Here is a 72089-nt window from a genome sequence, read left to right as displayed (position 1 = left end):
ACTCCCTGCCCAGCAAGCAGGAAAGCAGAGGAACTTGTTGTTTGTTCTCGTTCCCCCTTGCTGCAACAAGAGCCCCAATAAAACCTTGCCTGAAAAAAAAAAAAAAAACCAAAAGCATCAATTCTTTGGCACTCAGCTTTCTTGATAGTCCAGCTCACATCTATCTATCTATCTATCTATTGGAATAACCATAGCTTTGACTAGATGGATCTTTGTTGGCAAAGTAATGTCTCTGCTTTTTAATGTGCTGTCATAGCTTTTCTTCCAAGGAGCAAGCGTCTATTAATTTCACAGCTGCAGTCATCATCTGCAGTGATTTTGGAGGCCCAAAATATAATCTATTATTGTTTCCATTGTTTCCCCATCTATTTGCCACGAAGTGATGGAACCAGATGACATGATCTTAATCCTCTGAATATTGAGTTTTAAGCCAACTTTTTAACTCTCCTCTTTCACTTTCATCAAGAGGCTCTTTAGTTCTTCTTCACTTTCTGCCAGAAGGGTTGTATTATCTGTGTACATGAGGTTATTGATATTTCTCCCCAAAATCATGATTCCAGCTTGTGCTTCATCCAGCCCAGCATTTCTCATGATGTACTCTGCATATAAGTTAAATAAACAGGGTGACAATATAAAGCCTTGATGTACTCCTTTCCTGATTTGGAACCAGCCTGTTGTTCCATATCAGGTTCTAACTGTTGCTTCTTGACTTTCATTCAGATTTTTCAGAAGGCAAGAAAGATACCCTGTTATTCCCATCTCTTTAAGAATTGTCCACAGTTTGTTGTGATCCACACAGTCAAATGCTTTGGTGTAGACAATAAGGCAGAAGTAGATGTTTTTCTGGAACTCTCTTGTTTTTTCAATGATCCAACAGATGTTGGCAATTTGATCTCTGGTTTCTCTGCCTTTTCTAAATCCAGCTTGAACATCTGGAAGTTCACAGTTCAAGTATTGTTGAAGCCTAGCTTGGAGAATTTTGAGCATTACTTTGCTAGCCTGTGAGATTAGTGCAATTGTGTGGTAGTTTGAACATTTCTTAGGCATTGCCTTTCTTTGGGATTGGAAAGAAAACTAACCTTTTCCAGTCCTGTGGCCACTACTGAATTTTCCAAATTTGCATATTGAGTACAGCACTTTCACAGAATCATCTTTTAGGATTTGAAAAACTCAACTAGAATTCCATCACCTCCACTAGCTTTGTTTGTAGTGATGCTTCCTAAGGCCGACTTGACTTCACATTCCAGGATGTCTGGCTCTAGATGAGTGACTGTGGTTATCTGGGTCATGAAGATCTTTTTTGTACAGTTCTTCTGTGTATTCTTGCCACCTCTTCTTAATATCTTCTGCTTCTGTTAGGTCCATACCATTTCTGTCCTTTATCGAGCCCATATTTGCATGAAATTTTTTTTTTTAAAGAGATCTCTAGTCTTTATGATTCTATTGTTATACTCTATTTCTTTGCACTGATCACTGAGGAAGACTTCCTTATCTCTCCTTGCTATTCTTTGAAACTCTGCATCAAATGGGTATATCTTTCCTTTTCTCCTTTGCCTTTAACTTCTCTTCTTTTCTTAGCTATTTGTAAGGCCTCCTCAGACAACCAATTTGCTTTTTTGTGTTTCTTTTCTTGGGGATGATCTTGACCACTGTCTCCTGTACAATGTCATGAACCTCTGTCCATAGTTCTTCAGATCAGATTGATTATCTTATTTGCAGTCAAAGATGGAAAAGCTCTATAACACCAAAAAAAAAAAAAAAAAACCCACCAGGAACTGACTGTGGCTCAGATCATGAACTCCTTATTGCAAAATTCAGACTTAAATTGAAGAAATTAATGAAAAACATTAGACTGTCCAGCTATGAAATAAATAAAATCCCTTACAATTATACAATGGAAGTAACAAATAGATTCAAGGGGTTAGATCTGATGTGATAGTGAATCTCAAAAGCATTTTATTCAGAGAAAGAAGACAGACATAAAAGGTGATGTACTATTTGACTCCATTTATATGACATTCTGAAAACTGCAAGACTATAGAAAAAAATCAGCCCTGAATATTCTTTGGAGGACTAATGTTGAAGCTGAGGCTCCAATACTTTGGCCACCTGTTGCAAAAAGCTGACCCATTGGAAAAGACCCTGATGCTGGGAAAGATTGAGAGCAGTAGGAGAAGGAGGTGACAGAGGATGAGATGGCTGGATGACATCACTGACTCAATGCACATGAGTTTGGGCAAATTCCGGGAAATAGTGATGGACAGAGAAGCCTTACGTGTTGCAGTCCATGGGGTCACAAGAGTCAGACATGACTGTGATGCTGAACAACACCAACACAAATAGGAAGAAATCAGGTCAGTGGTTGTCATGGGCTGTGATTAGGGGGTACTGTAGAACTTTTTAAAATGATGTGAATGTTCTATATTTTGTCTGTGGGGGTGGTTACATAACTTTTGGAGAAGGAGATGGCAACCTATTTCAATATTTTTGCCTGGAGAATCCCACGGACAGTGGAGCCTGATGGGCTACAGTCCTTGGGGTCACAAAGAGTTGGACATGACTGAGTGACTAACGCTTACTTAACTGTATAAATTTGTCAAACTGAATCATGCACTTTAATTTTTATTTCAAATTATTTAAAATTGCACAATTTAATTTTTATTTCATGTAAATTTTACCTCAGTAAAGATGAGCTTGAAAACAAAAAGAAATTGAACTTTAAATAGTCTCTAAATTTCACACAGAAAAGAACAAAGACTCCAGTGTTAATCAGCCCATTAAATATATTTTAAATAAAATTGTTAGGAATTTTTAGCAATAAAACCTATAAATTTTGGTAATATTAATTCACCAAAAATATTTTCCATTTATCTGTAGCTGATTTTCATCATTTATTTCTAAAAAGTGAAAACCGATCTCTTTTTGAGAAAATTTCCAAAGATGACTATAATAATCTAAGAAAGAGATGTTCACTGTATAAAGTGAAAATGATTCAGTCTGGGCTCATGCAGAACAGGTAATGACAAATCTTATGAATTCTAGCTTCCTAACAAAAACCAAAATTTGCAATGTGGGTGGATTCAGTCTACAGAGTGGGAGGGGAAATATTGTTTGGCATATATTTTGGCAAGATGTATGTAACATTCTAGAATAACACAACCTATAAAACTAGTTGGCAGTATTTATAGGAAAAAAGTCTGCCATTTAAAATTATGTTATACATTTCTTTTAAAAATGCCTATAACAGATTGTAATACAGCTCGTCTTTCAGAAATTGCCCAGCAGATGCTTTGTGTTTACATTTTGTTCAAAGACAATATTTCATTCATTGTTGATTAAATGTTTATATGACTCAAATTTAGGTTAACTTAAAATTATGTGTTTTATTTGAATTCTGAGAGCAGGAAATGCCCTGCCCCACCATGGCATAATGTAGAAGGCAAATTATTTCAAAATATTTCCTGGTGAAATAAACCTTTGTGTTTTGCACAGAGCATTTTATTAGCACTCATTAACACTATGCTCAGCAATTAAATTCTATATTGTGGTGGGCATTATAAAAGCTATAATAATTATTTTAAACCTGTCTTCAACAGAAGGTTACTTTTATATGTAATTTTAGACACATAAACAATGCAAGTTCTAGAACATTAGAAAAAGTTTCCATACAATGAGGCAGACTCATTCAGAATTTTCAAAACTTTTAACTCAGAGAGAATAATCTGGGAAAATTTATGAAAACTAATTTTTTAAAAGTTTAACGGCAATGTAATTATATGGAGTTCTTATAAATAGCTTTTCTTGAAAATTTCAGATGAGTTTGAGGAGAGAGGGAAATAAAAATAGTAGAAGTAGTCATGAGAGTCTCCATAGTAAATTTGATTAGGAAATTTGGTTTTCTAAATGAACTCCCAGTTTGTCCAGATACACATATTGCACCTCTATTCTAGTAACTTTTCATGGAAAGTATTTTTATAGACTCTGATGAAACACTGATGAAAAATGCTACGGTGTTTCAAGGGATGAGAGTAAGGAAATACATGGCAAATATTTAAAAAATTTTCCTATCAGAACTGGAAATGGGTTTTCTTTCCTGAGATAAGAATAAGCAAAACATGGAGAAATATAATACAAGAATGGTAAAGATCAGTGCCATACAGGACATGATTGTGTGTGCATGCTCAATCCCACAGCTCAGAAAAGCAATGGGTTTAACATATATCATGCTATTAGGAAAAGATAAATTTTTTCATTAACATTCACTGACATTGTTATCTATTTACTTTGCTGTGATAAGATCGCATTCTTTACTGAATATTGCTATGATTATCTCAAACAAATAATATTTAGAAAATATATATTAATATATGTCAATATTTATTTCCTGGTGATTGGACATTCTTATGAAAGATTAGAAACGGAAACCAATCTACTCCCTTTCATTCTCCCTCTCTCTCTCATTCATGTGTGTGTGTGTTCTATAGAAACATACAAGCTAATAAGCTGCAGGCAAAGGAAGATTTTTAACAAAAGATGGAAAGTCCCCGCTCCAAAGGTGTTTCTTAAAGACAAAATTCTCAGAGCTCTGTGGGGCAAGAGTGAGCTGCACATGCTGCTTAAATTGTGAAACAAAATATAACTCATAAGATCTCTCTTTTATAACTCACTTACTCTATGCTAAAGTTAATCTGTGTGATGTTATTATAAATATCATTTAAAGAATTTACAACAAACAAAAACAATGAAAGTAGAATTGATAGAACATATCAAAATGAAATCACATTTGGCAATTACTCTCATACAATGAATCTTCATAATCTTTGTATATAATTTTGAGTCTATTTTTCAAAACAAACTGTCATAAACAAAATGCTATGCTTATAAACAACTAAAAACAGAGACATATAAAACTTACTTCCAAAAATTCCTTTTTGAATTTATGTTTTGGCTGAAAATTTTCAGAGCGAAAAGGACCAGGTGCTTATGCAATAATGTTTCTACTTCTTATGAGCAAAAAATAGAGAGAATTTGGGTTGTGGTTTAGAAGGAAAAGTTGACAGGAGAGAAACTAGACCTCAAGAAATGTTAAACTTTTGTGAGTAGCTTCAGATACTTTTCCAAATATAATTGAACTATTTTTTTCCTCACAATAATGGCAGGAAAAATATTCCCTGAGTCATTCTTCTTATTTCTTTTAATATTTATCCTTTGGTAGTATTATAGGAATAGTTTCATAGCTATTCAAAAATACTCCAAAATATTTTTTAATTAATTGCTTTTCCCTAAAATATTTTTCTTTTAAAAATATGTGATTTATTGTTGCTAATCTTTTCTTCTTCTCTGGGCAAATACAAAAGAAAAACGAAATTAGAATAATCCAAATATCCTCTAGAGATTAGAAGTCTTTCTTCAAGATTGTATGGATTTTCCTTATTGGCTTCTTTCAATGTTATTTTTCTGACTTATTTTTCTTAATATGAACTTTCAATCAAAAAAAAATTGAACTCAACTTTAAAAAACAGATAATATGCAATTTAGAATTATTTTAAATTGTCTACTTAAAATTACTTTGACTTCATGGATTTTATTAGTGGAAGAAAAATAAAACATTTATACCAAAAAACTGCCCAAAAAGCCCCCCTCAGGACAATACAACTGGTCCTAGGATTATTAGAAGGTAACATTTGAGGAAATAATGGTTTCTAGACAGAAGAGTAGCCTACTACCATTTTGGAAAGAAGTATTTGTAGTACATGGCTGTTTGCATAAAAATGTCAATAATTCTATCATGTTGGATTTTGTTACAATTAGTTATGAAAGTGAAGTCACTCAGTTGTGTCCAACTCTATGCGACCCCATGGACTGTAGCCCACCGGGCTCCTCCATCCATGGAATTTTCCAGGCAAGAGTACTAGAGTGGGTTGCCATTTCCTTCGCCAGAGGATCTTCCCCACCCAGGCATTGAACCCAGGTCTCCCGCATTGCAAGAAGATCCTTTTACCATCTGAGCCAAGAGGGAAGCTAATTAGTTATGGTCCTAGGACAAACATATGACTCCAAAATTTAGAGACTTAAAACAATGAAAACCATTTTGTTTTTGCTCATGGCTTGTGCAGGAATTTTGTTTTTGCTCATGGTTTTTGCAGGAAGTGCCTGACTGGGCTCTTTAGTTCGGGTCTCTCATACGGTAGCAGCCAGATGGGGGCCAGAGTTGAGACAGTGAAGGGGAATATGGAGAATCTGGAGTATGTGCAGGCCCCTTTCTCTTCACGTCTGCTCAGGGCTGCTCCATGCAGTGTCTCTTTGGGGGCTGGTTTGGCCTTTTTCTACATGGTAGCCCACTTGCCATCAGACTCCTCACGTGGCAGCTAAAGGCTCTGGCAAGCATGTCTGGTGAACAACATGGCACCTGCTTGGCCTTTTATGACCTGTCCTGAAAAGACACCTAGCATCTCTCCCACTGTACTCCAGTGATGCAAACAGTCACAAAAATCTGCCCAATTCTAAATGTCACCGTCATACTGTAAGAAGAGCAAGTGGGATGGCAGTTAACATTGAGGTTATCTTGGGAAAATACAACTTTATTAAAAATGCATTTTGTTTTATTAAAACTGATGTAAATTTATAAAATAATTTAGTTGGATCCAAAAGTAATCGAAGAATAAAAACTAATCTAAGTAGAAGAAAAAATATGTCAAAGAACCATAAACACGTCATAAACATCATAAACATTTAAACTTGTCATAAACACTTTAAAAGAAAACAAGAATACAAAGAGATTTCTTAGGCAGTACACGAAGTCTGCACACCTTGACTAGGAGTTTCATATTTTCATTTGATGCTATTCCTTCAACAATTATGATAACTATGGATTGTTGCAGAAACTGTACATTATAGCTACAAGATAACTTTTACACACATCTTTACTCAGCTCTCACTGCTTCTTTATAAAGTAATGCTGTTTTCAAAGTTAAAAGAACAAAAAGGAAGGTCAGACAATTCATTTTTCCTGTTAAGAAACAGAACACCTCAGGATACAGCTTTTGGTAGACAACAATATCTGTATAAATGTTTATATTTCCATTCTTTCCATATGCTTTTGCTATATTAGTTGGTGATGATATTGGTCTCCTGTGTTCTAATGAAGTGTACATTAGAATCTCCAGGCTTCAAACAAGTCAATTCAGAGGAAGACAGTAAATATATGATAGCTAATGTGGTAGGTGTGCATATGAAACATGAAGGTGAAAGTCACCTGACAAGTTCAGGACACCCTGCTGCTTTACACTCAGGGTGAGGGGGAAAATAACTATTAGAATAGTGTTAGAATATTTCCAAACATGCACAATTGTTATAAAGTAACATTTCATAGATTTACTTAACCTTCTAGATGTTGTATATTTATTGTTTCCCACTGTCTTCACTCTTTCAGTTCAGTTCAGTTCAGTTCAGTCGCTCAGTCGTGTCCGACTCTCCGCGACCCCATGAATCACAGCACGCCAGGCCTCCCTGTCCATCACCGACTCCCGGAGTTCACTCAAACTCATGTCCACAGAGTCCGTGATGCCATTCAGCCATCTCATTCTCCGTCGTCCTCTTCTCCTCCCACCCCCAACCTTTCCCAGCATCAGACTCTTTTCCAGTGAGTCAACTCGTCGCATGAGGTGGCCAAAGTATTGCAGTTTCAGCTTTAGCATCAGTCCTTCCAGTGAACACCCAGGATCGATCTCCTTTAGAATGGACTGGTTGGATCTCCTTGCGGTACAAGGGACTCTCAAGAGTCTTCTCCAACACCACAGTTCAAAAGCATCAATTCTTCAGCGATCAGCTTTCTTCACAGTCCAACTCTCACATCCATACATGACCATGGGAAAAACCATAGCCTTGACTAGATGAACCTTGGTTGGCAAAGTAATGTCTCTGCTTCTTAATATGCTATCTAGGTTGGTCATAACTTTCCTTCCAAGGAGTAAGAGTCTTTTAATTTCATGGCTGCAATCAGCATCTGAAGGGATTTTGGAGCCCAAAAAAATAAAGTCTGTCACAGTTTCCACTGTTTCCCCATCTATTTCCCATGAAGTGATGGGGCCAGATGCCATGATCTTAGTTTTCTGAATGTTGAGCTTCAAGCCAACCTTTTCACTCTCCTCTTTCACTTCCATCAAGAGGCTTTTTAGTTCCTCTTCACTTTCTTCACTCTTTAGCAGTGGCAAAGACAACATCTACCTTGCAGCCAGGAGACAGATGGATGGAATCTTCTTAGACTTCTATAATCACAGTGAAGAGTGGACTGCCAGGAATACAGAAGTCAACTACCATGCTTACACTTGTCTTATCTGGCAAGCTCCCGAAAGTCAAAGACCATTACCAATTTAGCAGTCACGGAATTGGGATAAAAAATGAAACAAAAAAGGAAAGGGGAGAAAAAGAAAAAAAATGTGGATTATTCCTAGAATGATCCCTATTTTATAAAACAATATTAGTAGTAATGATATATTTGAAAAATACAAATAAATAACTCATTAATTTCTTGCCAAGGAGGCAGTTGGCTTGGAAAAGAGTTAGCTATTTCTTTGTATAATAATTACATTCACTTTCAGATGACAATTGCTAATTACATTAATTTTAGGAATTATCAAGGATTATAGTATTACAAAAGCTTGAAATCATATATATATTAAGTATAATTGACATGCGCATTAGTTTTCATTGCAAAGAGGTTAATTGAAATAATCTCTAAAATCCACAAAAATGAACACCAATTTTGGGTGTTTACAGCCATAAAATTCCCCAGGCTTTCACAATTACTGCAACTCTACTGACGATCCCCTTTTCTGAGCCCCTCATATTTACATTATGGAGTGACAGAAATTCCCTGATTGAAATTAAAGTCAGATTGAGGTCTTATTGTAATATTTTGTCATGTAACAAAGTTAAAAGCTGGGTCTTAAATTTGATGAAATCATTCCAATTACTCTTTTAAAATACAAGAATAGTGACATAACACCTAAGTTTTAGAAAAATGTGAATTACCAACTTGTCATTGTGGCAAAAAATTGTTTTAGAGAAATTTATGGATAATTCTAAGTAAAAAGTTCTTTACTATTTGAGTTTGCATTGAGCATATTTCTACTTTACCACACCACACTTCTATAAGAGAAAACAGATGAGATGTCAAAACATCTAAAGTAAAAGAATTTTATAGACTCTAAAAACATGCAGGAACAAGATACACTGCACACATTTCATATGGAGCATTTATAGAGTATTCATTCTATTGTACAACCCAAAATGTTTACAGGTTATCATTGTTTGACAGCATTTAATATATAGTACATAGGTGGTCAATAAATTATTTTCCAAAGCCTTGTGAATTACTTAAAAAAATCCACCATGAAAGACCAGATGGCTCAACAGATTGGCAATTTATGAGCTAACTTTAATCTCTCACTGGACAAAATGACTAAAGGTCATTGTCATCTGCCATCTGCCATGTGAATAATGAAGTGGTGGGCTTAGTCTTGTTACCATAGTCAGGTGCCTACCACAGAAAAGATGAGCCTCATTCTAATTGGAAATAATTTATTTACATCTCCAAAGAAAGACCTTTGATAAATGATGAAAGTTGAGTTTTCCAACTAACGCTGAAAAATAGCTCCGGGTTAAATTTAATAGAAAGTGATTTCTAAACTTTCTATCTCAAAGAGTATAATTATTTCCCCATGTTTTCATAACATTGATTCAATACATCTTCAGAATTAGAAGTTACTCTTCGAACTTTCAACTTTGTAGAACAGTTTGCAAAATTATTGTGCATAGATGCTAGATTTATATTTAGAAAACATTAAGCATCAATAATATGTGTAGCATATATTATTTTAAATTTGACATTTTTATTTTAAATATGCATGTATATAATTGAGATTTTTAACTATATATGATTAAGGAGAGAGAAGGCAGAATTCATGCTTTAGTCAGAATGAATAAATATGAGAGAAGGGGAGAGAGATTTGCAGAAAAAAAAATCTATAAGCATAATCTTGTTACTCAAACTTGAAAAACCCAAATATTTAAATATATTTACTGATACATGAGTTTCTGTGCTATAGTTAAAGAAAATAAGCCTAAATATCAATTATTGGAAAGAATCTGACTAATGTTTTTTATTTTTTTAAAATTTTTATTGAAGGCTAATTATTTTACAATATTATATTGTTTGGTTTTGCCATACATTGACATAAATCCGCCCCGGGTGTACATGAATTCCCCCTTCCGAACCCCCCTCCCACCTCCCTCCTCCCCCCAACCTCCCTCTGGGTCATCCCCGCATACCAGCCCCGAGCATCCTATAATGTGCATCAACCCTGAACTGGCGAAGAATCTGGCTAATGTTTAAAACAAAAATGTTGAGTAGAAAATTTGTGGTTAGGATGTCTTTCTTTGTCTGTTATTCATTTTTCCTTGAACACAGAGTGATTAAAATTTGCATGCATTGAGGCATCTTGGTTCCATTAACATCTTGCCAAAAGTGGGTTCTGGTGATTCTGGAGAAGATCTGAGGGGAGGCAGAGTCACTGTACTTAAATAACTTGGAACCACAGAGCTTGGAAATAACTCACTTTTAATCTTTCTGATTAAATAATGGGGAAACTCATTAGTGTCCCTCTAAGCATATGCTAATCCCCTTAACAGAGCAACAGTAGGGCTCAGATGTTGACAAGCAAATGGATACAGCAAAAATGTCATGATATCATTGCATTTTTATTTTAATTGCATTTATTTCCACAGCTATTTTTAATCATACTTCTAACAGATTTTTCACTTGCTGTTATGGTACAATTTTTTTTTAGTTAAAACTATTTAAATTTTTAAATATACTCAGGTTAAAGTCAAGTGACACTGAAACATTCGAAAATCCATAAGGAGCCAAGACAATGTTTTAAAATTATGTAGAGTTTATACTAATTTGTTTCATTATATACTTAGGAAATATATTTATATTATCAACTATTTCATGATTCAATCAATGTGCAATCACAGATTTTAATAGATATATTTTAATTATTTCAGACTTTGCCAATTTTCAAAATGGATTGCCTTTTGTCCCCTTTAGCTCTCACCTCATTTTTTAGGACAATAGAATCTATTTTAATCTCAGGCACGTGATCTGTTAAGTGTTTTAGACTGTTTTTGAGATCTCTGTAACTAGTCCCTTGCTACTTTTGTACTATTAATCTGTTAATCTAGTCTGTAAAATTAAAATTTAACTTGTACCTGAAAGCTTAATTCTTAACTTTTGCCTTAGGAATGGTAAAAATTTCCTTATTTAATTTATCATAATTGAGTTAATATCTAGATTCCCTCAGGAATATCATAGTGCTAAGTAACTGTTAGCCCTAAGTGACAGCTCCTCTGCATGCTAAATTGCTTTCAGTTCAGTTCAGTTCAGTCACTCAGTCGTGTCCGACTCTTTACGACCCTGTGAATCACAGCACGCCAGGCCTCCCTGTCCATCACCAACTCCCGGAGTTCACTCAAACTCATGTCCATCGAGTCATGATGCCATCCAGCCATCTCATTCTCTGTCGTCCCCTTCTCCTCCTGCCCCCAATCCCTCCCAGCATCAGAGTCTTTTCCAGTGAGTCAACTCGTCGCATGAGGTGGCCAAAGTATTGCAGTTTCATCTTTAGCATCAGTCCTTCCAATGAACACCCAGGACTGATCTCCTTTAGAAGGGACTGGTTGGATCTCCTTGCAGTCCAAGGGACTCTCAAGAGTCTTCTCCAGCACCACAGTTCAAAAGCATCAATTCTTCGGTGATCAGCTTTCTTCACAGTCCAACTCTCACATCCATACATGACCACGAGAAAAACCATAGCCTTGACTAGATGAACCTTGGTTGGCAAAGTAATGTCTCTGCTTTCTAATATGCTATCTAGGTTGGTCATAACTTTCCTTCCAAGGAGTAAGTATCTTTTAATTTCATGGCTGCAATCAGCATCTGCAAGGATTTTGGAGCCCAAAAAAATAAAGTCTGTCACAGTTTCCACTGTTTTCCCATCTATTTCCCATGAAGTGATGGGGCCAGATGCCATGTTCTTAGTTTTCTGAATGTTGAGCTTCAAGCCAACTTTTTCACTCTCCTCTTTCACTTTCATCAAGAGGCTTTTTAGTTCTTCTTCACTTTCTACCATAAGGGTGGTGTCATCTGCATATCTGAGGTTATTGATATTTCTCCCAGCAATCTTGATTCCAGCTTGTGCTTCTTCCAGCTCAGCATTCCTCATGATGTACTCTGCATATAAGTTAAATAAGCAGGGTGACAATATACAGGCTTGACGTACTCTTTTTCCTATTTGGAACCAGTCTGTTTTTCCATGTGCAGTTCTAACTGTTGCTTCCTGACCGGGATATAGGTTTCTCAAGAGGCAGGTCAGGTGGTATGGTATTCCCATCTCTTTCAGAAGTTTCCACAATTTATTGTGATCCACCCAGTCAAAGGCTTTGGCATAGTCAATGAAGCAGAAATAGATGTTTTTCTGGCACTCTCTTGCTTTTTCCATGATCCAGTGGATGTTGGCAATTTGATCTCTGGTTCCTCTTCCTTTTCTAAAACCAGCTTGACCATCTGGAAGTTCATGGTTCACGTATTGCTAAAGCCTGGCTTGGAGAATTTTGAGCATGACTTTACTAGAGTGTGAGATGAGTGCAACTGTGCAGTAGTTTGAGCATTCTTTGGCATTGCCTTTCTTTGGGATTGGAATGAAAACTGACCTTTTCCAGTCCTGTGGCCACTTCCGAGTTTTCCAAATTTGCTGGCATATTGACTGCAGCACATTCACAGCATCATCTTTCAGGATTTGAAATAACTCCACTGGAATTCCATCACCTCCACTAGCTTTGTTCGTAGTGATGCTTTCTAAGGCCCACTTGATTTCACATTTCAGTATGTCTGGCTCTAGGTGAGTGATCACATCATTGTGACTATCTTGGTCATGAAGATCTTTTTTGTACAGTTCTTCTGTGTATTCTTGCCACCTCTTCTTAATATCTTCTGCTTCTGTAAGTTCCATACCATTTCTGTCCTTTATCGAGCCCATCATTTAATGAAAGATGATAAGATGCTTCAGTCATGTTCAATTCTTTGCCACCCTATGGACTGCAGCCCTCCAGACTCCTCTGTCCATGGAATTTTCCAGACAAGAATACTGGAGTGGGTAGCCATTCCCTTCTTCACGGTATCATCCTGACCCAGGAATTGAACCCAGGTCTCCTGCATTGCAGGCAGATCTTTACCATCTGAGTCACCAGCTGACAAACTTCTCTCATACTCATCAGCTCTGTGTCTGTAGACTTTGAAATATAACATTTCTATGCTATTTTTCCCCTGGTGTTGGAACATTACTAACATTATTGGTTAGACTCCTATTAGCAGTTGTTTTCTTCAGATTACCGCCCTTCTGATATCATATTCTTCCTTACCAACAGTGGTTTTCCTATTCCCTATGATCAGAAGAACCACCTTATATAATTTTTCTTCATTTGACTAAGCTTCTTGGTATCCTCAGTCACGAAACAGGCAATAAATATTATGCTTAAAAGTACAAAGTATTTTATTTTTTACCTTATTCACATATATTCACACTATATTAACTTTCAAAATATAGATATTAATAGTTACAGTTACATACTTTGATGAATACAAACTAGGGTAATGTGATAAGAAGGAAGGGGGAAGAGAGGAAGAAACTGATTTAGCTAGGATGGTCACATGGGAAGGATGGTTTAGACAATACTTTTTCAGGCAATGAAGTACTTCATGGAAAACAGGTTTCATATATGTTCAGATGAGTGCAACCAACACTTTATGGAAGGCAAGTAAAGTTATTTGGCATTTTACCAGATAAACAGAAAACAAAACAAGGTTTTTGCACACCAAATACTACAATCAAATATCAAGATAAATAAGTAGAAAAAGATCAGTACACTAAGATAATGTCCAAGAAATTATTTATATACATATACACTTACTTTCACAAATGTACTATTTGAGGTTAAAAAATAGGTTAAAATAAAGTATAAAAGGCTAAGGTAGTATAGTAGAAGAAGCTACATCCTATTAGAGAAAATAAGAAACTATTCACTTCACTGGAAGGACTGATGCTAAAGCTGAAACTCCAATACTTTGGCCATCTGATGCTAAGAGCTGACTCTTGAGAAAAGACCCTGATGCTGGGAAAGATTGAAGGCAGGAGGAGAAAGGAATGACAGAGGATGAGATGGTTGGATGGCATCACTGCCTCAATGGACATGAGATTGAGCAATCTCCAGGAGATGGTGAAGGAAGGGAAACCTAGCATGCTGCAGTCCACGGGGTCACAAAGAGCTGGACATAGCTGAGGGACTGAACAATAACAGGTACAGATTAGTTCTCAGTAGCAGAGACACAGAAAAAAGACAAGGCAAGGATGAAGAGAATACATATGTGGTAATTATTAGAGGTGGGCTTCTCAGGTGGTGCAGTGGTAAAGAATCTGCCTACCAATGCAGGAGACACGAGAGATGTGGGTTTAATCACTGGGTTGGGAAGATCCCCTGGAGTAGGAAATGGCAACCCACTCCAATATTCTTGCCTGAAAAATTCCATGGACAGAGGAGCCTGGTGGGCTATAGTCTGTGGGGGCACAAAGAGTTGGACATTACTGAGATCACACACAATTCCTAGAGGTAAAGAAAAATAAAAGCATAAATTCTGTCCAGAAAGTTTTATGTAATCCATTTGGAAAGAAAAAGATCAAATGGTAGAATATGTGAATCAAGCACAGTAAAGTAAGTTTCATCATGCTACTGCTTTGAATAGATGTTGCATATATACATATTGATTTTAGATTTATATAAAATGTACATATATTGAGATGATCAGATGACTTAAATTATTTAGAAATTATTCCTCAATAGTCTATAACACATATATATGTAATACCTAATTTTAGAAAATAAAAGTTAATACTGCCCATTGTATAAACTCATTAAAAGAAAAAAAAGAGAAAGAAATCTTTCTCAACAAATCAATGTGCAATTGCAGTTCCAGAGAGTAAAAGACGCCAAGAGTTGGTAGTGACGTATAAAAGACTGTTTTGTACCATCCAATTATTAAAAAAAAAAGAAAAACAAACAGCAACAGTGTTTAAAAAATAATCACATAGCAAAGTAGGAAGATGACATGCAATTAAAAACACATTGCTTCTTGCCCAAACCTCAAAATATGGCAATGGCAGATCATAACTAGCACTGGTTCTAAGAGTATGTAAAGGACTACAGGAAAGAAAAACAAGTAATACCTTTAGGATTATTAAGGGATATAGCCAAGCAATCTCCTTGACATTAGGAGTTTCTATGAGAAATAAATTCTATTTTTAATAATAATAAGACATCATTACTTAAATCATTAAGTATCTCTATCTGTGAGCTATATTTACCTGTTGTGAAGTAACAGGATAAAACTAAACTTATATTTGAAATATTACAATTTAATATGGAAGAAAATAGGACATTTTAATTCTCTGTGGTTTACCTAAATGGGGATATTAACTCTGAGGTTCATATACTGTTAGAAAAAATAAGTAGGAAATTAGAATCATTGCAAGTTCCCAGGGTGATATAGCCTACTTTTCTTAATGAAAGTAAATTATAGTAGTTTTTATTCCTTGAATAAAAAATTCTATATTATTTTTGAGTCATTTTAATAAATATTAGTGTTGCCCTAGTTAGGAAATGGCAACCCACTCCAGTGTTCTTGCCTGGAGAATCCCAGGGATGGGCGAGCCTGGTGGGCTGCTGTCTATGGGGTCGCACAGAGTCGGACACGACTGAAGTGACTTAGCAGCAGCAGTTAAAAAATAACCTGGTAAGGAAAGGCTTTTTTGGGGAGAATGGGTGAATATGAACAAGAATTACTACCATCACCATGAAAAGCTTTATAAAATTGTTCAGATACAACCACCTACATTTGCAGCTGCTTGCATTCGAAAAGAGTATTAAGATATTCATGCATTAATTCAATAACTATCAAGTACCTACTACATGTCTGGCACAGTTGTAGGGATTGAAGATTCAATGGTGAAAAAATGAGACAGCATCCTCTGCAGTTATAGTACTATTGTGGGGAAACATAATAAATAAGCAAACAATTTCAGACAGTGGCATATCGTCTCTGCAGACAATCGGTTATATTAAAGAGTGATGACAGCAATGGGGAGAGAGTCACTTCCTGACTTAGAATAATTGCAGAAAGCATTATTGAGGATGCATTGGATACAGGTATCAATCAGAAGATTTGAGGAAAGTACTAGGTTGGAAGAAGCACAAGTGCCAAAGTGAGAGTAAAAACTGAGCCTGGAATGTTCCGAAAATAAGGAGTAGTTGTATATGGCTGAAATGCAGTGATAAGGGAAGAATCTCGTAAGGCTGACAAGGCAGGCAGGTGCCACGTAATCTACTAGTTGTAAGCCTCATTCAGTTCAGTTCAGTTCAGTCGCTCAGTCGTGTCCGACTCTTTGCGACCCCATGAATCACAGCACGCCAGGCCTCCCTGTCCATCACCAACTCCCGGAGTTCACTCAAACTCATGTCCATCGAGTCGGTGAAGCCATCCAGCCACCTCATTCTCTGTCGTCCCCTTCTCCTCCTGCCCCCAATCCCTCCTAGCATCAGAGTCTTTTCCAGTGAGTCAACTCTTCGCATGAGGTGGCCAAAGTATTGGAGTTCCAGCTTTAGCATCAGTCCTTCCAATGAACACCCAGGACTGATCTCCTTTAGAATGGACTGGTAACCCTCATTAGGGAATTGGATTTCATTGTAACTCCTATTGGAAGCTGGGAAGAGACCCATAATTATCACCTATCCATGCACCTTACACTTCCATAGTGATTTGATACATAACCACACAAATGTGGGCCAACGAGATACATTTATCAGCCTCCCCTGTAGCTAAATACAGCCAGAGAAATTTGAACCAATGGAGTATAAGCAGATGCATAAACTGGAAACTTAAATAAACTTCCTAAAATTCAAATGCCTTGTGTCTCCTCTTGCTTTTTGCCTCAGTTTCTCTTTCTTTCCTGCTGGCTGAAATGTGTAATGACTAGAGCTAGAAGAGGCATCACTTGCCTGTAGTGAACTTCTTATTGTATCTGCTTTATATTAAGATATAATAAACTAGGGTCCTGAGGATCTAGTGAGGGCAGAGTCATGATATCAGCTTGGATCTCCTTACCATTCTACTGTTTTCTCAGATAAAAATAAAACCCTGTCTTGTTTCAGTTAGGTATTTTGAGCCTTTCTTCAGTTCAGTTCAGTTCAGTTGCTCAGTCGTGTCCAACTCTTTGCGACCCCATGAATCACAGCAACCAGCTCTCCCTGTCCATCACCAACTCCTGGAGTTCACTCAAACTCATGTCCATCAAGTCGGTGATGCCATCCAGCCATCTCATTCTCTGTTGTCCCCTTCTCCTCCCACCCCCAATCCCTCCCAGTATCAGAGTCTTTTCCAGTGAGTCAACTATTTGCATGAGGTGGCCAAAGTATTGGAGTTTCAGCTTTAGCATCAGTCCTTCCAATGAACACCCAGGACCGATCTCCTTTAGAATGGACTGGTTGGATCTCCTTGCAGTCCAACGGACTCTAAAGAATCTTCACCAACACCACAGTTCAAAAGCATCAATTCTTCGGTGCTCAGCTTTCTTCACAGTCCAACTCTCACATCCATACATGACCACTGGAAAAACCATGGCCTTGACTAGATGAGCCTTGGTTGGCAAAGTAAAGTCTCTGCTTTTTAATATGCTATCCAGGTTGGTCATAACTTTCCTTCCAAGGAGTAAGCGTCTTTTAATTTCATGTCTGCAATCAGCATCCGCAGTGATTTTGGAGCCCAAGAAAACAAAGTCTGACACTGTTTCCACTGTTTCCCCATCTCAGTTAGGTATTTTGAGCCTTTCTTACTCAAAGCAAATCTAATCTTAATTGATTTCTCTTAATGGAATTTTTAAGCAGAGAAGCACATGATTTCTATGTTTACCAGGATAGTAAAATGACATACAGTTTGACTCAAGTCTTGAAAGTCAAGAACAACACAGTATGTGCCAAGTATCTCCTGATGACCAAGTTAGGTGTTGGTCCACTTATTTGGGAATTGAAAGGATATCATTGAAAGCCATTTTATTTCTCATATGCAAACACTCTTCTAAGGAAAAAAAATGGATTCATGTTAAAAAGACCAGAAGAGAAAAAGTGTTCCTTGGACTCTGTGACACTGTGAAGAGTCAGTTCTCCTTGAACTAAAGTCAAATAAGAGGGGATATAAGGGAATAAGCAGAAAGATTGCTTAGGATCCCTTGTTTCTGGGGATATAGTGATGAAGAAATCTGAAGCTGAAAAATTGTTGTTAACAGCCTGAGGCTTCTAAGTTAACAAACATTGCCCCCCTCCTTCTAGAGATGTTGGGCAACATATGTGTGATTATGTCTTAAGACAGTAAACCAGCTTGATGTTGTCTACTAAGCTAGAAGGGTGACAAGACACTAATAGAAAGGTGCAATCCATATGGTCTGAACCACCTAGATCTTAGTTGCCTAGATCTTAAGGTTTTTGTTCTTAGGTAATGGATGTGAGAGTTGGACTGTGAAGAAAGCTGATCGCTGAAGAATTGGTGCTTTTGAACTGTGGTGTTGGAGAAGACTCTTGAGAGTCCCTTATACTGCAAGGAGATCCAACCAGTCCATTCTAAAGGAGATCAATCCTGGATGTTCATTGGAGGGACTGATGCTAAAGCTGAAACTGCAATACTTTGGCCACCTCATGCGATGAGTTGACTCACTGGAAAAGACTCTGATGCTGGGAAAGGTTGGGGGCGGGAGGAGAAGGGGACGACAGAGAATAAGATGGCTGGATGGCATCACCGACTCTGTGGACATGAGTTTGAGTGTACTCCGGGAGTTGGTGATGGACAGTGAGGCCTGGCATGCTGTGATTCATGGGGTTGCGGAGAGTCGGACACGACTGAGCGACTGAACTGAACTGAACTGAACTGAACTAATGAAAGAAGTAAGTTATGCAGGTCAGAAGATTTGTAATTAGAATTTCTCAGTGGGGACATTTCTGAATGAAAGTGCTATATTAAAGAGTGTGAGACCTAAGTCCTGCCCCGAGAACACTGAGCCCTGACCTTTCCTGCTCATTGCTTCCCTTTCTTTCTGTTTTCCAGATCTGGGAGGATCCCAGGACAGGCTGGGTCGGGATGGGACAGGAGCAGAGAGGAAGCAGAGCCACCAGAGATGAGATAGAGAAGATGCCACGTGTCCTGTGCTGCTTCTTATAGCATGAAAAAAACCCAGGTTGAGACAGAAAATAGGCCCGAATTTTAAACACTGTTTTGAGAATTTGCTGGCCATTTTAATTATCAAACTTAATAATTCTTGTGATTAGAAATGACATTGTATCATCTAAATGACCAAAAACGGAACCTGACCTAAAATTGTTTCAAGACACAGCTAAAAGAGCTAGTTAAAAGAAGAGTCTAGAGCTAGTTGCCTTGGCATGAGCTCTGTGTATGTACGTGTATGTTTGAAAAGGAGAAAGAAAACTAAAATAGATAGCCAAAGGGAACTTGCTGTATTACTCACGGAACTCAAACCATGGCTCTGTGACAAAAACCAGAGTGATGTGGTGGGGAGGGAGGTGGGATGGAGTTTCAAGAGGGAGGGGATATAGATATACTTATGGATGATTCATGCTGATGTTTGGCAGAAACCGACACAATACTGTAAAGCAATTATCCTTCAATTTAAAAATATTATTTAAAAAACAAACAAACAAATAAACTCGAGTATTCTTTCACTTGTACCTTACTGACTTAAGCCTTTTCGACACATAAGTAACATAATTTCTAAAAGCACATGTCGGCTGTCAAAACTGCAAGGTTGTCTGAATAGAGGTGTGAGAAAATTTTAATAGTTCATGGAAGTGGTCAGAGTAGCTTGCACTCTAGAGAAGGCAAGTCAATATGAAGGGAAGTGGATAAATCCAACATATATTTTGGAGGTGGTGCCCCAAAGATTTCTAGGTTCAGAATTTACAGCAGTCTGTCTGACCATCTCTGGCACAAACAGTTTCCCTTGGGGAGAGACACTCTCCTCTCCCCTCCTATTCACAAATGTTTTCAGTCACATTAACCTTGAGAGGAATTACATATTCCCCTTTCTATTATACATTAATTTCTGCTGATTTTACCACCCTCCTTACACCACTCTTCCAAAGAGATTCTTGGATATGAATTTGTTAACCATATATTTAAACAGCATTAAGTTTTTTTTTAATTAATTTACTTTTTAATTGAAGGATAATTGCTTTACAGAATTTTGTTTTCTGTCAAACCGCAACATGAATCAGCCATAGGTATACACATATCCCCTCCCTTTTGAACCTCCTCCTCATAGGGCTTCCCTGGTGGCTCAGATGGTAAAGAGTCTGCCTATAATTTGGGAGATCTGGGTTCAGTCCCTGGTTGGGAGATCCTCTAGAGAAGAAAATGGCAACCCACTCCAGTGTTCTTGTCTGGAAAATCCCACGGACAGAGAAGCCTGGCAGGCTACAGTCCCTGTGGTTGCAAAGAGTCAGACACGACTGAGCAACTAACAAGTTTTCTTTTAGATGACTTAGAGAAACATCTTCTTAAAACCAGTTCAGAGACACAAGATGAACAGTGGAAGAAATGTTATATTGCCTATATTCACTACCATATGGAGAAACTTTTAAATGGATAAAATATAAAAACAGACAATTTTGAATTTGCTGTATGACTCAGGGAGCTCAAACTGGTGCTCTGTGACAACCTGGGGGTGGGGATGGGGCGGGAGGTGAGAGGGAGGTTCAAGAGGGAGGGGACATATATAAACCTATGACTATTCCTGTTGATGTATGGCAGAAACCAGCACAATATTGTAAAACAATTATTCTTCAATTAAAAAACAACATGCAAAAGCCACAAACAGAGCTTATTCTATGAAAAAGAAAAAAAACAGATAATTTTCAGAATTTACTATGGCAAATGTTACATGGAACAAAGTTATTTTTGAGGAAAACTGTTGTTCAGAATTCCTAAAGCAGTTTTGTTTTCACAATGCTATTCCTAATAACACTATTTGAATATAACACTATAATTATAAATCTATTTAAAAAAAAACTCAGCCATCAAAAACAGAAGAGTGAACTACAGGAAACCTCCCACTTCTACTTTAAAATAACAAAATGGCCAAATTATTTTTGTTTAAATAATAGGCAGTATCTCTGAGTAATCTTTTTCATAGAATATGCAAAGCTGTTTAACATTTTACTTTTCATTTCAAAGACATGTGAGCCAACTTTTATGTATGATGTATCTTGTAGGGATTTTGAGACCAGCATGACTTATGTTCATAATATTTGGATGTTTTGTATTTTTCTTGGACTTATCTACGCACTGGTGTCTGTGCCAGGAAGAGAAAGGAAGAAATAGAATTTGATCCTCATTCTCAAATGTTTAAAGCTGTAACTGTTCTTGTTCTTTGCTTTCTTATTGTAGGGCAGAATGTCTAGTATTTTTCTCATTGAGTGAGCTGGCTCTATCTACGACTTTAACATCCTCGGTGTAATCTGAAGTGTACCCTCCTAACAGCAGCTCCACTGCACGAAGAACACGCTGCGTTTGACTGACAGTGGCAAGAAGCTAACAAGCCATTCTTTTGTCTAGACACTCTCTTCCTCTCAAACTTCAGAATAAACAAATTCAAGACTTGCAGCTGCATTGGCGTTACATAAAGACAAGATGGGTAAACAAAGTTTGATTTTCTTCCCGTCACAGTAGGCACAGATACTGAAAAACACATTTCCAACATTGCATGTACCCCCATCTCATCTGCCAGAGGAAAGGCCTAAGGAACAATGTGCTCATGCCTATGTGCCTGTACGGACGATAGCCACCACGTATTTCCAGGGTATCCTGTTCTCTTCCATTCATCACAGACACAGCAGCTACAGCACTTAATTCCATCCATATTAAACGAACAGTGTTTTGTGTTTTTCTGACATCACTCCAGTTGGGATGAAAGAATAAGCAATTTGAATTTGGACAGAATCAAATTCCACCTAAGTCTTTGTACTTTGGCCACCTCATGCGAAGAGTTGACTCACTGGAAACGACTCTGATCCTGGGAGGGATTGGGGGCAGGAGGAGAAGGGGACAACAGAGAATGAGATGGCTGGATGGCATCACTGACTTGATGGACATGAGTTTGAGTGAACTCCGGGAGTTGGTGATGGACAGGGAGGCCTGGCGTGCTGTGATTCATGGGTTTGCAAAGAGTTGGACACGACTGAGCGACTGAACTGAAGTCTTTGTAAAACATTCAAAAGAAAAAAAAAAATTGGACATGTGGTAAACAAAATATTTCCTTCTAATTTTTCCATTTCATCATTAATGTAAAGATCTTTACCTGTATCTTATAGCAGCATTGCCCACTATCTTAGTAAATAAAATTTCTTGGTATGTAGCTATAAAAGCATGCTGTCATTTCACATGAAAAGTGGTTCCCATTTTAAATGGAAATTTTATAAGTACAGAGGCTTTGTTTGACATGCACATATCTACAGCATCAACTCTATTAGAGAAGTCTCTAATATTTTCATTTTTAGCTGTAATTTTAATGTTCTGATAAACCCATTTGGTCATTGAGACAGAGGCTTTTTTGTGCCTCACATCAGACACTCTCCTGGTCACCTCTCACTTTAGCCACAGTTGTAGGTAGGTGATTCTGAACATGCCAGGCCACCTCATCTCTAGTATGCTCTGTCGTTCCCTGCTTCTCTGCCTCAGGCTTTCTTTGAAGATCAAAGTTCACAATCCTTCCAGTGGCTGCAACCCAAAAAGGAGAGTGTGGGAGGTAGAGTTAGTGCTATGAGGACAATTTTCAACTTATGAAGAGTGGTGAAACCAGTAGACAAATGCTCCAGTCTCCATACTTAGGATGGCTAACACAGAGATAACTGTGTAATTTCTCGGAAAGTTCCTACGGACTCAAGTGCTTGTATGTTGCATACACAGTAATCATGAAAACACACCATTTATTGGCTTTTCCTTCTTTCCCATCTAACTTCTTCCCTAATTCTCTCACCCACTTCCTCTGATCACTTTTCAAACAATACACTAGCAACCAAGTCCTTTTTTCAGGCTCTACATTTATGAAACTGGAACTATGATAACCCCCAGTGAAATATTATGCCACACAGAACAACGTAAATGCCCAGGTCAGAATTATCCTCTGGATTTCCTATCGATAAAATGTAATACATATCACTAATGCATGTTATAATACTGCAAGAGTCTTGAATTGCTAATGAGAATCTAACAGAAGACAGATCTTCCATAGAGAAAACTTGTGAGGAGTCCATCTATCAGGATATCTTACACCGAGGTAATCTGAATTCCATAAAATTCAGATTGAGAAATTCTACAATGATTTTTTTTATAATTTTAAAATAAACATGTGGCAAATTCAGGTAAAGGGTTGATAGCACATTATCCTCAGTGGAAAAGACCACAAAGATAATCTTTTTCTCCCCCTATACCTGCACACTGACCATCTATTGGCAAAGCAAGCAATTTATAACTACATAAAAAACAGATGAATACACCATTTAACGGGATTTCAATGTCTCTATCAATGGGTAGAAAACAAAATAAATGAAAAATGTGCCTCCCTATACATCAAGCTTCCCTGGTGGCTCATACGGTAAAGAGCCTGCCTGAAATATGGGAGACCCGGGCTCAATCCCTGGGTTGGGAAGATCCCCTGGAGAAGGGCATGGCAACCCACTCTAGTATTCTTGCCTGGAGAATCCAATGGACAGAGGGGCCTAGTGGGCTATAGTATATGGAATCACAAAGAATCTGACATGACTGAGCAACTATACATCAAAAGCTGAGTCAAAACTTTTTTTCCATATTCCTTGGGAAGGTTGAGAAAAAGAATAGAGTCATGTATAAGAATTCTGAACTGTCATGGTATCATTCCATAAAGAAATTTCATTTCAACTTCATTAAAAATGAACACGTCCTTCAGGACCTCTGATGATGGCTTGTAGCCAAGAATCACAAACCCTCACATTACCTTTCTTCTGCTACCATATTGTATTGAGAAGGTAATATTTTTCTAAGAATTTCACTTGGTGCTAGGTTAAAAACAAGCACCACTTTTTCACAGTTCAGTCAGTTCAGTTCAGTTGCTCAGTTGTGTCCGACTCTTTGTGACCCCATGAATCACAGCACGCCAGGCCTCCCTGTCCATCACCAAATCCCGGAGTTCACTCAAACTCATGTCCATCAGATCGGTGATGCCATCCAGCCATCTCATTCTCTGTTGTCCCCTTCTCCTCCTGCCCCCAATCCTTCCCAGCATCAGACTCTTTTCCAGTGAGTCAACTCGTTGCATGAGGTGGCCAAAGTATTGGAGTTCCAGCTTTAGCATCAGTTCTTCCAATGAACACCCAGGATTGATCTCCTTTAGAATGGACTGGTTGGATCTCCTTGCAGTCCAAGGGACTCTCAAGAGTCTTCTTCAGCACCACAGTTCAAAAGCATCAATTCTTCGACGCTCAGCTTTCTTCACAGTCCAGCTCTCACATCCATACATGCAATAATTCTTGAGTTCCCAGTGCTATACAGAATGTTCTCATTAGTTATCCATTTTATACATATATCAATAACGTATATGTGTCAATCTTCATCTCCCAATTCCTCCCAACCCCATTTTCCCTCTTGGAATCCATATACTTATTCTCTCCAACCTGAATGGGACGGAACTCCAAAAGGGAGATGATATATGTATATGGCTGATTTGCTCTGCTATACAGTCAAAATGAGCACAACGTTGTAAAGTGATTATAAAAATTAATTTATAAAATAAATATAAAATTGCATTTTAAATTATCCAATAAGTTTTCCAATAAAATCATCCATTAATTTTTATCCAATAAAATTAATTTAAAAAACATAAGATGATCCAGCAATTCTAAGATATAATGACTGTTACAGCCACAAACCCTCTGATATATCATAATTGAAATTTCAGAAACTCAGACAAAGTTAAAGAAAACTTTTGTCATTTTCCTCCATGTAGAATTAAATCACAGTTTCTAATAACTCCTCATCCCTGGTAGGCAGCAGCTGACTGTTAGTTTAGACTGATCTAACCAAAACTGGTGAAATGTGATACTGAAAAGAATAGGATTCCTCCAGATATCCCTGTCCACATAAGCAGGAAGAAAGGTGTTCCAGAAGCTAGGGGAATTACAATGGTTGGAAATCATCTTTGAGTGAGGGAGATCTGAGGCCAAAGAAACAAGGCTAAGAACCTGGAGCTGTTGGAACTTTCATATGAAGCACATTAAAAAGAAATTATCTTCCTATGTAATTATTCCCTTTAATTACATGAAACCCTTGATTGATGCTCCATGCAGCTGTAGAGCTGAATGCAAATTATTTTGATGAATAAAAAGATTGACTATTAGAGAGAAGAATAGTCTGTAATGAATCAATGAATTGGATATTAGAGGGAGGAAGAGATGGTGGCCCATTATTTTCATTTCTCTAGTTCTTTTGGTGAGAAATCACATCCTCTATAGGGATGTGGCCTGGGGTTTTAGACAGTGATAAGAACTGACCAACTTCCTGACAAGTAACACATTTGTTCATGCCTAGAGGACTTTAGACAGACGAAAAATATTTGTTGGTTTTAATTCTTAGCTTGAAGGAAACCTGAGAGATGATGGTGACTCAAATTCATACTACAGCATGATTGATTAAAAGGTGACCCGTTTGAAATTCATGGAGAAAGAAATGGCAACCCACTCCAGTATTCTTGCCTGGAAAAACCAATCGACAGAGGAGCCTGGTAGGCCACAGTCCATGGGGTTGCAAAGAATCGGACACGACTGAGCGACTTCACTTTCACTTTTGAAATTCATCAGATTTGGAATCAAAGGTTGGAGTGATGGTCTGTAGGGAAAGCATGAGAATAACAGGCACCTCAAGGGTTATACTGAGAAGGCAATGGCAAGCCACTCCAGTACTCTTGCCTAGAAAATCCCATGGATGGAGGAGCCTGGTAGGCTGCAGTTCGTGGGGTCGCTAAGAGTCGGACACGACTGAGCAACTTCACTTTCACTTTTCACTTTCATATATTGGAGAAGGAAATGGCAGCCCACTCCAGTGTTCTTGCCTGGAGAATCCCAGGGACGGGGGAGCCTGGTGGGCTTCCGTCTATGGGGTCACACAGAGTCGGACACGACTGAAGTGACTTAGCAGCAGCAGCAGTAGCAGCAGCAAGGTTTATAAGGGATCAAACCCCCGGTTGATTCAGTGGTAAAGTGGAAGCTCCTTGGTGAGGCCTTCATCCTTGTTCTCTGCGGGCTGCTTCCTATCTGATAAGTTCCCTTCCACAGCTTTCCAGTGCTGGGCCTCTGATCTCAAGCTCTCCTCTTGAAGGACTCTCCCCACTGGGTGGAGGTCTAGGGAGGTGGGGTGGTGAGGGGCAGCTGGGAAGGGGCTGATGCGGAGGATCAGATTTGGGGGAATGTGTGGGGGTCTGGCTGTGGGACCTGGACTCCTGCTTCACACACTTGGAGCTTCTTAGGGTTGGTATCTTTAATTTTTTCAGATCAGGATGCTAAAATCAATCAATCATCTAATCATTTACTACTCTAAGCAACTACTTAGCATATACCATAATTTCATTAAAAAGGAGAATTTTAGCCATTTTTAACACATTGGAGATGTGCACGTGTATATATGTCTATCTATGAATATATATACACACATATACATGCATATACGTACAGTTATAGATGTATACACACACACACACACACACACACACCCATGTATGAGTGAGCTCAGTGATGTCTGAGTGAGCTCAGTCATGCCCAACTCTTTGTGACCCCATGGATTGCACTCTGCCAGTCTCCACTGTCCATGGAATTCTCCAGGCAAGAATAATGGAGTGGGTTGCCATTTCCTCTTCAAGGGGTTTCTCCTGACCCAGGGATTGAACTGGCGTCTCTCACATCTCCTGCATTGGCAGGTTGATTCTTTATCACTGAGCCACCAGGGAAGCCCACATGTATACACATATACATATATAGTTGTATGTTCGTATATATTAAGAAACAACACTCTCTCACATTAGTCTAAAGTTTATCTAAAGCATCACTATAATATTATTCTCCACATTTGTCATCAGTTCAGTTCAGTTCAGTCGCTCAGTCGTGTCTGACTCTTTGCGACCCCATGAATCACAGCACGCCAGGCCTCCCTGTCCATCACCAACTCCCGGAGTTCACTCAAACTCATGTCCATCGAGTCGGTGGTGCCATCCAGCCATCTCATTCTCTGTCGTCCCCTTCTCCTCCTGCCCCCAATCCTCCCAGCATCAGTCTTTTCCAGTGAGTCAACTCTTCGCATGAGGTGGCCAAAGTATTGCAGTTTCAGCTTTAGCATCAGTCCTTCCAATGAACACCCAGGATCGATGTGTGGTTAAAAAAAAAAGAATCATAGATCAACATCAGACCTCAAGCTGAAATGTAGAAGCCATGTAATGAGCTGAAATTCTATCTCAAATTAGGAATGCTAACCCTCTCCTTCAACATTTCCCCTCCTACTGATGTCTGTTGCCTTTCTAAAGTGATAGTTCAAAACTGGCTTCTATACAATTTAGGACTCTTCCAGGGATGATAAAACTTTGAACTCAAGACAGGCTCTCCTCACTGAAATGGAGTGGTGAGTGTGAACTCATATTGCATTGGACTGTTTGACAGTTTAAGTCAAGTGGCTCCAAAGTTTTAAAGTCAGCAGGTGAAAAATAGATAAGTATGAAATAAGGAACCCCTTACACTCTAAGTGTTTATTATATAAGAATGAATAGAATGAAGTGGGAGAAGCATAGGTAGATACACACCAAGAACTCTTGCCACTTTGAATACTAGCCAGAACTATTTTCCTTACAGATGTTTCTGTAAGATTTTTCTCTAAGCACTATGTAATTTTAAGAAGTACTTTAATAAACGTTCTGTTTATACTCATCTCTAAAGAGCTCATTTATCCATGTATATTAGCACATTTCTCTGATGTTTTCCTTTAGTTTTATGCCATGTGATTTCTAAAAAATTAAATCACCTAATAATGAGCTCCACTTCATCCACCTATAACTATACTCTCTTCTATGTTAATAACAAATGGTCCCTTCTTATAGCAAATTTTGAACATGAGGAATATTGTTATGACTAGGTTTCTCATGGCTGTTTTATCCTCTGTACCCTACACATATCATTTTTAAAGGATTCAATAATATTTGAATAATAGAGGTATTGGCTGTTCATAAAGAAATCAAACACACTTAGCTGCTATTTTCCAGTTTATTTTATTATTTTACAGCTCATATTTCTTTTTATCCAGAGTAACCCATGCCAAAAATTTCAAAAGCACTTTTGGCAGATATGTAAATAATTTGGAAAGCAAATACCCAATTAATACACTTTGGCTGATAGCCTTTTGGATCCGAATAAGAAGAAAAGAACATTTTAATATTCTTGACCAATTTATTACTACTAACATCGTTCTGCACGTTTTATTAGAGGGGAGTGTGACCAGGGAAATCAGTCAGTTAAGAAAGCCTAAGTATTTCAGATAACATGAAGTAGTTTTCTTTCTTTCAACAATGCTGCTTCTTTCTAAAAACAACTGAACTAAAACTTTTGGTCATTTGTTTTTCTCTGAGTACTGATTTTATTTTTAATAATGTATAACAGTAGAAGATACAAAACTGTTTCAACTGCTATGAGCTCACACCAGACAGGCAGCCGAGGACAGGAGCCTGGCACTTTTTCTCCTCATGAACCTGCTGCTTGCTCTCATAAATCTGTTTAAAGTAGTGACTGTTAGCTGACTCTAAGGTACTCAGGAAAAAAGCCGTGTCTAATATTCATAAATTGGAACATGGTGACCTGGTCCAATTGTTTCCCCTCATGGAGGAAATGATGAGACCTGGAACCATTTCTAAAATGGAAAAACCAAGATTGAACCTTTTCAATGAAAGGATGTAATGCCAAGGCTTAATTTATAAAGCAAGCTTCCATAATTGAAAATAACTTTTAAAACCCCAGACTCTATTTTAAACCTCATACAGAACTTCTTTCATAGATGCTACTTTATAAATAGCACCTTTCAAAATTTCAGTTTTCCATCTTTTCATTTTTGCCTCTCTGCTGCATGAATGGCTTCAGAATGCTATATACAGATGCTGTTTACCATTATTATCAGAAATAATTATTTTGAATGGTCCTGGCTACCTTTGAGAGAGTGCATCAGACACTGAGACATAGAGCAGTGAGTCTTTGCAGAAGCCTCATGTGCTTATGTCTCCAGTAGACTATCAAATCCAAGCAGCTTTCTGGTCACTTGACTACTTCACTAAGACTATAGAAGCCCTTACTCCTAACATTTTTATCCTTCAAAGCATAATGACAGTATTTGCAATAGTGCATGGGTAAAACTCTTCTCTGTAGAATACACTGTGGTAATGGAATCTTCACTTGTTTCTTCCTAATTTACAACCACATCTAGAAACATCACTTGTACACTTTAAGGTCTAATACCTTATACATTATAAGAAATTTCCTGAGATTATGACAAGGCTTACATACAAACCCCCCCACACACACCCATATACACCTACATATTACGTGCATATTACTGCATAAAGTAAATTTCTTTTTTTATGCAACATTGGGTGTATAGCCATGCACATTTCCTATGTCAAATCACTTCATGTATTCTTTCTTCTGAGGTTGTTATCATTATTGAGTAAAGTGAAAATCATTCAGTCACGTCCGACTCTTTGTGACCCCATGGTCTAGAGAGTCCATGGAAAGTTCCAGGCCAGAATACTGGAGTGGGTAGTGGTAGTGGCAGTCGCTCATCATGTCCAACTCTTTGCAATTCCACAAGCTGTAGCCTGCCAGGCTTTTCTGTCCATGGGATTCTGCAGGCAAAAATACTGGAGTGGATTGCCATTCCCTTCTCTAGAGTATCTTCCTGACCCAGGGATCAAACCTGGGTCTCCTGCATTGTAGGCAGATTCTTTACCATTTCAGCTACAGGGAAGAGAAGAGTGGTTGTAGGTGGATTCTTAACCATCTGAGCCACCAAGAACACTAAAATACCAGAGTGGGTAGCCTATCCCTTCTCCAGTAGATCTTCCCAACCCAGCAATTGAACCAGGGTCTCCTGCATTGCAGGCAGATTCTTTACCAACTGAGCTACCAGGGAAGCCCATTACCGAGTATGGAACATATTTAATTATTTTTTAATTCAACAAATGTTGTGACCCTATTTTGTATTAGCCCTTTTTATCAACTTTATTGAATTCTAATTTACATTCCTTAAAATTCACCTGTTTTAAGTGTAAAATTATTTTTAGTGAATTTGGAATTGTGCAAAAATCATCACAATCCAGTTTCAAGTATTTTCATCCCCCAAATATTTCTTCTGTCTATTTATGTTTATTACTCCTTTTCTCCCCTAACCCTAGGCAACTTCTATTCAACTTTATGTTTCTCTTTTGAACATTTTATATAAATAAAAGTGTAAATACAGGGTCTCTTATATCTGGCTTCTTCAACAGCATAATTTTTTGAGGTTCATTCCCTGTGGTAGTATGTATCCATAACATAATATTTTCTATTGTTGACTAGTATTCCACTGTGTGGATATATCACACTTTGTTTATATTCTTACTAGTTGATTGACATCTGGGTTGGTTCTAGTCAGAGACTCTTATGAATAATGGTGATATGAACATTAATATATATGCTCTTATGTGGACATATGTTTTTATTTCACTTGTATGTATACCTAGGAGTAGAGTTACTGGGTCATTCATGTTTGACTTTTTAAGAAATTATCAAACTGTTTTCCAAAATCATTGTACTATTTTCTATTCCCACCAGGAATGTATGAGGTTTTCAATTTTCCCACATCCCCACCAACACTTGTTTTTGTACGTCATCATGATCGCATCCACCCTACTTAGTGTGAAGTGGTGTCTTGTGATTTTGAAATGTATTTCCCTAATGATCCATGATGTTGAGCGTCTGTTCATGTGCTTACAGCCATTCATTTATCTTCTTTAGTGAAATGTCCACTCAAATCTCAGGCACTGTTTTACATCAGGGGATATTGCACAGAACAAAATAAATGCCTCACCCTCATGAAGCTCACATTCTAATAGTAGGGAGGTAGATGATAAATGCATAAAACCATGTAAATTGTTATTATGAGATATGCAAGATGCAAAGCAGTATAATGGATACAGGGCATACAAGATTGGGAGTGGGGTGATATTTTAAATAGCACTTACAAGGAAACTGGCAGTGATAATTGCAAAAATCCCTGAAGAAAGTGAGGCACAGACCCATGTGTGTTTATAATGGATATCTGTGTATGTATTTGGTAGCATAACTGTATTAAAACAGGTAGTATCACGAGCAAATATTAAATTCAAAGGCGCAATAACACTCTCCATCTCCCATCAAGTGTGTGTGTGTGTGTGTGTGTGTTAGTTGCTCAGTCATTTATGACTCTTTGCAAAACCATGGACTGTAGCCCATCAGGCTCCTCAGTCCATGGAATTCTCCAGGCAAGCATATTGGAGTGGGTAGCCACCACCAAGTACACGGTTATTTAAAGGAGAGCCTGAGTCATTGATAGAGATACTAATGTTATTAATGAATTTGGTATTTTTTAGTGCTTTTTAAAATCACTTTAAAAACTACATAGAACAAATTACTATATTTATGTAAGCTGTATTATACTGCCAACGAAATGAGTGAAACTTCCCAAGTTATTGCTCCTGTGTATGTGTTGCTTTTTAATATTGTATCATGGAAATATGATTATTTATATTCTGTTTGATAGGGGCCATTTATTATACTATAAGAAAGAAATCTCTTCTCACTAAATCAGCGAGAGCTATTCTACCAATAATCCACCACAGCATCATGATAAAACACATCTCAGATAACACTGGAAGGATGAAGACACAGAGTTTCTGTTTAGATACTAGCACCTCCTAGATTTTTCTGATGTTTGTTAAAGGTACATTGGGTTATTACAATTTCCAGGATGTACAAAGAAAGGTATATTATTCTACGATAAAAACTCAGACGGGAAATTTTACTTTATATAAATACATAAACAACACAGAACCGCATAGGGTTAATAAGGGACACTAGATCACAATAAACTGTGGAAAATTCCGAAAGAGATGGGAATACCAGACCACCTGACCTGCCTCTTCAGAAACCTGTATGTAGGTCAGGAAGCAACAGTTAGAACTGGACATGGAACAACAGATTGGTTCCAAATAGAAAAAGGAGTACGTCCAGGCTGTATATTGTCTCCCTGCTTATTTAGCTTCTATGCAGAGTACATCATGAGGAACGCTGGACTGGAAGAAGCACGAGCTGGAATCAAGATTGCCAGGAAAAATATCAATAAACTCAAATACGCAGATGACACCACCCTTATGGCAGAAAGTGAAGAGGAACTAAAAAGCCTCTTGATGAAAGTGAAAGAGGAGAGAGAAAAAGTTGGCTTGACTCAACATTCAGAAAACTAAGAACACGGCATCTGGCCCCATCTCTTCATGGGAAATAGATGGGGAAACAGTGGAAACAGTGTCAGACTTTATTTTTTTGGGCTCTAAAATCACTGCGGATGCTGATTGCAGCCATGAAATTACAAGGCGCTAACTCCTTGGAAGGAAAGTTATGACCAACCTGGATAGAATATTAAAAAGCAGAGACTTTACTTTGCCAACCAAGGTCCATCTAGTCAAGGCCATGGTTTTTCCCGTGGTCATGTATGGATGTGAGAGTTGGACTGTGAAGAAAGCTGATCGCCGAAGAATTGATGCTTTTGAACTGTGGTTCTGGAGAAGACTCTTGAGAGTCCCTTGTACCGCAAGGAGATCCAACCAGTCCCTTCTAAAGGAGATCAGTCCTGGGTGTTCATTGGAAGGACTGATGCTAAAGCTGAAACTCCAATACTTTGGCTACTTCATGCGAAGAATTGACTCACTGAAAAAGACTCTGATGCTGGGAGGGATTGGGGGCAGGAGGAGAAGGGGACGACAGAGAATGAGATGGCTGGATGGCATCTCTGACTCGATGGACATGAGTTTGAGTGAACTCCGGGAATTGGTGATTGACAGGGAGACCTGGCCGGACACGACTGAGCGACTGAACTGAACTGAACTGAGACATTCCAATGCAATGGAAGTAACATGGATTCTACAGAGAAGAATGAATGCTGGGCCTCAAACAAATAATCTCATTATCCCCACCTAGTAAGGGTTATCTCTAAGACCAGTACTTGGCCATTTAATTCCTGAATTTTTATCATCCCATTTTACATGATGAGTATGTGGCTCACTTGACCTCTATGGAGATTCTGATACCATATGCCCTTGGTGTCAGGAGACAACATTCATAACCTGCCAACTCTGGTTCTTGTTTTCCCTTCACTTAGACATCTCCAGGCTTCTCTTGTGGCTCAGCTGGTAAATAATCCACCTGCGATGTGGGAGACCTGGATTCAAACCCTGGATGGGGAAGATCCCCTGGAGAACGAAATAGTCACTCCAGTTTTCTGGCCTGGAGAATTCCATGGACTATATAGTCCATGGGGTCACAAAGAATCAGACATGACTGAGCAACTCTCACTTTACTTAGACAACTACAAATGAGAATCAGTGACTGGATAGCTGTATGGAATTCTGCTGGGTCACTTGGGGAATTACCATCCATAACAAACAATCTGGTTAGAATTAGCCATACAGACCAAACCACTGTCTCTGCAACAGAAATTCTGGAATTGCCATCACCAAAAGCATCGTTTGGATTGAGTTCCACAGCTTAAGGAGAGGAAGAAGGACAATGGCAGAGATAAGGAGAAGGAATGTGCACTAGAGTCCTTTTTTTAATTAGCAAGTCTTAGGATTGCAGTCAATGAAGGTGGCAGTAAAGACTATCATAGGCCAAAACACTGAACAAAATTTCTGAAACCCATAGGTGTTGAGTGTGTGCCATTGAAAAACATGGAAATGATTGCTGGCTTGATAAAGTTTATAATCCAGTATGTAGGAAAGACAAGAAAGAATCCAAGAATAGAAACTATATTAATGCTATCTCTGCCATTTCCTCGGAAAGTAAGAACTGAGTAATATGAAAAAGAATGACAAAAGCCGTCTAGATTAGACTGTGTATTCAGGAAGATCCTGAGTCATAGGCCTGTGTAATGATATGGTGTAACAGGCGAAGCAAAGAGTTGATGTGACTGAGCAACTAAACACAGCCAACAGGTGAAGAGTTGTGGCGATTATCCAGTGCAGAAGGTACAGCTTATTCAAAGATCCTGAATAATAAAAGCACTTGAATTTTGTAGGAAATGAAAAGACCAATGAGGCTGACACAGGGAAAACATAAAAAGCACTGCTTCAAAGCTCATTATTTTGCTTAACTCTGTTTACTAGAATATTCAAAAATCTTTAAAACATGAAAAGGTGATGGTGTGCTTTGTGCAGAGACACCAGATATGAACAATAACCAGGAAATACTACCTTGCTCTGTAGATGTCTTAAAGGGAAAGAAAATCAGAAGGGGAAAGACGAATGTGGCAATGGAAGAGAATGCTGGTCAAATCAAGGACTTTGAGAGAGAATCAGCAGGTTTGGGCAGTGAATCCACCCAGGGCACAGTCCCCACATCGTGAGTCAGGAGCCACAGTCTGCCCTCTTTCACCACACAACCTGGTGGTCTTTCTATCTTTACCTTGAGTTTCTACAATGTCTAGAATTTTCTGCTCCCATATACTAAATAAAGGATAAAAACCAAAGTGTGAATTCAGAATTTCTCCTGTTTGTTACAAATGGGACCTAATTAAACTTAAAATTTTTGCATAGCAAAGGATACCATAAACAAGATGAAAAGACAACTCTCAGAATGGGAGAAACTAATTGCAAATGAAGCAACTAACAAAAGATTAATCTCTAAAATACATAAGCAGCTCACGCAGCTCAATATCAGAAACACAAACTATCTAATGAAAAACGGGCAGAAGACCTAGACAGATATTTTCCCAAATGGCCAAAACACACATGAAAAGATGTTCAATGTCGCTCATTATGAAACAAATGCGAATCAAAACTACAATGATATATTATCTCACACCTGTCAGAATGATCATCAAAAACTAAACAAACAATAAATGCTGAAGAGGATATGGAAAAAAGGGAATCCTCCTACACTATTGGTGAGAATAGAGATTGATATAGCCACTATGGAGAACAGTATGAAGATTCCTTTAAAAGACTAGGAATAAACTACCACATGATTCAGCAATCCCAGGCATGTACCCTGAGAAAATCATAATTCAGAAAGACACATGTACCCCAATGTTCACTGCAGCACTTTTTACAATAACCAGGACATAGAAGCAACCTAAATGCCCATTGACAGAAGAATGGATAAAGAAGTTGTTTTACATATGTACAATGGAATATTACTCAGCTTTAAAGGAATGAATGTGAATCCGTTGAACTGAGATGGTGAATTGAGAGCCTGTTATACAGAGTGAAGTAAGTTAGAAAGAGAAAAACAAATAGCGTATATTAACACGTATACATGGAATCTAGAAAAATAGTACTGATAAATCTATCTGCAGGGAAGGAATGAAGACACGGACATAGAGAACAGACTTGTAGATACAGCAGGGGAAGGGGAGGCTGGAACAAACTGAGAGAGTAGCATTGACAAATATATACGACTATGTGTAAGACCGCCAGTGGGAGACTGCCGTGAAACACAGGGAGTACAGCCCAGCCCAGCCCAGCCCAGCCCAGCCCAGCTCTCCGTGATGAGTTAAAGCTGTGATGGGGGAGGCAGTGGAAGGGAGGCTCAAGTAGGGGGATATATATATATATATATCTCATTCACATTGTTCTACAGTAGAAATCAACACAACTTTGTAAAGCATAATAATTATCCTCCAATTAAAAAAAAATTAAAACAGGAAGAAAAAAACAAAAACAAAGGCTTCATCAAAAATTTAGATGTAACAAAGATAAGGTCATGGTGTTTTAAGAGGTTGTGGTTGAAGAGCACCTAAGAAAATTACAGAAGTCTGTGTTTTTCAGAAATGGTTACATTTGGAGCAATGTATTTGGGGAAACAAATTCCTCATAACAATAATGTTGAGGATGTAAAGATGGACCTTTTAAAAATAATAATAAATCTATGATTAATGATGGATGGTCTTGAATCACCTGATGACTCAAATGATGGACTGAGGTTCTTGAGAGTGGAAATCTTACAAAACCCTTTTCCCATGAGATTTTCGGTAGGCTTTGGTTTGTGCCTGGCTTGGAATTCCAGTACAAAAGTCTTTCTTGTGGTGGCTCGACTCTGTCTTTTTTGGATGTAGCCAATGCCAGGAAATAGACTGAGATGAGGAAATATAGTGTGTTTGGGGCTGGCTGTTTTCTTTTTTTTTTCCCCTTGGTTTTGTTTTACTTCCCAACTAAAAAGCTTGCATCAGGAAAAGGAAGGTTGTTGTGTCTTAGAAGAGTTCACAAAGGTTAAGTGAGTCCGTGTGCTCAAAATGATTCTATAATACTGAATTTTTAAATTAAAAAATAAAATACTCTTTGACAAGAACAGACTCACAGACCTATCAGAGTCCACGGTTGCCAAAATTCTGGACCCTTGCATTAGAGTCAACTATGAGACACTTTTGACTTTGCAATCTAGCATAATGTAGACACGGGTATACAGAAGAGTTAACAGAGTTACCCATGGGACCTAATTTAAGACAGGGGGAGAAAGTAGGGATACAGTCTTTCTTATTAGGGAATTCTGAAATGTCTTCTACTCACTACAATTTGTAATTCTCTTTATTCAAAGTGAGTAGAAAATTGAGTTTACTTTCTGTGGTCTGAAGGCCTCCCACTTTGTTCTGGGACCCCATAAGCAGGGAACTTGCAGCCCAAAGGTGTCTGTGGCACTCTTTGGACACCCAAGGAGAATAAGTCTGCTTAGAAAGTGATATTAAAATTTCAATTACATAGCCATTTTGCAAATAAGTTTTGAGTTTATGTCCCAAGGCAACTTTAGAAGAGGTCACAATGTTGCTTTAGGTGTTGGGTTTTGGAAAAGGGTATAATTTGAGGTCCCTTTTACTTTTGCTTTTTCAAGAAAAACAAGGCCAGCTCCTGGTTTTCTAACCACAATCAGTTTCATATTAAATTATTTCCTGAACTTTCACCTTCTAACATAGAAGTGCTCTGAAATGGTTTGAACTGTATTCTATATTGGAAAATGTTGCACATTTTGGAAGTTAATTCTTCTACAGTTTAAGTGCTGTTATTTTAGATTACTGCAATATAGTAGATATTTTCCAATAGATATGCCATAACAATATTTTATTATAATACTATTAATATATTTTATTATTAATCTTCTTTGAATAATTTTCATTTTATTATTTTATGCACCTTTACTTCCTTAGTATTTATTAGGAAAACATCATGGCATTTTAGCTAATGTATTTGTATACACACACACACACAAAACTGAAATCCTGTCAAAAAGTCTTTCAAAATTTTGTCTAGACTCTCTAAGATAGTGCCATTTAGTGACTGCTATTATTAATGATTTTATCAATTATTTTTCTAGGTATGTTTTATACTTAAAATATTATAGAACTATATATAGGATACAGTAAACATATTAACCTATAAATCCTTTTGTGTGTGTATATATATATATATATATATCCTATATATATTGGATATATATATCCTATATATATTTTGAATATATATATATCCTAATGAATATGTGGGAAAGAACTGCTCGAAATGCACAAGTAGATGACAGAGTAGAGGATGAATAAGAAAGTACTGGATTTAACATGCTGATCTTTTTTTAAATTTATTTATTTTAATTGAAGGCTAAATACTTTACATTATTGTATTGGTTTTGCCATACATTGACATGAATCTGCACCGGGTGTACAAGTGTTCCCCATCTTGAACCCTCCCTCCCACCTCCCTCCCCATCCCACCCCTTTGGTTCATCCCAGGACACAAGACCAGAGTGTCCTGTATCATGCATCAAACCTGGACTGGAGATTCGTTTCACATATGATAATATACATATTTCAATGCCATTCTCCCAAATCATCTCACCCTCACCCTCTCTCACGGAGTCCAAAAGACTGTTCTATACATGTGACTCTTTTGCTGTCTCATATACAGGATTATCATCTTTCTAAATTCCATATATATACGTTAGTATACTGTATGGCTGTTTTTCTTTCTGGCTTACTTCACTCTGTATAATAGGCTCCAGTTTCATCCACCTCATTAGAACTGATTCAAATGAGTTCTTTTTAATGGCTGAGTATTACTCCATTGTGTATATGTACCACGGCTTTCTTATCCATTCTTCTGCAGATGGAAATCTAGGTTGCTTCAATGTCCTGGCTATTATAAACAGTGCTGCAATGAACATTGGAGTACATGAGTCTCTTTCAATTCTGGTTTCCTCAGTGTGTATGCCCAGGAATGTGATTGCTGGATCATATGGCAGTTCTATTACCAGTTTTTTAAGGAATCTCCACACTGTTCTCCATAGTGGTTGTACTAGTTTGCATTCCCACCAACAGTGTAAGAGGGTTCCTGTTTCTCCACACCCTCTGCAGCATTTATTACTTGTAGACGTTTGGATAGCAGCCATTCTGACTGGAGTGAAATGGTACCTCATTGTGGTTTTTTTTTTTTTTTTTTTTTATTGGAGCCTAATCCAACCAGTCTATTCTAAAGGAGATCAATCCTGTATGTTCATTGGAGGGACTGATGCTAAAGCTGAAACTGCAATACTTTGGCCACCTCATGTGATGAGTTGACTCACTGGAAAAGACTCTGATGCTGGGAAAGGTTGGGGGCGGGAGGAGAAGGGGATGACGGAGAATGAGATGGCTGGATGGCATCACCGACTCTGTGGACATGAGTTTGAGTGTACTCCGGGAGTTGGTGATGGACAGGGAGGCCTGGCGTGCTGTAATTCATGGGGTCGCAGAGAGTCGGACACGACTGAGCGACTGAACTGAACTGAACTGAATTATTTTACAATATTATATTGGTTGGTTTTGCCATACATTGACATGAATCCGCTCCGGGTGTACATGAGTTCCCCCTCATGAACCCCCCTCCCACCTCCCTCCTCCCTTTATCTTCCCTCTGGGTCATCCCCACACACCAGCCCCGAGCATCCTGTAACATGCGTCGACCCTGAACTGGTGATTCGTTTCACATATGATAACATACATGTTTCAATGCCATTCTCCCAAATCATCCCACCCTCACCCTCTCCCACAGAGTCCCAAAGACTGTTTTATACATCTGTGTCTCATTTGCTGTCTCGTATACAGGGTTATCATTTGCATCTTTCTAAATTCCATATATATGCGCTAGTATACTGTATTGCTGTTTTTCTTTCTGGCTTACTTCACTCTGTATAATAGGCTCCAGTTTCATTCACCTCATTAGAACTGATTCAAATGCATTCTTTTTAATGGCTGAGTAATACTCCATTGTGTATATGTACCAAAGCTTTCTTATCCATCCGTCTGCAGATGGACATCTAGGTTGCTTCCATGTCCTGGCTGTTATAGACAGTGCTGCAATGAACATTGGAGTACATGTGTCTCTTTCAATTCTAGTTTCCTCGGTGTGTATGCCCAGGAGTGCGATCGCTGGATCATATGGCAGTTCTATTTCCAGTTTTTGAGGAATCTCCACACTGTTCTCCATAGTGACTGTACTAGTTTGCATTCCCACCAACAGTGTAAGAGGGTTCCCTTTTCTCCACACCCTCTCCAGCATTTATTGCATGTAGACTTTTGGATAGCAGCCATTCTGACTGGTGTGAAATGGTACCTTATTGTGGTTTTGATTTGCATTTCTCTGATTATGAGGGATGCTGAGCATTTTTTCATGTGTTTGTTAGCCATCTTTATGTCTTCTTTGGAGAAATGTCTGTTTAGTTCTTTGGCCCATTTTTTGATTGGGTCCTTTATTTTTCTGGAATTGAGCTGCAGGAGCTGCTTGTATATTTTGGAGATTAATCCTTTATCAGTTGCTTCATTTGCTAGTATTTTCTCCCATTCTGAAGGCTGTCTTTTCACCTTACTTATAGTTTCCTTTGCTGTGCACAAGCTTTTGATTTTAATTAGGTCCAATTTGTTTATTTTTGCTTTTATTTCCAATATTCTGGGAGGTGGGTCTTGGAGGATCATGCTGTGATTTATGTTGGAGAGTGTTTTGCCTATGTTCTCCTCTAGGAGTTTTATAGTTTCTGGTCTTACATTTAGCTCTCTAATCCATTTTGAGTTTATTTTGGTGTATGGTGTTAGGAAGTGTTCTAGTTTCATTCTTTGACAAGTGGCTGCCCAGTTTTCCCAGCACCACTTGTTAAAGAGACTGTCTTTTCTCCATTTTATATTCTTTTCTCCATTTTATATTCTTTTCTCCATTTTATATTCCTCCTTTGTCAAAGATAAGGTGTCCATAGGTGCGTGGGTTTATCTCTGGGCTTTCTATTTTGTTCCATTGAACTATATGTCTGTCTTTATGCCAGTAACATACTGTCTTGATGACTGTGGCTTTGTAGTAGAGCCTGAAGTCTGACAGGTTGATTCCCCCAGTTCCATTTTTCTTCCTCAAGATTGCTTTGGCTATTCGAGGTTTAAATGTGAAATTATTTGTTCTAGCTCTGTGAAAAATACCATTGATAGCTTGATATGGATTGCATTGAACATATAAATTACTTTAGGTAATATATTCATTTTCACAATATTTATTCTTTCAATCCATGAACACGGTATATTTCTCCATCTATTAGTGTCCTCTCTGATTTCTTTCACCAGTGTTTTATAGTTTTCTATATATATGTCTTTTGTTTCTTTCAGTTCAGTTCAGTCGCTCAGTCGTGTCCGACTCTCTGCGACCCCATGAATCACAGCACGCCAGGCCTCCCTGTCCATCACCAACTCCCGGAGTTCACTCAAACTCATGTCCGCAGAGTCGGTGATGCCATCCAGCCATCTCATTCTCCGTCGTCCCCTTCTCCTCTCGCCCCCAACCTTTCCCAGCATTAGAGTCTTTTCCAGTGAGTCAACTCGTCGCATGAGGTGGCCAAAGTATTGCAGTTTCAGCTTCAGCATCAGTCCCTCCAATGAACACCCAGGATTGATCTCCTTTAGAATGGACTGGTTGGATCTCCTTGCAGTATAAGGGACTCTCAAGAGTCTTCTCCAACACCACAGTTCAAAAGCATCAATTCTTCGGCGATCAGCTTTCTTCACAGTCCAACTCTCACATCCATACATGACCACGGGAAAAATCATAGCCTTGACTAGACGGACCTTGGTTGGCAAAGTAATGTCTCTGCTTTTTAATATACTATCAAGGTTGGTCATAACTTTCCTTCCAAGGAGCAAGCGTCTTTTAATAGAATATATTCCTAAGTATTTTATTGTTTTCATTGCAACGGTGAATGGAATAGTTTCCTTTATTTCTCTATTTTCTCATTATTAGTGTATAGGAATACAAGGGATTTCTGTTTGTTGATTTTATATCCTGCAACTTGACTGTATTCATTGATTAGCTCTAGTAATTTTCTGGTAGAGTCTTTAGGGTTTTCTGTGTAGAGGATCATGTCATCTGCAAACAGTGAGAGCTTTACTTCTTCTTTTCCAATTTGAATTCCTTTTATGTCTTTTCCTGCTCTGATTGCTGTAGCCAAAACTTCCAAAACTATGTTGAATAATAGTGGTGAGAGTGGGCACCCTTGTCTTGTTCATGACTTTAGGGGAAACATTCAATTTTTCACCATTGAGGATAATGTTTGCTGTGGGTTTGTCATATATAGCTTTTGTTATGTTGAGGAATGTTCCTTCTATTCCTGCCTTCTGGAGGGTTTTTATCAAAAACGGATGTTGAATTTTGTCAAAGGCTTTCTCTGCATCTATTATTTTTCATTTTGTTAATGTGGTGTATTACACTGACTGATTTGCGGATATTGAAGAATCCTTGTATCCCTGGGATAAAGCCCACTTGGTCATGATGTATGATGTTTTTAATGTGTTGTTGGATTCTGATTGCTAGAATTTTGTTAAGGATGTTTGCATCTATATTCATCAAGTCACTATGTTGTATAATTGGAACTAACATTGTTAGAGGCCAGTTACTCTCCAAAAACAAACTCATTAATAGGAGATCATATTGCTGGTCACTAGAGATGGGGGTGGGGAAGAGGAACTGGATGAAGGCAGTCAAAAAGAACAAACTTGCAGTTATGAGATAAGTAATATGGATGCAATGAACACCATGATTAATACAATTAAGACTGATGTATGCCACTACAAAAGTTAAGAGAACACATTTTAAGAGTTCTCATGACAAGAAGAAAAAATTGTTTCTACTCTTCAGTTCTGTATCCATGATAGATGATGGATATTCACTAAATTTATGATGGTAATCATTTCATGATGTATGTATATAAATCATTTTACTATACACATTAAAATTATACACTGCTGTGCTTCAATTGTTCAATAATATTGAAAGAAAAAAAGTGGTAGAGATTGATGTTCTACATAACATTTATAATATTCACATTCTGATTTATTAATCTACCCTTCATATCCAGGCAACTACAACTTTACCATGAATCTATAAGCAAAGGAGATCTTTTGTAGCGAATAATGTATGTATTTCCATACACAGCTTTATTTCACTACATTCCAAAGAAATGTTGTGATAGAATCATGTGTGAAACGTCTCTGACTTTAAATTGCTTGTTTTATCCTATGCATTTAATGTACAAATTCAGCAGCAGAGTTGTTTTTGATATTATTATAAACCCCAATTTGTATATATTTTGTATAAGTTTTCATAAAGCTCTATGTACTTTCATCTTCAGTTCATTTCCGTCGCTCAGTCGTGTCCGACTCTTTGCGACCCCATGAGTCTCAGCACGCCAGGCCTCCCTGTCCATCACCAACTCCCGGAGTTCACTCAGACTCATGTCCACAGAGTCGGTGATGCCATCCAGCCATCTCATTCTCGGTCGTCCCCTTCTCCTCCCACCCCCAATCCCTCCTAGCATCAGACTCTTTTCCAGTGAGTCAACTCTTCGCATGAGGTGGCCAAAGTATTGGATTTTCAGCTTTATGGTTTCTAAATTTCATCCTTCTTCCTTTCCTCCTTTATTTTTTCTCCCTCTTTCCCTCTTTCCTTTTTCTCCTTTCCTCCCTCCCTTTTTTCCTCTACCTAGCTATATAATCATTGATCTAATCCCTATTTCTCTACCACTCATATGATATATATATGATTTTATATATAAATATATGATTTTCAACATCTCTGATTGAAAGCCTATGTTTGTATTTAGTCAAAGTCATATATGTCTATGTGTGAGAAGGTATCGATTTTATTTTTGGCATTGTTTTGATCATTAAAAATTAATTCTTAAGACAGAGCTGACTTTCCAGGCTTAATTTTAAAATAAATTTATTATGATACTAGTGATTAAGAAGGGAAGACATGCCTATTTAAAATTATGTATTCAGACTTATCATAACCTTGACAAAAATGATCGCTTCAGGCTGAAACTTTCCACATTTGGTCTCCATCAAGAGTGCTACCAAAAATGAAGGTATTTGGGTTTCATCTATTTTGATGTTACCTGTGCACCAACATGGGAAAATAATGCTTAAGTTTTTAAATCTCAGATTTCTATACTGCTCTGTTTTAACTTATGTTTGAACACTAATTTATGAAATACCCTGGTAAGTTTTTAGTAATACTCTATGTGGCTTTTAGTTCTCAGTAATAATCTGTGTGTGCTGTGCTCATTTGTTTCAATTGTCAGACTCTTTGTGACTCTGTGGACTGTAGTCCACCAGACTCCCCAGTCCATGGGATTCTCCAGGCAAAAATACTGGAGTGGGTTGCCATGCCCTCCTCTAGGGGATCTTCCTGACCCAGGAATTGAACCTACGTCTCCGGCATTGCAGGTGGATTCTTTACCACTGAGCCACCAGGGAATCATATTCAGTAATACTCTGACTTGAGCTAAATGATTTCTGCTTACATGTTTCGCAGATTTGACCTTAAGACACAATTATATTATGATGTGTTTGTAAATATGTAATATTAACATTGTCTTCTGAAACACATTTAAGTATATTTTCTTAAAATTTTATCCATATAATAATGACAAAATAAAAACATGGCTCACATGTCTTAAGTTGACTTTTAAAATTGCATTGTACTGATTTTCTTCCATTTACTTGCTCAAATAGTATAGAATCACATTAATTAAAATTCTTTTATGAGTTCTCTCTAGAATTGAGTCTCAACTTTTATTAACAAGATAGTCAAATAGATTAGTCTAGATATGTGTGTTGATCACCTTAGGACTTCTTTTACCCTAGTAAACTGGTCAAGAATATGACTGTCATTAGTTGCTGACTGGATAGGCACATTAAAGATCCTCTAAGGGAGATCCAACAGGTCCATTATAAAGGAGATCAGTCCTGGGTGTTCATTGGAAGGACTGATGCTAAAGCTGAAACTCCAATACTTTGGCTACCTCATGCGAAGTGTTGACTCACTGGAAAAGACTCTGATGCTGGGAAGGATTGGGGGCGGGAGGAGAAGGGGATGACAGAGGATGAGATGGCTGGATGGCATCACTGACTCGATGGACATGAGTTTGAGTGAACTCTGGGAGTTGGTGATGGACAGGGAGGCCTGGCGTGCTGTGATTCATGGGGTCGCAAAGAGTTGGACATGACTGAGCGACTGAACTGAACTAAACTGAAGGAAGAAATCCTTTTGAAAAGTAAAGGGAGCAAAGAGACCTTGCTGATACTCATCACCTTTATACCTGTCCTCAGCTTGTGTTCAGTACAGCTTAGATCATGTTAGGAATCTATGACTTTGCTCAGCTTTTTTATGTTTTTTTTTTTTTTTAAATTATATATATATGGGCTACCCAGGTGGCGCCAGTGGAACCTGCCTGCCAATTCAGGAGATGTAAGGGACAAGGGTTTGATTCCTGGGTTGGGAAGATCCCCTGGAGGAGGGCACAGCAACCTGCTCCAGTATTTTTGCCTGGAGAATCCCCATGGACAGAGGAGCCTGATGGGTTGCAGTTCATATATGTCAGGTTCTCAGAAACAATATTGAGAGATAGACTCTAAAAAGCAGCAGTATTTAAATAGTTAATATAATATGGTAGTTTCTCCAGTCAAGAAAATTCAACTCTTTAAGACGTTCTGAATTGCAAGAAATACTAACTCAAGTAAATGACAACTTTTTATTTTATCATAGAAAAGCTCAAATAAGTTTCCATTTTACTTTACAGAAATGGATATAGCTAGCTTTCTGTTTTACTAGAATGCTACTGTAGGAAGTTCATCTTCTTATATGGATATAGAAATAATTCATTTAATAAAAAATTAACTTGAATTGCCGGGAGCCAGCGAGGGAAATCCTACCCATGGCAAAGGTCAATTGGGGAAGAGGCCTGACGGGCAAAGGCTAATCAGGGCTCGAGGAACCCCCTGGACTTACCTGAGCATCTACCCCAAAGAAAACTGGAGTCTGACTGCTTTACTATCTTACGCCTCTTACCAAGTCCTCTAATACTTACAGGGGCTTCCCCCCAACCACCTTTCTCTGAAAACATTAATTCAGAGCTGTAGTTTAAAAGTTCTCCTCGGCTTAATAGGAGTGTTCCAATCCAAGCCCCTCTGATAGCTTTCTAACTTGCATGACAAGTTTGTCCGGGCTCTTACAACTATGAGTGTGACTGTTTATAGCCTCCCAGCCATGCAAGGACAGAAAGCCTAATATTCTGAAATACAGGAATCTGTTGAAGAAGTTAAAATCATTAGAATAGTACTAGAAAAGATTTCATTGTTGAATCAATGCTTGCTGCAGTTTCCTCTATCTATTGTATTCTTGGAAATATATTAATCCTTTGATTTAACCACATCAGATCTTAAGCTAATAAATTCCTTTCTTGCAGCTCACTACACCGGTGCCTTATAGGAATGTAACTTTGTTATGTATCTACCACCTAACTTTAGGAAAGTCACCTTAAAAGAAAAGTCTTTTACTTGCTAACTAACCTATTGTCAGGAGAGAGGGCCATAAAACTGTTAGCAGGCCCCCTGGCCAGAAGATGATGTAAATCACCTAAAACTTTTATCACACAAAAATAAGCCCTGATCCTGATAAGGGTCAAGACTGCTGACCCCACGTGATTTTGGTGTGAATCTATACCTCCCTTTCTCTGTTTCTTATGCGCATAACTTAGGGTATAAAAGCAGCACTGGAAAATAAAGTTTTGGGCCTTGCTCACTGAAGCTTGGTCTCCCCGTGTCGTTCTTTCTCTTTTTCCATCCTTTTCTCTATTCTCCTTTTTCTGGTTGAGATCCTTGGAGCACTGGGCCCTCTGAGTTTACTTATCTGCCTGGGCTTCTAAGACCCACTCGAGGGGGTGCCCTGGTGGGGTGCCTCCAGTGATTCGAGAGGGCGCCTGCGGCCTACGTAAACAGAGCAAGCCCCTTGCTGGGGTTTTATTGGTTTCCAGCGTAAACCAAGGAATCATCAGCCCCTGTCTCTCTCTCTTTCTCTCTCTCTCTCTGACGCCGACACCGTTCATCCCGAGGATACCCTGGGTCATATCGAGGCTGGACCCCGATATTGAATGACTCTTGGAATTATTACTCATCTTACATGTCTCTTTTTTAAAAAAACATTTTTCCTACTTTTAACTAAAGTATTTTTTCCAGAAACTTTGGTTTAAAGATTATTTTGGAAACATCGCAATATTAAAAATATACAGAAGGTCTACTGTTTAAATCTAAGTTAAACTTTTATTTCAGGAGTAAAATCATCCTAAGGACTCTAAAAATGCCAACTGTACACCCTTTGGATTATGACTTCCATAAAGTCTAATTACTTTTCCTATTGAGAAGGAATATATATCAAATAGCCTGCTGCCATTACCAGTGATAGCTTGCCAGGTGTTCACACTTTATCACTGTCATAATATTTCAAAGACCTATGTGAAATAATGTATAGTAAAGAATTTTCTAAGCAGGTTCTAAATCATAATTTTTAATTCTTACATGTAAACTCCGGTGTGTGTGTCTCACCATTGTGTTAAGAGATATACCAGGGACTATTTTCAGAAAAAAATTATTAAGTATAGACAATGATTTGGTGTCATGATGTAGCAAGTGTGTCTATGTAATTATTTATGTTTTCAGTTTAATATCTATAAAGAGGAAGCAGGGTTTAAGAATTTGGCAGCTTGATACTTTTCATCATTATCCTTATTTTGTAATCTTCAACAAATTCAATAGAAGATTTTTAAAAAACAATTCCCCTTCAAAACTTCAGCTGAATATCTCTGTGTGTGTACGCAGAAGTGTAAATATAATTAGAGCAGATTTTAAAAGTAATGGGCAAAAAAATAAATAAATAATAAAAGTCATGGGCATAACACAATCATTCAAGAGAAAATGTTCACTCAGAATTCAACACTGATACAAAAAAAAAATAGCTTCTTTTAATAGTGACAGGAAACTTTTTTCTTTTTTTCATTTTTTTTACTTTATTTTTTATTTATTTTTAAATTTTAATTGGAGGCTAATTACTTTACAATATTGTATCGGTTTTGCCATACATTGACATGAATCCACCCCAGGGAAACTTGAGAATACTTAGTTACAGCAACCTTTAGAAAAAGCTCACAGGAGGACCTTACTCAATCAGATTTGAATTCAAAGCTCTCTGTGGCTTAGGTTTGGGCTGGAATAGACTCCCCACAGATGAAGAAACATAAAATAAAAGTAATCCTTCACTGATTTTCACTCACTAGGCAACCACTTCCTAATTCTCAGTGCTATACCATTTGCTATACCTCATTCTTTCCAGGTTACTTTTATGCACATTATGTATCAACACTCCTTTAATAATACTACCTTTACATACATTTAAGGGGCCGAAGAATAAATGAGCATTGATAGTTTCCTCAGTATATGAGTGCCAAGAATCACTACTCCTGAGTAGGTAAGACATGGAAAATCAAAATAAACCTTTAGTTATACATTTAATTTGATTCTACACATATTAAACAAAGTCTGGCCAAAGTGATAAAAATTCAAAGAGAAAACTATACTTCTTTTTCCTTCAAATGTTACAATATAATGTGTGTACAACTGTATATTTTTCTAATGTGATAAACTTGTGATACATGTTCTATCATGAAAGCCATAGCTCTAAGATTTTTCTAAGATAATACATACACCATATTTTCTACATTATCTTTTCCATCATTATATTTGTACGTTTTATACCTCATATATTATTTTTTTAATTTTAGAATAGTCATATTGTACATCTCTAATGGAAAGATGAAAATGGGCTATGGGTAACTTAAGAAAGGGCATATTATGTCCTGCTGAGGGCAGCTGGGACCAGGAAAGCCCTTTAAAGCACATGGATTTCATTGTTCAAGAGTCAGCAGATTTAAATAGAGATGGTTTTCCAGTGTTACACCAGAGAATTCAAACCTCCAGCTACCCGCTCATGCTTTGACTGTTGTTAACGATGATGATTGTTTTATAGAATCTGCACATCAGATGATGCTATTCAAGTTTATACTCACATAATGTTTTAAAATATTTAGATTCATCTCATATATAAAAAATCAGAGTATTTCACTTAAAAAGCTGCATTTTCAGCCTTTAAAAAAAAACACATATATATGGAATTTAGAAAGATGCAAATGATAACCCTGTATACGAGACAGCAAAAGAGACACAGATGTATAGAACAGTCTTTGGGACTCTATGGGAGAGGGTGAGGGTGGGATGATTTGGGAGAATGGCATTGAAACACGTATGTTGTCATATGTGAAACGAATCACTAGTTCAGGGTCAATGCATGTTATAGGATGCTCGGGGCTGGCATGCGGGGATGACCCAGAGGGAAGATAAAGGGAGGAGGGAGGTGGGAGGGGGGTTCAGGAGGGGGAACTTATGTAAACCCGGGGCAAATTCATATCAATGTATGGCAAAACCAACCAATATAATATTGTAAAATAATTTGCCTCCAATAAAAAATAAATTAATTACCTAAAAAAAAAAGAAAAGAAATGAGGAATTGTAAAAATAAAATAAAATGAAGAGGTTGAAAAAAAAATAAAATAAAAAATAAAAAAATTTTGAATCAGAGCTATGGTAAAACCTAACCCTCTTCATAGCAACAGTTGGCTGAGTACATTCGTTTCCATTTGCCCACCTGGGAAGACAGTCAAGTGAGATTTTACCCCTGCTTGGAAAATAGACTAAGTATCTGCCTCCCTCATTTTACATGAAGAATGATAGTATCTCATAGGAAGAGGAAAATGTTTCCCAGAAAAAAACAACAAAAGCTGAAAATAGTCTTATCCATTCAAACTGGCAAAGAATAAAGTTAATCCAATTGTTTTATAATTTCTAAATTTTTATGCTAGGATTTGATCCTAAATATTTTAATGAAGGTAGGTATGGAAATCTAGTCAAAGGGTATATATTCCCTTTGACTAGATTTATATATGTATGTGTGTGAGAATGTGTGTGTGTGTATACACATACCGGCAGGTTATAAACATATACGTACTTTCTATGACAATCAAGTAAGTTAGGTGTATTCACCAGAGAATTTAGTATGATTGGCCTAAGTTTATACTCACATTGTGGAAGTGGGATGCAAACCCAATTATTTTTAGCTACAAGTATGTTTCTTAGATGTAAGATGACAGACAAATCTAAATGAGGCAGAATATTTCCAAAACACTAGGAATTCATTCTATTTGAATCCTGACAATGGTTTGGAGGCCATTGTGTCTAATCTATGGATCACTATCTTTGATCTTTTATGCTTCTATATTTTCTGTATTTCTATATTTTCTACAGTATCCTTTCCATCATTATATTTGTACCTTTTGTACCTCATATGGAGAAAGCAATGGCACCCCACTCTAGTACTCTTGCCTGGAAAATCCCATGGACGGAGGAGCCTGGTAGGCTGCAGTCCATGGAGTTGCTAAGAGTTGGACACGACTGACTCACTTCACTTTCACTTTTCACTTTCATGAATTGGAGAAGGTAATGGAAACCCACTCCAGTGTTCTTGCCTGGAGAATCCCAGGGATGGGTGAGCCTCGTGGGCTGCCATCCATGGGGTTGCACAGAGTCAGACAGGACTGAAGCTACTTAGCAGCAGCAGCAGCATACCTCATATACGATTTTTAAATTTTAGAATAGTAATATTGTATATCTCTAATGGAAAGATGAAAATGCTATGTGTAACTTGAGAAAGGGCATATTAATGTCCTTAGTTTTTCTTCTAAACTTAGTTTAGAAGACTTGGACACTTATTTTTCTTCTAAACTCCATCCTCCACCACCAAAAGTTATTTATTGTTGTTATTTTGTTTTAGTACACCTTCCTGAAAAAATTATCTTCCATAAACCATACCCTGGACTTCTCACCCTTCTGTTTTCTGCACTAGCTAGCCAAGGTTTAACTAACATAACCAGTTGAAGATTTTATGCCTGAACCCAGAACAAGTCTAAACATATTGTCTGCTATAAAAACATGATTATTTTAATTTATAATTTTCAAAATATGTGTTCTTATTTCTAAAATATATCTAATTTCCCATTTAAAATATGTGAATTATAAAAAGATATATGAATTATTAAGAAACTACTCATGTTCAAAGAAACTCAAAGTCCTAGATGACATATCTCCTTTTTTTTTAGACCACATATTTCTTATATTTTTATATTAAGATAAATTGTCTGCATTAATTTATTCTGATTCATACAACAAATGTTTGCTTCAAAGTTATTTATCTTTACTTCCTTCAGTTCGGTCGCTCAGTTGTGTCCGACTTTTTGTGACTCCATGGACTGCAACATGCTAGGACTCCTTGCTTGTCCACTATCAACACCTGGAGTTTATTTAAACTCATGTCCATTGACTCGGTGATGCCATTCAACCATCTCATCCTCTGTCGTCCCCTTCCCCTCTTGCCTAAATCTTTTTCAATGTCAGAGTCATTCTCAATGAGTCAGTTCACATCAGGTGGCCAAAGTATTGGAGTTTCAGCTACAGCATCAGTCCTTCCAATGAATATTCAGGACTGCTCTCCTTTAGGATGGACTGGTTAGATCTCCTTGCAGTCCAAGGGACTCTCAAGCATCTTCTCCAACACCACAGTTCAAAAGCATCAATTCTTCAGCTCTCAGTTTTCTTTATAGTCCATATATGACTACGGGAAAAACCATAGCCTTGACTAGATGGACCTTTTTTAGCAAACTAATGACTCTGCTATTTAATATGCTGTCTAGGTTGGTCATAACGTTTCTACCAAGGAGTTAGTATCTTTTAATTTCATGGCTACAGTCACAATCTGCAGTGATTTTGGAGCCCAAAAAATAAAGTTTGCCACTATTTCCACTGTTTCCTCATCTATTTCCTATGAAGTGATGGGACCAGATGCCATGATCTTAGTTTTCTGAATGTTGAGCTTTAAGCCAACTTTTCCCACTCTCCTCTTTCACTTTCATCAACAGGCTCTTCAGTTCTTCACTTTCTGCCATAAAAGTGGTGTCATCTGCATATCTGAAGTTACTGATATTTCTCCTGCCAATCAGTAAGTAGGGTGACAATATATATCCTCAACGTACTCCTTTTCCTATTGGAACCAGTCTGTTGTTCCATGTGCAGTTCTAATTGTTGCTTCCTGACCTGCATAAAGATTTTTCAAGAAGCAGATCAGGAGGCCTGCTATTCCCATCTCTTGAAGAATTTTCCACAGTTTGTTGTGATCCACACAAAGGCTTTGGCATAGTCAATAAAGCAGATGTTTTTCTGGAACTCTCTTGCTTTTTCAATGATCCAGCGATGTTCGCAATTTGATCTCTGGTTCCTCTGCTTTTTCTAAAACCAGCTTGACCATAGGTAAGTTCATGGTTCACATATTGTTGAAGCCTGGCTTAGAGAATTTTGAGCATTAATTTACTAGCGTGTGAGATGAGTGCAATCATGTGGTAGTTTGAGTATTCTTTGGCATTGCATTTTTGGGGGATTGGAGAAAAAAGTGAAATTTTCCAGTCCTGTGGCCACTGCTGAGTTTTCCAAATTTGCTGGCATATTGAGTGCAGCACTTTCAGAGCATCATCTTTCAGGATTTGAAATACTCCACTGGAATTCCATCACCTTCACTTGCTTTGTTCGTAGTGATGCTTTCTAAGGCCCACTTGACTTAACATTCCAGGATGTGTGGCTCTAGGTGAGTGATCACACCATCGTGGTTATCTGGGTCATGAAGATCTTTTTTGTACAGTTCTTCTGTGTATTTTTGCCACCACTTCTTAACATCTTCTGCTTCAGTTAGGTCCATACCATTTCAGGCCTTTATTGTACCCATCTTTGCATGAAATGTTCCCTTGGTATCTCTAATTTTCTTGAAGAGAACTCTGGACTTTCATCTTCTATAGTTTTCCTCTATTTTATGCGCTGATCACTAAGGAAGACTTTCTTATCTCTCCTTGCTATTCTTTGGAACTCTGCATTCAGATGGCTATATCTTTCCTTTTCTACTTTGCTTTTTGCTTTTCTTCTCTTCACAGCTTTTTGTAAGCCCTCCTCAGACAACCATTTTGCTTTTTTTGCATATCTTTTTCTTGGGGATGGTCCTGATCCCTGTCTCCTGTACAATGTCATGAACCTTCATCCATAGTTCATAAGGCACTCTATTAGAGCAGGTTTCTTAAATCTATTTCTCACTTCCACTGTATAATTTTAAGGGATTTGATTTAGGATATACCTGAATGGTCTATTGGTTTTCCTCACTTTCTTCACTTTAAGTCTGAATTTGGCAATAAGGAGTTCATGATCTGAGCCACAGTCAGCTCCTGATCTTGTTTTTGCTGACAGTATAGAGCTTTCCCTCTTTGGCTGCAAAGAATATAATCAATCTGATTTCTGTGTTGACCATCTGGTGATGTCCATATGTAGAGTCTTCTCTTGTGTTGGAAGAGGGTGTTTGTTATGACCAGTGCGTTCTCTTCGCAAAACTCTACTAGCCTTTGTCCTGCTTCATTCCGTGCTCCAAGGCCAAATTTGCCTGTTATTCCAGGTGTTTCTTGACTTCCTACTTTTTCAGTGTTTCAGTCCCCTATAATGAAAAGGACATCTTTTTTTGGTGTTAGTTCTTGAAGGTCTTGTAGGTCTTCATAGAACTGTTCAACTTTAGCTTATTAAGCATTACTGGTTGGGGCATAGACTTGGATTACCATGACATGGAATGGTTTGCCTGGAGACAGAGTTCATTCTGTGTTTTTGAGATTGTATCCAAGTATTATATTTTGGACTCTTGTTTACTACAACGGCTACTGCACTTCTTCTAAGAGATTCTTGCCCACAGTAGTAGATATAATGCTTTTCTGAATTAAATTCACCTATTTCATTCCATTTTAATTTGCTGATTCCTAAAATGTCGATGTTCACTCTTGCCATCTCCTGTTTGACTACTTCCAATTTGCCTTTATTCATGGACCTAACATTCCAGGTTTCTATGCAATATTGCTCTTTACAGCATCGGACTTTACCTCCATCACCCATCACATCCACAACAGGGTATTATTTTTGCTTTGGCTCTGTCTCTTCATTCTTTCTGGAGTTATGTCTCCACTCTTCTACAGTAGTATATTGGGCACATACTGGCCTGGGGAGTTCATCTTTCAGTGTCCTATGTTTTTACCTTTTCATACTGTTCATGTGGTTCTCAAGGCAAGAATAGTGGAGTGGTTCACCATTCCCTTCTCCAGTGGACCACATTTTGTCAGAACTCTCCACCATGACCCGTCCATCTTGGGTGGCCCTAAGCAGCATGGCTCATAGTTTCACTGAGTTAAACACGGTGGTGTTTCTTTGACTTTGGACGTGGGGTATCTCCTCATGGCCACTCACTCCAGCGCCACACAGTCTATTTCTTTAGTAAATATATATTTAAATGTTTCAGCAAACAAAATATTTTCAAGAGGCTCTATTGTACAATTTCTTAAAATATGTTCCTTGCAAAATATTTTTGAAAAATTTGTGTTTCACAGATAGTTTTTGCTCAAAAAGTAAACATCTCTGCCAACTATTTTTTATCATAAATGCAAACTGATAGAGCAGAAATTGTCATTTTTCTCAAATTTTAATTCCAATGAAGATAAATGAAACTTTCATTACACAGATATTATACCCCTGTGCGTGTTACTTTGAGTTTCTTTGATATTCCCTCTAAAGCCTACCTGAACACATTGCTGAATGAACTTTACTCATTTTCATTATGCTTCAGATATAAATCAAATGTATTCATTTAGCCTAAACAGTGAGGGGATTCAATACGAAAGAATATTTTATTAAAACAAAATGCCAGACCACCTCTGCAATGCTATTGCAGTCCAAATCTAGAAATGGACCTAATAATTGAGTGTTCTTATATGGTGGAATTATCTCCTCACTTTCTGAAGTTACAGCATTGTATCACTTGTGTATTAAGCCACAAAAAGTATACATTTGGGTATTGAAACATGATGCATACGTATATGGTTTCTTAAAAAGGTGACATATTAAATATATTTTTGGAAAAAATAAAGAAGTGTACAATCTGGGTTTTCTTATTAGGATTAAGAAGAAATATACCTAATGTATATTTTCTACCTTTATTACACTTTGCAGTTTTTATTTCTTCCATTATTCCATGATCCCAAATAGGTATCTAAACATAAGGAATGCAGACTGTTTTTACAGCTGCTCTTACAAAGTTATACCTATGCCCTGTAGACCACACAGGGGGAGCAGAATTGTTTAACTGTTAAAGCAATACCAAAGACGGTTCAGTCAAGGTTATTTAATTGCCCTGCTCAACAATCATCTCTGCATGCATATACTTGTCAGCATAAGAATAGAAATAGAAGTGGAGACAGTGGAAGCAGATTTTATTTTCTTGGGCTCCAAAACCACTGCGGATGGTGACTGCAGCCATGAAATTAAAGGACACTTCCTTTTTGGAAGAAAAGCTATGACAAACCTAGAGAACATTTTAAAAGGCAAAGTCAAAGCCATGTTTTTTTCAGTAGTCATGTACAGATGTGAGAGTTGGACCATAAAGAAGGTTAAGCACTGAAGAATTGATGCTTTTGAACTGTGATGCTAGAGAAGACTCTTGAGATTCCTTTGGACCACAAGGAGATCAAACTAGTCAATCCTAAAGGCAATCAACCATGAGAATTCATTGGGAGGACTGATGCTGAAGCTGAAGCTCCAATACTGTGGTCACCTGATATGAAGAACTGACTCATTGGAAAAGACCCTGATGCTGGGAAAGACTGAAGGCAAAAGGAGAAGAGGGCAACATAGGATGGATGGTTAGATAGCATCACTGACCCAACTGACATGAATTTGAGCAAATTCTAGAAGATAGTGAAGGACAGGAAGCTTGGCGTGCTGCAGTCCATGGGGTCATAAAGAGTTGGACAGGACTTGGCGACTGAAAAACAACAGCAAGAACAGATCAGTAAGGAGATTAATTTTGGAGAACAGTGTTTTGGAATAACATGATAAAATCATCCATGTCACATGATATGGAAAATACATGTGAGATGGACAGGGAGGCCTGGCGTGCTGTGATTCATGAGGTCTCAGTCAGACACGACTGAGCGACTGAACTGAGCTGAACTGAATGGTGTCCTCTGTGCCTAAGCACATGCCCATGGCATCTCAAATACATGTTTAAGGGTAAGATGGAAGTAAGCACAAGTAGAAGCCACAGGGTTTCATACAAGATTATATTCTGCTTGTGAAAGTAATTTCTCAGTACAGTCAAGTGAACTACACCATATCCTTTCTTTATCATTCAACTCAGATTAACACATCTATTAAATAAATACACACACCCCTCATAGACAAAATCTGTCATCTGTCAATAGGACAGTATGAAATAGATGAAAAGTACAATAAAAATACTGAATCTAATACCCTAATATATAGTCATAAAGAAAGCTGAGCACTGAAGAATTGATACTTTTCAATTGTGGTGTTGGAGAAGACTCTTGAGAGTCCTTTGGATTGCCAGGACATCAAACAAGTCAATTCTAAAGGAAATCAACTCCGGCAATTCTTTGGAAGGACTGATGCTGAAGCAGAAGCTCCAAAACTTTGACCACCTGATGCGAAGAACTGACTTCTTAGAAAAGATCCTGATGCTGAGAAAGATTGAAGGCAGGAGGAGAAGGGGACAACAGAGGATGAGATGGTTGGATGGCATCACTAACTCGATGGACATGAGTTTGAGCAAGCTCCGAGAGTTGGTGATGGACAGAGAAGCCTAGTGTGCTGCAGTCATGGGGCTGCAAAGAGTCGGACACAACTGGGTGAGTGAACTTAACTGAAAACACTGAATACCACTAAAGTCAATATCCATTTCTGCAATCAACTGAATCCCCAACTTGTATGCAGCCTTAGAATCTTCTATCCATCTTCAAGAAAAGGACAAGGAAGTTCCCAAGCATTTAAAAGTGTATTGTAGCATATTCTACTTTTCTTTAAAGATTTTAAGTTAAGAACATAGAGATGTGGATTCTGTATATCAGCTTTGTTTGCCTCCTTGAAGATTACCTATAATATAGCTTTTGAAAAGAAAGAGATCAGTTGTTTAGTAGCTATAAAACATCCAAACATTAAAATTAACATTGATTTCTATTTCACCATTTTCTTGAATCTCCAGACTAGTTCACAGGTTTATTTAATTCCACAGGGATATGTGACCAAATCACTAAAAAGAAACATATTAGTGCAAATATTTATGCCAGACAGTTTCCAATAATCCCTAAATGAATGTACAGCTAGACTTAGTGGCATTTTTATTAGGTGGCACATCAAACGTCCTAGATTCTAGCCAATGTAACAATCTAAATGTTTGAAAATCAACTTCTTCGTGTGGATCTCTCTCTCTTCCTACCTGCAGTTGTTTTTAATCTATATAATTTAAGATGCCTGATGATGGTGCTTACTTTTAATAAAGTTAACTTATATTTTGCATTTTTATCCTATTTTAAGTCTTTAAAATGTACAAATGCATTTAAAGACTACACTATGAAATGTATAAAATTTAAAATAATTTAAAGATGAAAAGCTGATTCAACGAAGATAGGGTTGTTTTTCTAAAAGTTATATAACTAGCAAAGTGGCAGAGCCAGAAGTTGAACACAAGGAGACTGGCCTCTGAGCTTATCCTCATGAAGAGTGTTAATCTGCCTCCCTGCTTAGTGTCCACTCTTCCTCTTAAAACCCTAACAAAAGATAACACCAACTGTGGTCTACAAATAAAGACCATTTGATCCAACTATATTTATCCTGAACATCAAAAGGATTCTGAATGCGCATAGAGTTTTATAAAGAAATGAAATGCTCTGGCTTATGTCTCAAAATGAATATAAAAGATTAGAATAACCAAAGGCTGGGAGCAAAATACTAAGTTTCTAAATATTTGACTCTAGAGGACTTGCTCAAAACAGTATAAGCAAAACAAAAAATCACAGATTAAAAAAAAAAGGAAAATTAATAGGTAAAATATAAGTATTCTCCTAAAACAGATTTATATGACACTAATAATTTTCATCCCTCAAAACTCTATAGCAATATTATTTAGAATGACACATATAGTGAGCATTTTTCTTTATGTTTTTTTTAACTTCATGCACAAACATACTGTGAATTGAGACTCATAGTTCCATAAGGTGGGAGATGAAGATAAGGTTTCTTACAAAAAAAAAAAAAAGAAGATTAAGGTCTGATACCAATTTGGTCATATATATTAAATCTTCTATAATTAGTTATATTTAAACAAAAATACTTCTTGAAAATCTACTCCCATGTAGTTTAAGAAAATATTTTTTAAAAGTGGGAAAAATTAGTAGCAGAACCGCAGCCACAATCATGATCCATTTCAATTTGAATCATTTCGAAACCTGGATTCTTCTACTTCAGGGATACAAAGTATTTTCCCAGAGTCAACAACTTTACCTCTGTCACCCTCTTTTACTCTTTCATCTTCATCTAATGTCATTAGATTCATTACAACAAAAATTAACTTTATACAGACTTCTACATTTAGAGTTGAAAACATCAGAATATTAGTTGGTCTGAAGAAAGCATCTGCATGTTGGAATTTTTCATTTTTCACTGGAATGCTTACTGTCATGTAGACAGCTGTTTTCCAGATATATGACAATACTTTAATTTTAAATATTTTATTTATTTGGCCAAATCATCAACTTCTAAGAGATCCCTTTTTAAGACCATTTTTCCCTCTTTGGCTAAATTAAAAAATGTTATATTTTACACTAAACCAAGAAGAACTGTACAAAAAAGATCTTCACGACCAAGATAATCAAGATGGTGTGATCACTCACCTAGAGTCAGACATCCTGGAATGTGAAGTCAAGTGGGCCTTAGGAAGCATCACTGTGAACAAAGCTAGTGTAGGTGATGGAATTCCAGTTGAGCTATTTCAAATCCTCAAAGATGATGCTCTGAAAGTGCTGCACTCAATATGCCAGCAAATTTGAAAAACTCAGAAGTGGCCACAGGACTGGAAAAGGTCAGTTTTCATTCCAATCCCAGAGAAAGGCAATGCCAAAGAATGCTCAAACTACTGTACAATTGCACTCATCTCACACACTAGTAAAGCAATGCTCAAAATTCTCCAAGCCAGGCTTCAGCAAAACGTGAACTGTGAACTTCCAGATGTTCAAGCTGGTTTTAGAAAAGGCAGAGGAACCAGAGCTCAAACTGCCAACATCTGTTGGATCATGGAGAAAGCAAGAGAGTTCTTTCTGCATGGTGAAATTTTAACTGCTAGTGTTTTTGGCATTGTGCTTTGTACCATTTATTAAATAAAAATAAAAAAAAACACATGTTTTTAAAAATGGGAAAATGAATGGGAAAAATAATACTCAACCCTTCATACCATACACAGACTAAAAGTCGACTATATGAATGTACATAAATGAAATCTATATTTTATTGACCTATTTGTCTACTTTTATGCAAAAAGCATATGCTCTTCATTACTTGTAACTTTAGTGACTGTTGGAATCATGTCATATAATTATTCCAATGCTTTTTTTATATTTTATGTCTATTTGGACTATTACATGTGTGGTACATTGACATATCATTTTAGAATATAAGTAATTATATTATATTTAATATATATGACCAAGTAGCTAATATTGAAAAGTATGTTAGAATTTTCACTGCGATGACTTTGAATCTCTACATCAATTTGTGGACAATTAAGTTAATATTACTATAGAATTTTCCAATCCATGACTTCATATTCACTTAAGCTATCTTTGCTTTATCTTGCATATTTTTTCAGTGTATAGTTTTACATGTATTTGCAAAATCTTATCTAAATATTCCATGTATTGATGGACTTTAGTATTTTAAAACTTTATATTTCTATATGCTTTTTTATATGATATATAAGTGACTTACAAATGTGACTTTTATTTGTATACCTTTTATCCTATAAACTGCTAAAAATTACTTAAGTGTTCAATTTTTTGTGGGGATGAGAGTCACTTAGAACTTTTTTATGTAATAACATGTGTGCACTGGTTATAAGGAAGCTACTGATTTTTCTTGTTAGTCCTTATGAATTTATTTCATTCCTTGCTTTATTGACCTTTATATAACATTGAGCATGTTAAACAGAATGGCAAGAACAGACATTCTTCAGAGGAAGCACTCAAAATTTCACCCTTATGTTAATGTTGCTATTGGTTTTCCATGGATATACTTTACACATTGAGAATATTACCTCTATTTCCAACTTGCTGAGAGTGTTGTATCAAGAGTATATGTTGAAAAGCTACAATAATCAAAATAGCATGGTACTGAGACCAAAGCAGAAATACAGATCAATGGAATATGATAGAAAGTCCAGAGAAAACCCCAAATATATATGGCCACCTAATCTGTAGCAAAAGAGGCAAGAATATATAACAAAGACCACCTCTTCAATAAATGGTGCTGGAAAAACTGGATAGATTCATGTAAAAGAATAAAATTAGAACACTCCCTAATGCCATTCACAAAAATAAACTCAAAGTGGATTAAAGACCTAAATGTAAGGCCAGATACTATAAGTCTCTGCGAGGAAAACATAGGTAGAAAGACTCTTTGATATAAATTGTCACAATATCTTTTTAGCTCCACCTCCCAGAGTAATGAAAATAAAAACAAAAATAAACAAATGAGGTCTAATTAAACTTAAGACCCTTTGCACAGCAAAGGAAAACATAAACAAAATGAAAAGACAATCCAGAAAATGGGAGAAAATATTTTCAAATGAAGATACTAACAATGGATATGGATTAATCTCCAAAGCATACAAACAGATCATGCAGCTCGATATAAAAACAAATAGATATTTTCCCCAAAAAGACATTTGCTGTTGTTCAATCACTAACTCATGTCTGACTCTTTGTTACCCCATAGCCTACAGCATGCCAAGCTTCCCTGTCCTTCACCGTCTCCCAGAGTTTGCTCAAACTCATGTCCTTTTAGTCAGTGACACCATTCAACCATCTCATCCTCTGTCATCCCCTTCCCTTCTTGCCCTCAATCTTTCCCAGCATCAGGGTCTTTTGCAACGAGTCAGTTCTTCACATCAGGTGGCTAAAGTACTTGAACTTCAGCTTCATCCTTGGTGCTTCCAATGGATACTTAGGGTTGATTTCCTTTCAGATTGACTAGTATGATCTCTTTGATGTTCAAAAAGCACATGGAAAGATGTTCAACATTGCAAATTATTAGAGAGATGTGAATCAACACTACATGAAGTATCACCTCACACCAGTCAGAATAATCATCATCAAAATATCTACAAACAATAAATGCTGGAATGGGTGTGGAGAAAAGTGAGCCCTCCTACGCTGTTGGTGGGAATGTAAATTGGTACAACCCTTATGGGAAGCAGTATGGAGGTTCCTTTACAAACAAACAAAAAGTAGAGCTACAATTTGTTCTTGTTGTTCAGTCACTTAGTTGTGTCTGACTCTTTAGTGACCTCATGAACTTAAGCTGGCCAGGCTCCTCTCTCCATACGACCCTTCAATCCCACTCCTGGGGATATATCTAGAGAAAACTATAATTCAAAGAGATACATGCACCCCAGTGTTCATTGCAGCACTATTTACAATAGTCAGGACATAGAATTAACATAAATGTCCAACAACAGAGAAATGGATTATGAAATAAAGAAAATGAAATAATGTCATTTGCAGTAACATGAATGAACCTAGATATTGTCATATTGAGTAAAGTAAGACACAGAAATAAATATTATGTGATATATCTTATATGTGGAATCTTAAAAATGGTACAAATGAACTTATTTACAGAGCAGAAATAAAGTCACAGATGTAGAAAACAAACTTATGGTTACCAGGATGGGAAAGGGCTGAAGAACAAATTGGGAGACTGATATATACACATTCAGTTCAGTTCAGTTCAGTCGCTCAGTCGTGTCCAACTCTCCGCGACCCCATGAATCACAGCACGCCAGGCCTCCCTGTCCATCACCAACTTCCGGAGTACACTCAAACTCATGTCCACAGAGTCGGTGATGCCATCCAGCCATCTCATTCTCCGTCGTCCCCTTCTCCTCTCGCCCCCAACCTTTCCCAGCATCAGAGTCTTTTCCAGTGAGTCAACTCGTCGCATGAGGTGGCCAAAGTATTGTATATAAAACAGATAACTAATAAGGACCTACTGCATACCACAGGGAATTTTCTCAATACTCTGTAATGACTTATGTGGGAAAGGAATTCACAAAGACGGATGTATGTATAAATGATTTACTTTGTTGTACAGCAGAAACTAACGAACATTGGAAATCAACTATATATCAACAAATTAAAAAAAAAAAAAGTGTATGTTGAATGCTGTCAAATGCTTTTGTCTGCATCCATTGAGAGGATTTTTTTCTCACTTAGGTATTATACTGATTTATTTCTGAATGGAAATCAAGCCATGTATTCCTGAGATAAACTCAAATTTGTTATGATGAAAGCTATAAAAATTTATTAAGGATTAGTGTTTTTATACTTAAGGATATTGACTTGTGATTTTTATGACATCACAGCCATTCATGTTTATCTCTCAGTTATATAACATATATGAGACACATGTATGTGGTTATGTTTGTGTATTTTGTGTTTTTTCTTTTATTGGCTAGATTGTCAGTTTTAACAAATCATTAATCTAATGGTGGAACTAAAACAAATTATTTACTTAAAATTTGGAGTGGTGTTTAACAATCGCAGAGTCAGAGTCTAGTGAATACAAACGTCAGTTGTAAGACTCACTCATGAATTTGTAGGACAGACAGGGGAAGACAATGGTTGAACTCTGGACAATGAAGGGAGTTCATGTTCTTTGTGAATCTTGAGAACAGTAGAAAAGAAAGAAAGTGTGAATGAATTAAGTCACAACAGCATCAGTTCAGTTCAGTTCAGTTATTCAATCGTGACCGACTCTTTGCGACCCCATGAATCACAGCACGCCAGGCCTCCCTGTCCATCACCAACTCCCGGAGTTCACTCAAATTCATGTCCATCGAGTCGGTGATGCCATCCAGCCATCTCATTCTCTGCCATCCCCTTCTCCTCCCGCCCACAATCCTTCCCAGCATCAGAGTCTTTTCCAGTGAGTCTACTCTTCTCATGAGGTGGCCAAAGTATTGGAGTTTTAGCTTTAGCATCAGTCCTTCCAACGATCACCCAGGATTGATCTCCTTTAGAATGGACTGGTTGGATCTCCTTGCAGTCCAACAGCATATAGGTCCCCAAGTATTTCACATCAACCCTTATCACTTACTGTCAAGGAAGAAACAGTTATATGCTTGCAGGTCCCAGTAGATGCATCAGGAATGGCCTGAATCCAGATCCACTGATATGATACTTTCTGCAGGCAATGGCAAGCCACTCCAGTACTCTTGCCTAGAAAATCCCATGGATGGAGGAGCCTGGTAGGCTGCAGTCCGTGGGGTCTCTAAGGGTCGGACACGACTGAGCAACTTCACTTTCACAAATTGGAGAAGGAAATGGCAATCCACTCCAGTGTTCTTGCCTGGAGAATCCCAGGGACGGGGGAGCCTGGTGGGCTTCTGTCTATGGGGTCACACAGAGTCGGACATGACTGAAGTGACTTAGCAGCAGCAGCTGCTCTGGAAAGATGCTGTAACCTCCCCTGGCTTTTTTTCAACAGGAAAATTAATTTGGAGTGAAACTAGGTCCCAAGGATATTAACCAAGAATTCAGGTCCCATTTACAATGGTGCCAGGCTGAAAAGATCTGAGATCCTCCAGGCAAAATGTGACTCACCAATCTTTTATAAACACATATCTAAAACCTGTCAAACATTCACATTTCAATGGTACTAAAATTCAACCAGTCCATCCTAAAAGAAATCTGTTCTCAATATTCATTGGAAGGACTGATGCTGAAGTTGAAACTCCAATACTCTGGCCACCTGATGTGAAGAACTGACTTACTGGAAAAGACTCTGACACTGGGAAAGATTTAAGGCACGAGGAGAAGGGGACGATAGAGGATGAGATGGTGGGATGGCATCACCAACTCTATGCACATGAGTTTGAGTAAGCTCTGGGAGTTGGTGATGGACAGGAAGGCCTGGTGTGCAGCAGTCCATGGGGTTGCAGAGTTGGACATGACCGAGTGACTGAACTGACTGAAAATTCAAACAACTGCATTAACTTGTACCTGCCAGCTTTATATCTGTGCTGTGTGGATTTTACTCTAGTGGACACTTCAGTGAACAATGAAAGAAAGTTTCACATTAAGATGGACTTTATTGTTCGATCATTTGGTTATTTAGCCTAGGTCCCTGAGGAGGAATTAAGACTATTCAAGGCACAGCACACTTAAGTGTATAGGTTTTCTATTACTTGCTTTTGAATGAATCTTGACAAATTCACTCTGTTAACACAACTAACTGCCTTAGTACAAGTTTACTTGTAATGAGGAGGCAACATTGTTACTCTGCTTCTATAAAGCTGGCAGTCTGTTGTAGCTGAGCATTCAGGGTGAATGTGCCAGGTGAATATTACTTGCATGAAACTCTTGCAATAAGAGACCCATTCTGCTCAACACCTCTGCTCAGCTTGTGCTATGAAATTTTTCTCTAAAGAGTAAAACACATCTTCCCTGTTAGACGGTATTCAATCGGTATTATTTGTAACTGTTTTGAAATGTATCTTACAAAAAGAGCAAGCTTTTTCTCCAGTACCCTTCACCCCTACACAAATACTTTTTCTTGACCTTCATTTGAACTGGTAAAATAAGAATTTCATAAATATTCTCAAAGCACAGAATCTCATTAATTTCTTTTTGTATTTCATTTTGGCCTTAAGCTGTCATTTTTGCACCTGTTAGAGTATTAGTATATTTGACATTTTGAAGATAGCTGCTGTCAATAAAAGTTATAGATACTTATTTTAAGTAGTGTGACTAGAAACCAACCAACAGATCTTGGAGGAAGCCAGGTCAGAATGAAAGCAAAAGCATCCAAAAAATAATCCTTTACCATATGGCATGAGGGGCCTAAGAAATAGCTTAGTATGGTTTTCAGCTATAGTACTTAATTAATTAAAATCAATCTATAAAAAAAGTAGTTATAATGAAATGAATTGATTTTTAAACAATGTACTTAAATAACATTTTAATTCATTTCCCTCTGTCATAGATAATACTTATATGATTAGCCATAATTCATTGAGTACTGTCAACTGTATGCTCTTTTTATTTCTTTTAGTTTTTTTATTTTCTTTGAAATGTAACATACACTCCTAGTTTCAAAACTGAAAAAGGATCCAAACTCTGTCAACCAAAAGCTAATCTTCTCATCTCTATAACTGAGCTGATATACATACACACACACTCTCACACTTACTTCATCTGCAGATTATATAACACTATTTTTTCATTATTAGCCACATTTTAAACTCTTTTCCATATAAATATATGTGCTTCACATTCCACAATTATGGTAACACACATAAAAACTGCCATTGTCACAATTTTATTGTAGTTTATTAAGTATATTTACACATTGTTGTGTAACCAATCTCTAGAACTTGTTCATCTTGCAAAACTAAAACTCTACACCCATTAAACAACGACTTTCCATTATCCCTTCCTGTAGCCTCTTGCAAACACAACTCAACTTTCTGTTCCTATGAATTTTTGACTACTACAGACACCTGATGTAAGTGGAATAAAACAGTATTTGCCTTTTTGAGGCTGTCTGTTTCACTTAACATGTTTTTGTGTTTTTTTTCTTCTATATAATAATTTTATATCCCTGTATAAAAACTCTAAAAGTACATTTTCTCTTTTACAGTGTAACAAAATAATCAGTACCTTGTATTTTATATCTTTATAGCTTTTCCCCAGCACCTTCTCTAGCTATTCTTTTTTTTTTTTAATTTATTTTATTGGAGGCAAATTACCTTACATTAATATATTGGTTGGTTTTGCCATACATTGACATGAATTCGCCCCGGGTGTACATGTGTTCTCTTTCTTGAACCTCCCTCCCACCTCCCTCTTCCCCATATCCTCCCTCCATGTCATCCCCGTGCACCAGCCCCACACATCCTGTATCATGCATCGAACCTGGACTGGTCACTTATGATAATATACATGCTACAATGCCGTTCTCCCCAATCATCCCACCTTCACCCTCTCCCACAGAGTCCCAAAGACTGTTCTATATGCCTATGTCTCTTTTGCAGTCTCGTATACATGTTTTTGAAGTTTGTCCATGGTGTATCATGTGCCACAATTCTCCTCCTTTTTAAGGATGAATAATATTTTATTGTGTGTATATACTACATTTTCAGTTCAGTTCAGTTCAGTCGCTCAGTCGTGTCCGACTCTCCGCGACCCCATGAATCACAGCACGCCAGGCCTCCCTGTCCATCACCAACTCCCGGAGTACACTCAAACTCATGTCCACAGAGTCGGTGATGCCATCCAGCCATCTCATTCTCGGTCGTCCCCTTCTCCTCCCGCCCCCAACCTTTCCCAGCATCAGAGTCTTTTCCAGTGAGTCAACTCGTCTCATGAGGTGGCCAAAGTATTGGAGTTTCAGCTTTAGCATCAGTCCCTCCAATGAACATCCAGGATTGATCTCCTTTAGAATGGACTGGTTGGATCTCCTTGCAGTATAAGGGACTCTCAAGAGTCTTCTCCAACACCACAGTTCAAAAGCATCGATTCTTCGGCGATCAGCTTTCTTCACAGTCCAACTCTCACATCCATACATGACCACGGGAAAAACCATTGCCTTGACTAGACGGACCTTGGTCGGCAAAGTAATGTCTCTGCTTTTTAATATACTATCAAGGTTGGTCATAACTTTCCTTCCAAGGAGCAAGCGTCTTTTAATTTCATGGCTGCAATCAGCATCTGCAGTGATTTTGGAGCCCAAAAAAACAAAGTCTGACACTGTTTCCACTGTTTTTCCATCTATTTCCCATGAAGTGATGGGACCAGATGCCATGATCTTTGTTTTCTGAATGTTGAGCTTCAAGCCAACCTTTTCACTCTCCTCTTTCACTTTCATCAAGAGGCTTTTGAGTTCCTCTTCACTTTCTGCCATAAGGGTAGTGTCATCTGCATATCTGAGGTTATTGATATTTCTCCCAGCAATCTTGATTCCAGCTTGTGCTTCTTCCAGCCCAGCGTTCCTCATGATGTACTCTGCATATAAGTTAAATAAGCAAGGTGACAATATACAACCTTGACGCACTCCTTTTCCTATTTGGAACCAGTCTGTTGTTCCATGACCGGTTCTAACTGTTGCTTCCTGACCTGCATACAGGTTTCTCAAGAGGCAGGTCAGGTGGTCTGGGATTCCCATCTCTTTCAGAATGTTCCACAGTTTATTGTGATCCACACAGTCAAAGGCTTTGGCATAGTCAATGAAGCAGAAATAGATGTTTTTCTGAAACTCTCTTGCTTTCTCCATGATCCAGCGGATGTTGGCAATTTGATCTCTGGTGCCTCTGCCTTTTCTAAAACCTGCTTGAACATCTGGGAGTTCACGGTTTACATACTGCTGAAGCCTGGCTTGGAGAATTTTGAGCATGACTTTACTAGCGTGTGAGATGAGTGCAATTGTGCGGTAGTTTGAGCATTCTTTGGCATTGCCTTTCTTTGGGATTGGAATGAAGACTGACCTCTTCCAGTCCTGTGGCCACTGCTGAGTTTTCCAAATCTGCTGGCATATTGAGTGCAGCACTTTCACAGCATCATCTTTCAAGACTTGAAATAGCTCAACTGGAATTCCATCACCACCACTAGCTTTGTTCGTAGTGATGCTTTCTAAGGCCCACTTGACTTCACATTCCAAGATGTCTGGCTCTAGGTCAGTGATCACATTATCGTGACTATCTTGGTCGTGAAGATCTTTTTTGTACAGTTCTTCTGTGTATTCCTGCCACCTCTTCTTAATATCTTCTGCTTCTGTTAGGTCCATACCATTTCTGTCCTTTATCGAGCTCATCTTTGCATGAAAAGTTCCCTTGGAATCTCTAATTTTCTTGAAGAGGTCTCTTGTTTTTCCTTTTCTGTTGTTTTCCTCTATTTCTTTGCATTGATCACTGAGGATCCATTTTTCCTTTGATGGATATGGTTTGCTTTGATGTTTTGGCTATTGTAAATGATACTTCTATGGACATGCATGTACAAATATTTATCCAATATCCTGCTCAGGTCTTTCGGGTATATACCCAGATATTGCTAGATCACATGGTGATTGTATTTTTAATTTTTTGAGAAACTGCCATTTTTTTTTAATAGTGACTACAGCATTTTACATTCTACCAACAGTACACAAGGGTTCCTTCCAATTTTTCCATATCCTCACAGTTTTTTTTTTAAATAGTAGCCATCCTGATGCATGTAAGATTCTACTTCACTTTGAATAGTTATATAATATTTCTTAAATGATTGTATCATGACTTAAACAGTTCCACCTTTGATGAACACTATAATTATTGTTGTGTTCAATGAATACTGAAATAAGAATTTTGTGTTGTGTGTGTATATATATATATCTTTGTGTATTTACACAATTTTGAATACCTTTTAATCAGTGGAATATCTGAACATAAAATCATTCTCAATTAGACAAAGTAAAAATGAAGTTTTTTATAACTATTTTTATTTATCTTTTGGGAATATACACAGAAAGAGAAAAATATTTTCCTGTGTCTCCTTATCCCCTATTGTTGCTGTTTAGTAGCTTAGTTGTGTGCAACTCTTTTGAGACCCCACACTCCTCTGTCTCTACACACACACTTTAGCCAAAGTGCCCTCTAAAAGTGCTCAAAGCATTTATACTGTCAACAAGAGCACAGAAGGGAGACTCTGTTCCTTAATTTTTTTCAGTCCTGAGTACGATCACCTTCTTATCTCTGTTGGTGTGGTGGAGGAATATATCATCTTCACTTCCTTATTTTTACTGTGGCTCGAGACTAATCATTTTGTCTATTTACTAACCACTTGTTTCTTTTTTCTTCTTCCGTGAACTACTCAACATTTTTTAGCCCAATTTTTATTGAAACTATCTTTTTTTACTGATTCACATAAAAACCTTGTAAATTAAAGAAATAAGTTCAATTCTCACCATATATATTTGGGTAAGATTTGCCAATTTCATTTTGACTTTTATCAAAAGATCAGCTTTTGGTTTTTGTTGACTGTATTCCCTTCATATTTTCAGTTTGAATGATTCTTACTTTAATTTTTGTTATTTTCTTTCTCAGCTTGGTTTAGGCTTATATTGCTCTTCTAGGTACTAAAGTGAATCTCTGGCCAGTGATCTTAGATCTTTCTCATTTTCATACATTTCATTCAAATGTATAAATTTCCCTCTAAACACTTTTTTCTGAATCTCAAGTTTTGATGTTATCTTTTCATTCTCTTCCTTAGTTTTTCTACTTAATCTGGACAGAAGATTTGGGCCAAACAGTTCAGTTATCCATCCTCGGATAATTCATCCCTTCTCAATTTATTAGGAGAATGACCAGATTTATTTTCAAATTGAAGTTTAAAACAACTACACAAAAAATGTCCTCATGATGAGACAATTAGAGTTGTTCACATAGAAATGTCACTATGTCTACCTCACCCTCCACTAAAACTCACTTCAGTTCAGTTGCTCAGTCATGTCCAACTCTCTGCAACCCCATGGACTGCAGCACGCCAGGCTTCCCTGTCCATCACCAACTCCTGGAATTTACTCAAACTCATGTCCATCAAGTTGGTGATGCCATCCAACCATCTCATCTTCTGTCATCCCCTTCTCCTCCCACCTTCAGTCTTTCCCAGCATCAGGGTCCTCTCAAATGAATGAGTCAATTCTTTGCATCATGAGGCCAAAGTACTGGAGTTTCAACTTCAGCATCAGTCCTTCCAATGAATATTCAGAACTGATTTTCTTAAAGTGATTGACATAAAACAAATGTTGATTGAGAAACAAAAAAGAAATATTACTAATAAATGATTGCTAGTTTCTCTAATTTCTAAATTGCTCTTTCTAGAAAATCAGTTACAACGCTGATCTCCAAAAACTTTTATACATTCAATGAAATATTACTTTAGAATAAGTTTTTCCAAGTTAATTATTTTATAGAACTTCATAAATCACCTCAAGAAAGTGAGGATTAGTGGATTTGTGTTCAAATATTCTGTCTCTACCTTATACACTTCTAAGTTAGCTTCATACCATTTATCCAACTTAGAGTTTATTCAAAAAGAAAAATATTTTTAGAAAAAAATTAAGAAATATTCAGTCAGCATAGTGCACATTTGCAGAAAATCCCCTGAAATATGCTAGATTAATCAAGGGAACTACATTTAAAAGGGTCATGTTCCCTGGGGGAGTGGAGAGCATCCATCTAGCACTTCTGAGAAGTGCTGTGTTACTATAACAATAAAAGATGTACCAAATTGAAGTACTGTACTTAGAGTTAACAGACTGTTTCACTTCTAGACATCTGTGTATATTATGTTGAATTTAATTAGAGCTCTTTTTGTAAATTCTTCAAAGAATCTTTATAAGAAAGGTGTGTGGTTAGAGACAAGGCAGGTGTTTGGAAAATGAGGATTAACCTTCTAAAGATCTATGTTTTGAATGTGTTATAGACATGGTGTTAAGTGTGAAGGAGCGGTCAAAGGGTTTTAAAGGCATTATGCTTGATGTGTACTCAGCTTCTAGAAGAAGAATGTCCAGAATGAAGATTTCATACAAGATCCAAATTGATAATTTAGAAACATTTTAAATTTTGATTATATAATTAACCTATTAAGAGATAATTTTATGAATTTCACACACACACACACACAAAACTTAGCCAAAAGTAGCATAAGTTTTATCATCATGCTGCATTGCTGGCTTATTCCAAAGTTGCAGATTAGGCCCAAACCTGTAAGGTTCTCTTAGGAAACCCCCAAAAGTTTTATCTGTGCTGATTCCTGTCTTAAAGGCGATATATATGGCAAAAACTTCTCAAAATGCTTCCACAGCTGATTCTCAGCTCCTACCTTATCCCACAGGCAGCTAACTGACTGAAATACTAGAGAACAAAAAATTTCAAATTAAAGTTAAATAATACTATTTTTAAAAATATGAGTTAAATAAAATTCATATTAAGATGCTCAGGAATTAATGGGACTCAGTTCAGTTCAGTTCAGTTCAGTCGCTCAGTCGTGTCCGACTCTCCGCGACCCCATGAATCACAGCACGCCAGGCTTCCCTGTCCATCACCAACTCCCGGAGTACACCCAAACTCATGTCCACAGAGTCGGTGATGCCATCCAGCCATCTCATTCTCCGTCGTCCCCTTCTCCTCCCGCCCCCAACCTTTCCCAGCATCAAGACTTGTCTTTAATTTGTTAACAAGTTTGGACAGAATTTTCCCAATTGAAATATAAGTGACAAAAAAAAAAAAACACTAATACAAACCAAGACAAAAATTGTTCAGTAAGAAAATTAAGAAGAAGCATGATATTTTAATAATTTTTAGAACACTGTCTGGCAAAAAATAATATTTTTTCTAGAGAATGCAGTTTGACTCACATGTTATTTTTTATGTCAAATAAGAAACATCTTAATGAGACACCAAAATAAGATTTAATGGAAATGTCAGAGCAAGTAAATGAATTAAAGTGAGGAAAAACACAATCACATAATCAAAACATAATAAGAACATCTGATCATCTATAGAATTCAGGCTTAAGAAAAAAATATAAATTGCTATAGAAGCAAAAGAATAAATGTGAAAAGTCAGAGAACAGTTGTTGTGTCAACTGTTCAACTTAGGCTATAATACCCAGTTGTTTGTATAACACTCTCATCTAGGTGTTGCTGTGAAAGTGTTTTATAGATGTGGTTAATTAATAACTATAATTATTTGACTTTAAGTAAAGAAGAGTATCCTCCTTGATGTGGTGGGCCTCATCCACTCAGTTGAAGTCTTAAGAGAAAACAGAGGTTTCTCTGAAGAAAAATTCTGCCTCAATGTTTTAGCATCAAGAAACATACAAACAATAAATGCTGGAAAGGGTGTGGAGAAAAGGGAATCCTC

Source organism: Moschus berezovskii, chromosome 19, assembly GCF_049115385.1.
Source record: "Moschus berezovskii isolate FMDL1 chromosome 19, NW_MosBer_1.0, whole genome shotgun sequence".
Taxonomy (NCBI): Eukaryota; Metazoa; Chordata; class Mammalia; order Artiodactyla; family Moschidae; genus Moschus; species Moschus berezovskii.
This window is presented reverse-complemented; position numbering follows the sequence as displayed.